Source organism: Drosophila busckii, chromosome 2R (genome assembly GCF_011750605.1).
Source record: "Drosophila busckii strain San Diego stock center, stock number 13000-0081.31 chromosome 2R, ASM1175060v1, whole genome shotgun sequence".
Taxonomy (NCBI): domain Eukaryota; kingdom Metazoa; phylum Arthropoda; class Insecta; order Diptera; family Drosophilidae; genus Drosophila; species Drosophila busckii.
This window is the reverse complement of record NC_046605.1, coordinates 21,699,225-21,766,356: the sequence shown is the minus strand read 5'-3', so window position 1 is coordinate 21,766,356 and position 67,132 is coordinate 21,699,225. Positions and strand designations below refer to the sequence as shown.

Here is a 67,132-nt window from a genome sequence, read left to right as displayed (position 1 = left end):
AATAATTAAGTTGCATGAAAACCTCTTAGGGTATCAGCTTTTTGGCAAATGCCAATTATTTGCATACATATATAAAATAAAATTCAATTAATACATGTTGGTAGGTAGATTGCGCTGGCAACAAATTAAACTAAGTAAATTTTCCTTAAAGAGCATATGATTTACCGTGTCTGTTTACAAAAGAAGCTAACACATCTAATGTTGCCACCAAGTTAAAAATAGGTGTGCACAATATTTTTAATTTAATACTCATCGAACTCGCCATTTCTTGAAGATGTAATTAAATCAATCAATTTACCAATTTTTTTTGTTCAAAGGACATAAGCAAAGAACATATTAAATAGTAAAGTAAGGAGCCTCAACCAAACGAAAGTATGTAAAAAATGGGTGGCATCTACCTGAATGGTGTTGAACTTTACTAGCGAAAGGCAAAGTGTTGTACATTTTTCTTTAAGATTTCGTTTAATACAAGCTTTATATGGTTGAATATTGACAAACCTATGACCATGATAAAGTTGTTAAAATCATATCGAACAAGTTTTTGTGTCACCTAAAATCAATTCGTATATAATATGGGATGAATTTGAGCGTGGTTTGAAACTCTAAATAATGCTTTAGATTAACAATAGAAACGAATTGTGTTAACCAAGGGTTTGCTGTTTCCAAAATTAATTTAAGAATATTGTTAATCTTATATTGATATAATATTGTCAGTGAAACAATGCGATAATTTTAAATATCGATATGAAATATGTCCTGTAACTACTTTGCGCAGGACTGAATTATCTTTTACAAGCTTTCCGTTATGTATATAACTAGTATAGTTTTTTATTGAAAAGTTTGCGCTCGTTGGAAATAAAGGAATTTAATCTCTTTAATGCTGTTATAATTAAAAGCTAATATTTAAGTTATGCATATTATACTTACATACATACTTATGTGCTTAATGTCAGATTATGTAAACGAATTATCTTAAGGCTCCGGCTTTTCAGACTACTACATACATACATACATGTATGTATGTACGTATGAAAATCTTATGTACATACATGCATATGTACATCATTTGTAGGTATGCTTATATATTATATTTTTTAAAACGTTCTGTCTTATCATACTCAACGAAAGGATGCATAAATAATTATGATGACTGAACAAATAATGTATTTAGCTACAATATTTCTTGTGTATGTATCTAACTATTTATTATATTTTTTTATGTATAAGTATATAAACATATTATGTACATATAAACATACGTCTGCATAGTTATAATTCGTTGACATACGCTTAACCATATACAAATACAAACGGTCACATAATTTGTGGTTACATTTATTATCTCCTGCAAAAAAGGATGTGCAGATTTTACATATAATATGTACATATGTATCTTCATAGACTAAAATATAAGTTACTTTATTTAAGAACGGAAAGTAATGAACTGCAGAGTCTTTTTGTGTTGGCTTAATAAAGTACTCGCGCATGTACATATATAGTTATATATAGATAATAATGTAATTATATTTTATTTCAGATTGGTTAGTATGATTCGCATTCCAGGAGAGGACTTTTCTGAAGATAGCAAAACAGCTGCTCATATAGAGAGGCTTCACCAAAAAGACATATTACCTAAAAGCCGTTATCAGATGTCGTCATCTCCCGATCTTTGCAAAGATTTAACTAAAACCAATTGCTTCTCAAAGAGTGGCTTCCTTAATAATTCCATATCGTTTGCAACACATATCATCAAGTCTAGCTCACCTGCTTCAAGTTTGGGGGAATCACCATTTGTTCCTGAGTTTAACAATCAAATACAAATACCTACAAGTCAACATATACATACGATTGCTCCCAGTGAAAACAACTTTTACAATTTTCCTGATTTTATTTCTGATCAAGAAAAGACAATTTTGTCAGATGCTGAAAGGATTCTTCGATCGAAAGAAAATGACATATATAATAACGAGTATAATCATTTAAACGACGTTTTTGCTATTCGAAAGTATTACCATCCTCTCTTTGCACATGGTATTTGTCGCTGGCCCGGTTGTGAAATGGATTTGGAAGATATTGGCTCTTTTGTTAAGTAAATAAATAGCTTCACATATTTCAGTTTTCACCAGTTATGTTTTCTAGGCATCTTAATACGGAACATGGATTGGATGATCGCTCGACAGCCCAAGCTCGTGTTCAAATGCAAGTAGTATCTCAATTGGAGTCTCATCTCCAAAAGGAAAGAGATCGATTACAGGCTATGATGCATCATCTGTACCTATCCAAGCAATTATTGTCGCCTTCGAAAACAGATCGCAAAGTATATTAAACGTTCAAAATCATATTAATAAGATTAAAAAGACTTAATTCAATGCATGCTTTTTTTTAGGATATTATTGGAAGTGATTTAAACTATTGCGCTGGCACCTCCCCGCTCGTATTAAATAATGTTGCTCGGTCTTTCCATCGATCTCTCTCCCCGAGCTCAGTTAATCTTCCGATTGTAAATTCCACTGGCTTATCGGCATTAAAGAAAAGGAATCACGATAAAAATACTTTTTCAGTAACAGGCGGTAAGAAATAAAGCTTTTTCGTGTAATGCTAATAAATTATACATAGAATATACAAGAGATAAGGGCAGAACCATTTAGCATGTTTGGCATATTGAATATATATAGCAATTCATGAATATTTTATTATTTTAAATAAAATGACTTAAATGACTTTCTTCAATACACAACAACAAATAAACTTATTTCTGAGCAGCAATTTACTAGTTTTTAATTTTTTTTTTTAGGGTTACCTTATATGTTGGAGAGAGCAGGGCTTGATGTGCAACATGGTGAGTAAGGTATTCGCAGAATGTTAATAACAAATATTTGTTACATTAATAGTTTAAAAGTGTATTGATTAATACTTAATTTTTAAATTGGTTTTATTTTTATCTTACAGAAATCCAACGTAATAGGGAATTCTATAAAAACGCCGATGTTCGACCACCCTTTACATATGCTTCTCTTATCAGACAAGTGAGTGATACTTAAAACTTTAGAATTTACGATACCAAGATTGTAGAGTACATCTGTAGCCCATTGCATTCTGAAAGCAAAAACGCATTGAGTTGGTCGTAGGAAATCACAGAAAACACATGTACGCACTCAGGTTTACAGTGTGAACTTCACACACACTTAACATATTACGCCTACATATAACAAGACGCCATCTAACGGTTGTATTATTATTATTGGAGTAAATGTGCGCTGCGACCTAAAAGATCTATTGTGCCTCCCTCTGATATATAAGTTTAAAGTTCCTTGTCCAGTTCTATTTTGTGCAGAAATGCCAAAATTTATCCTGGCTTCAAGTTTCTCATCTTACTAGTGTCTAGGGTGTGGGTCCCCAACTAGATAAGTCTTACCCTGCAAATGGCTAGACACTCCTCCAGTAGGTGTTCTGGAGTTGCGTCGTGCTCTAGACAGAGTTTGCATAATGTATCATTCACAATATTTAATTTCTGTAGATGTTAACGCAGTCTACGATGACCGGTTAGGAAACCTGCGATTATACTAAGCGAGTTTTTACTCAGCGGTACGCTTCTGTCGTATCCGCCAATAAGTCTCTTACTCTGCCTGGCTCCTAGCGATTTTTCCCACCAGTTCTCGCTCTCCCTCTGCGTTTCTAAAGTTATGCTACCATGAACCCACAAAAAGGCTCCGGTCTCCAGAAAGCTGAGCTTGCTCCCTTTCTGGCTAGCATGTCCGCAACATCGTTCCCTGGTATACCGGCGTGGCCCGGGGGACCCAGTAAATGGTCACCCTATAGGTTTTGCACAATTTGTTTAGTGATCATAAGCACTGCCAAACTAATCCTGAGACTACCCTATGAGCATTTCAAAATTTGATTGCTGCTTGGCTGTCCGAGAATATGGCAATGTTTCTATTCGTGTAGCCCCTTTCTAAGTTGCAAGCTGCACACCGCTCTATTGCGTGAATTTCCGCTTGGAAAATGCCTGTAAATTTTCCTAGCGGGTCCGCAGATCGCTGCTCCTGCCCCATTTTCTGTGACTGACCCATTCGTGTATCACCTAATGGCATGTGTTTTCACATTATAGGTGCCTCTCCACTCTGTCTTATGACTGATCTTAGGTGTGAAGAGCTTAGTGAAATTTTATCTTGTTACTGACTCGTCCTGAGAGTATTGTGCCAAGAGGTTGGATGCGCATAGCACCTGACATGTACGTGCAGGCCATTCTCTGAAGCTTGCTCAGAGACTTTTTCGCACATGCCTGTTTAGCTCGCTCTGTCCATACCACGGCACCGTAGCTGATGATCGGTCGTACCATCGCTACATACATCCACATGAGTATCTTTGGAGATAGGCCCCAGTTGCAGTTCATCAGAGCCATAGTTGCCTTTCGGACGAAGGTTTCTAATTGGCGTTTCCACTTCAGCCTACTATCTAGTATTACACCTAGATACTTGACCTTATTGGAAAGCTGTACTGTCGCATCCCCAATTTTAATTGGCTTTGGCGAGTCTAGTTTGTATCTATAAGTGAATGCAACTATCGTGGTTTTAGCTGGATTTATGTTCAGCTACACGTCCTTGCACCACCTCACGCTTAGTCTTAGACCCAGCATGATCCTCTCACATAGGGTGTACTCAAACTTTCCCTTAATGCCAAACTTTCCCTTAATGCCAAACTTTCCCTTAATGATATTGCCATCGGCATAGTCTTGACATTCAAACCCGTTGTCTGTAAGTTTTTTGAGCAGCTCATCCACTACAATGCTCCACATAAGTGGCAATAAGTGGCCACCTTGCGGGCAGCTTCTTGTAGTCTGAGCTCGGACTGTTAGGGTGCTTACCGTCACTTCTGCTATCCCGGTGCCTAGCTATCCTCTTTGCCTTCACTGAACTTTTGAGTAAGCTCGTGATTTCTATCTGCTCTTATTCTGTAGATCTGCCTGCCCTGTATGCGTGCTGGTTTTTATGTAGTCGATAATCCTTTAAGTACGTGTGCCTTTTGTAATAATGCACTACTTTTTCTAGGAAGGAGGTCAGACTTATTGGCCGAAAAGATTCAGGTTGAAAGGGGTCTTTGGGATGAAGATAACTCTGGGAACTCTCTAGGCCCTCGATAGGTACCCTTGTGCTATGCTACCCCTGAATTTTCTAATAAAATACGGCATTAGCAGCTCTTGTCCTTTTTGTTGATGTATCGGTGCGCTACCGTTTACGCCTGGAGCTTTATAAGGCTGGAAAGTGCCGAATGCCCACCGTATCCTCTGCTCTTTGATTATATTTGAGGCTACCTTCCATTTTGGTCTTTTGACTGCAGCTCAGACTGTTGCGCTTGGGCCCTCTATCTGTATGTCTGACACATTCAAAACGATACTCTTGGGAAAGTGGGTATGTAGTAGAAGTCTGGCCTTCCACTCCTCATTTTCCGTAAAAGTACTGTCCGATTTCTTTAAGCAAGGTTCTTGAATGCTATTGCTGTTAATGAACACCCTTGCTGCTGGTGGTGTCTTTGCTATATTTGTTCAGAACTTACGGAAGTGGGCTGGCTTGCTCTTCCTTAGTTAGTGCTAGTTGCGGTGCCTCCGCGTCATCTCTCGGGAAGTAGATTGATGTTACCACCAGTTTCCTTGAGTTCGACCCGACAGGTGCACTGCTACCAGGGGTTTACTAAGGAATTTGGAGAGACAAGCAATTTATGTTATTGTTCACCAAGATACAGGTTCTTGTTTTGTTCTCTCGACAGTCAGCAATTACCTGTGTCTTTACTGTTAAGACCGCAGATACGTCCTCTGACGGTCCCTGGCCCAGCCGGGTGGTTTACCCGGCGATTCCAGCTGAAGCTGCCTTCGCGTGATGCAGGTTGATCTGTGCCACGCTAGTGCTCTCCATTTTATAAGTCCTAAGTCTAGGCTCTCGCTGACGTGCGTCCCCTCGCCCTCGGATTTGCCGTGCTCATAATTCACCTAAAACACTGCCAGGTCTAGGCCTTCCAGTGAAGTATTGTCTACCTCAGTCTCGAATTCCGCTACCACGGCCCTCTCCGGGACACTGCTGGCTACCATCTGTTTTGGGTACTTCCGCTTCCGCCATCTTCTTTTGCAGACGACAGGGTAGCTGGCAAAAATGATGGATCATGAGCATGTTGTTCTACTGCAGTAGCAATAGAGTGGAATGCTCTACTCCCAGAGTCACCAGCTTGCCCCCGTTCGTCTCCGTGCACTTCAGCACTGTTTAGGTGTCCGGCAGGAGGTCTGAATTCTGATTCTTGAGAAGGTCCACAACTGTCTGCTCCTCGACACTGGATGACCGCGGTAGGTAAACTGTGAAGATTTCCAGTTCCGCGATCTCATCCCTGATGCAGGCTGTGAACTGCGCACCCTCTACCGCAGTCAACTTTCGGGTGACGGATACCAGCCAGTCCCTCGTATTGGCACCGCGTCGGCCTTGTGAACAAGCGCCTCCTCCAGTTGCGAGCCCCACTCCAGGTACCTATTGTACCATTTACGGCCATTACGGCACTTAGTCCTTGCCTACCACCGTGGTCCAGAGCCTCCTCTTCCATCCGCTCTGCCATTTGTGTCCTAAGTCTAAGTCCCACCCGTTTGATTTTTTGCAGTCCATAAATGATCCCACGAGTGTAGGGAAAGTATATACGCCTTGCCATTGCCCCCATTGGCACGGTAAGGCCTTCACATACTTCGTAATAATACAGTCAGTTAACCCCGACTGCAAACTAGCCAATGAGCACGGGCCCCGTGACACTCTGGCTTGGGGCTGGTTAATTATTTTTATATGAGAACCACTACAGAGCGTTTTATTCTTCTCCGCCAAGCATACCTCTAATCATGATTAGGGTCCAGAGACATCTGGACACTAGTCCCAGATGGCTCTTTTCCCCAACCTTCGCTAGACTTTGCATTGCCATAGGCGAGCAAGTGACACTATCTCACCTGGCATCATCCCGGGACAATGCAGTGTATATTGCCCAGCCGTAGCCCTTTTGGGGACTTCAACTAGAGGATTTTTGCCAGCCCTAACGGTTTTACAAGTACATATTTATATGTATATATACATATATAAATATTACTATATACATATATAAATTAACTATTTTTTAGAACCGGTACACAAAAATATACCAATAGTCTAATTAATTATCGAATGGGTTTTGCGCGTAACAGGTCGAAGACGGCGTTGCACACCCCAAAAAGTATATATATTCTCATTCGGGCTGAGTAGATATAGAGTTGTCTGTCTGTTGTACTTTTGCTAATTTTTTTTTTAATTTTTATATGCTCCCTTCGAAAAGAAAAGTACCATATAGGACTATGTATCCATAATCTTTTCAATTTTTGTATCCACCTTTAAATATTTAATATTTTATATAGAATCAGTAATGTATATATTATTATTATATATGCATTTAAGAAGTTCGGGTCCACTGATTGAATTCTTTCATTTTATTAAAGGCAATCATTGATTCTCCCGACAAGCAGTTGACTTTGAATGAAATTTACAATTGGTTCCAGAACACATTTTGTTATTTTCGGCGAAATGCAGCAACTTGGAAGGTACCTATACTTATTTTATTTCGGCGCAGATTATTATAATAACTGCCTAATTGTATAATTTATTTTCTGAACTTCGATTCACAGTCGAAATATTTGTTTTTTCGTTTGTGTATGTCTCTCTGTTTATCTGACTGTCTGTCCGTGCTAATGGTTTATTCCCCAATATGCTGACTTAAATAGTCGGAATTAGAAACTTATATAAATAAAATTTAAAGTTTTTAATATATTTTGTACTGACATATGCATACCCATAGAACGCAGTACGCCATAACTTGTCCTTACATAAGTGCTTTATGCGCGTAGAAAATGTAAAAGGTGCAGTTTGGACTGTCGATGAAATTGAATTTTACAAGAGAAGACCTCAGCGCACAGCTGCCATTGCAAATAATTTATCTGGTGTCAAAAATTCGACGGATAATAATTTTTTCATAGCGTTAAATTTTGGGTAGGTGGAAAAGTAATTACATACATGCTTTTATTCCCATTCCTAATATATCTGATTTTTCATTTGTTTTAATTACATTGTTAAAAGTGTTAAAAGTACAAAGTTAGTATTTTGACAGTGAAGTGACAGTGTATTTTGGTACCGCGCTTAAGATGGTACCGCTAGATGTATTTTGGTACCGCGAACATACAACAGAATAATTTGCCTCTCGCGTGCATTCTGCTTGTATCTTTTATCTAAGTTTCAAAACTCCAATTACGTGTATATGTATTAGTGTGTGTAGTGGAATTTAATGGGTAAGTGTTTCACAAATACAAAAACAACAGTCAACAAACCGGCAAATGATGACAACATTAATAACGAAGATGGAAGAAAAATAAGCAGTCTTATGCCTCTTTATTAAAACTGAAGTTTCAAAAAGACTTACTATTATAACTATTGTACTATCTGGCGTTATTGATTTAAATAAAAAAGCTGTTCATAAATTAATTAATTAATGTTAAATGTGGCGATCTGAAAATAAATGTTAGCAGTCTTTATACGTTCTTACTTTTAATTGGTATGCGAACAAAGCTTTATTAAAGACATTGATACATATTTTGTCTGTCCGCCTATAGTCTATAATCGTATGCCATATTCCGTCTTTGTCTGTAGTCAGGTCCATTATAGCATATTGCAGAACAATTTCACAGCATTCAAACACAATATTTTATTGACACGGTATACATGAGATTCCAAATGAACAGTATAAATTTATGATTTACATTTTAAAAAGTTTGAAGTCAAGTATTGGAATACCTAGCATGTTATTGGAACTATTAAAAAGTAATAACGTTAAATATATGTAGATACATAGGTACATACATGGAAAATTCACCAGTATTTAAAAATAAAAAAGAGTGTTAAGTAAAATATATTTCTAGATTGCCATGAACGAACATTTGGTCAAAATATGCATACAAGTTAATTATGTTACACAAATAACTAATCACTATACTAAAAACAGCTACTGCATTATTAACTACATTTGTCTTTTTCTCTTACAATTTTATCCGTTTTTTTTTTTCTTAATTTATCCTTTGACTTATACCTCTTAAACTAATACCAATGTAGAATGCTATTCGAACAAATTTATCCTTACACAAATGTTTTGTTCGATATGAAGATGATTTCGGCTCATTTTGGATGGTTGATGACAATGAATTCATTAAAAGACGTCATCTATCTAGAGGCCGTCCTCGTAAATATGAGCCGTCGTCATCACCCAATTCGAATCCTTCGGATTGTCTGAATGCTACAGACAAGAGCTCGTGTGATAACTGCAATCAACATTTTACTAATGTCGGGCGTCATGATGAATGCAGAAAGGACATTAATGAAATGTGTGATTCCAGTTTAGGAGCAGATGGGTTTCCCTTCTGTAAAGAGAGCCATTTGAATAAGGAGAAGAACGTTAATCATGAAGATAATATATATATAAATGATTTCATAAGCAGAAATTCCAAGACAATTGCACATTCGGAAGCTTTACAAAGTCCTGTAAGTAATAATTTCATGGCCATTAATAATGGTTCCGCCTCAATATTTAAAAATAATGTGAATAACTTTAATTAGACACAATAAGAATGTTCTACATTGCAGTACACTAATGACTTTATAAGCGAGTTCTTTGGATTCGATACGTTTTTAAAATTAAAATAATATTGCTACAAATACGAAAAATAATAATTTAATAATGTAATGCTATCGACACATTTTCAATCAACTTACAATTTGAAATATAGTATGTCGATTATACTATGCAACTTGTTTTTATACCGTATATACATATATTTACTTAAAGCAAACTTTGCTCTGCAACAATAGATATCCTGATTATTACTTCCCACCAACATCAGCGTAATTGCATTAATTGATTAAATAAACTTGTATATTTGAATAAAATACATTTATGGTGCAATTTTCTCGTCTAACGAAAATAAAAGGATTATTTTGAATTTTAAATTCATTTCAAGGGTAAGTAAATATTTCTACTTTGAATTTATACAGTAGAAAATAACCAATATACTTAGGATACCTATTTATGAAATTCCTGCTTATGTGACACTCCTAAACTTTAAAATGTCTAAGCGTTTTGTATTATATTTCATCCGTAAGATTTTTAAATGTTTCATGTCAATATTTTTTGCAGCTTCGTCAAAAATATTTGTAGCTTTTTAATTCATCCACGTATTTTATTGATGTTCACCATTTTCCTCTGGTCTTTAAAAAAAAACACGTTCTTCAGCCAAATTTATTTTGTTTGACGCTCAAAAATCATTTTATATTATTTTAAAATATACTATTAGCTATACAACATCCACTTTAACATAAAATAATGGCATAGTGACGCATGACGCGTCAGAAAGCGCCTGTTGCGGTTTAAATGGAAAAAATATCTCCTAAGTTTATAAAAGTAAGGAATCTTTTGCATATATCTATCAATAACATTTATTCTTAAGTATCGCCATTTGAAACATATGTATATAATTATAAGTTCTATAATTTATAACGCTACAATTCAAACCTAGCTTAAGTAATGCTGTAGCTCTGTGAATGATAATGTGGGATCATTGCTATCAATACTGTTCGAAGTGTCTTCTACGCTAAAGCCTTTAAATTTGGAGCACTGATGGACTCTCGTATCTTTCAAAAGAATGGTATGCACGCTTTGGTTCGATAATCCAAAAAATATTTCGCCTTTAGCTTTAAGTTGTATCTTCGTAGATTCCTTTATTAAACTCTGAATTCTATTTAACAACTCCTGATGACATATGTTAGCAGTTTCTCCAAAAAATACTCCATCCAAATCATTATCAGGAATTAATTGAAATTGAGGCACTCCCGCGTTATTTAGTATTTTACAGGTGAATACGCATTTCTTTCGGGGATCGCTGGGGTGAGCATATATTCTAGTAGCAACATAGCCTACAGGGTATATCCAGTTTGCATTATGAAAATTTGGATTCGATGGTATAATTTCGCCCAGAGTGTGTATGAGAATATTATTTAACTTTAATGGGAACAACGAAATTTTCTTTAATGACGTAGAAACCTCCTGAGGTTTGTTGTCTCTTTCAGTCATTAAAGAGTTCTGTGTTTCTACAATAGATTTTTTTCCAACATCGTGATTGTCATTTAGGAATGAAGCTGATAAATTAGCGCTTTTGTCTAATCCTTCATGGAACATCAAGCGTTCAATTAAGAATAACCTCTCCTCTCGGGCTGCAGCTAGCTCCGATTGCAAGTAACAAACTTCATCAACAATAGAAGAATTTTCCTGAAATAGCAATAAAAAAAAATTATTTTTTTAATGCCAAAAAATGTAACAGCAGCCAATTTACTGTTAATATTACATATATCAACATTTTCAAAACAATTTCAAAAGTGTACTTACTAATATATAGTTTTTGACACGTGATTTAATCTTGTTATACTTTGTTTTAAAGTCAGATCTTCCGGTTTTCATGTTTACCTGTTCTGTTTTTCTTCTAATAAGGTACGGCAAAAATCATGTATTACCTCAAAAAAAAGCATCTCGTTTACATTAGTGCTGGGCAAAAAATTAATTTAACTTCGACTTATCGATGGCTTTGACCTAATCGCAACCATCGGTTTTCATTAAAAAAATGTTCTTTAAATCAACTATTAAGGATAAATTGTTGATTGAAAACTTAAGAGGATCTCTAATATATTGAAATTGTTACAATTTATAAGTATTATTTGTAAACAAATATGATTTTAGAAAATAAAATGCGAAAATGCTAGTTTTCGCAAAAAAAAAATTCAAGATCGATGATTACTTCGATTGGTAAGAAAATCGATTTTTGCCCAGCTTAAATTTAGACAGTAATGAAACGCATAATCAAATACTCAATATAAATAATTTTATTTAAATTACCGATTTAATTGTAACGAGAAATGGGTTGCACTAAATCGTTTATTTAAAGGTATCTCATACGATCGCTCAAAATTGGCTGTTTTTGCATCTCTCTTATGTGAACACTCAAATCTCTTGAGCAGTGCTCTAAAGCGATGGAAATAGAACGCGTTATATTTTGGTGTGCTTTTCCATCGCTCAGCTCGAGCTTACTACCACTAAGCATACATGCTTAGTGTTACTACTCTTGCGTAATGTGACCATATATATATGAGCACAAGAAGCTGCGGTGAAAAAAAGAGCCGCTTACATTGTATCGCTTTAAAGCGATCGTCTGAAAGTATCTTCTGAAAAGGCGAGAGAAGAATAAATGTTAATCTTAGAGCACAACCCAAAAGCAAAGCGGAATACATTTTTAAGAACACGAACCAGAATGGATTGCCGATTTAGTGAATGGTAATTAAAATATTGTAAAAATTACCATTTGCATCAGCATTTGATTTTAAGTTTCCAATTAATTCGATTTTTGATTGCTAAATTCTCTTAATAGTGATTAATCGTCGACAACTGACAATTGACTGGTATAACATAAATATTATCGATAAATCGAATATCCCATGTCGGTCTCTAATATATAACACCGCTTCTATAAAAGAATAAAATATTTTTAAATAAATTTAATTAATACCATAGTCAAAATGCCAGTTGCTGACATGTCTTTCTCTGAAGACAAATTTGGACAGCGCCTGGATAAATGTATATCTGATTCAATAATCAAAGGATGTGAGTTACATATTACATAATATACAGTGATTAATTGTAATCCAATTACCTGTGTTCTACACATTTTCCTGCCCGACGGTATTCATATTATGATATTGCAGAAAATTGCTCCGTAAATTTCGTTAATACAATAACATGGGTACAATACAATAAGATATTTATATTTTTCTTAAAATAATATGTACGCCTGGCTAAGAATTTGGAAGTAGTAGTGCGTTTAGTCTACAGGATTATTGTATGTCAAGCAAATTTAATAGCTTGGCACGGGAAGAAGATAATCTGAATTAATTATAATAACATAAGATTGGCACTTCTTTATTTCAATTAAATAATCACCAAAAAATAATTGAATTCATTATTACTTTCAGGTGGTGGTCTAGCGATTGGAACTGTAGCTTCTTTGTTGTTCTTCAAAAGACGCATGTGGCCGGCATGGGTTGGCACGGGATTTGGCATTGGTGTGGCGTATAGCACATGCGAGAAGAGTATAAGCTTAATAAAATGAATGTTATGAATAGCCATATTTTAATCGTGAAAAGGTCGACATTTTATCGAAATAAAGTTTTAAGTCCCGAAATGTTATCCACGACAAGATTGTGACAACAAGACTCTTTGTACTTGCATCTCATGAATACGCTTAAAACTTTGTGGCAGCGACGCTGTAGTGTTTCTTGAATTTCAGTGGTTAAATAACTAAATCAACAAAGACAAGAATACTTTAAAGTTGGACGCAGACAACCTATTCTTGCACCTTTGCTGGGACATTGCAGCAAACACACGGACGCACTCACAAACCCATATGCACATAACAGCTTACGTATCATTTTAATGTTATTTATCCGTTATTTGAATAACATTATATAGAATCATATAGACAGGCATAGCTAAAACAACGCAGTTTGTCTTGCTAATATGGAATATATAATTTATAGAGTGAGCGTGGAAGACCGTTAACCTATCATGTACATTAGCACAGCATCACAACCCTTCTTTAAAAAAATTATACTTTTTTAAAAATATCAATAAAGCAAAGAAAGCAAGATTGAAAATACTACTGTAGATTTAAGAGATTTATTTAGTAGTACTTTTTATGCAGTATGTAAAATTACAAATCTCTTATATTAGTGGTTTTTAAAGCCAGCTTTTAAAAAATTTGGTCATGATTTGACGGTGCTTAGATATTCAAAAATGTGCTTTGTCGGTTCTATGCTTTTTTATATATGTATATCTAAGTGTTGTTAGTTATTTTTAAACCACAAAGGACAAACTGTGTGTCCGTATGCCTTAAGAATAAATATATATATAAAAAGTTATTTTTATAGCTGATCTAACAAATTTAAAAATGTTCCGAGGGGTATAATTTTTGGCAGGCATACTCTTGCACGCAGTAAATTGTGAGTTTTAGTTTGATGTATGCTGATTACCGGGTTTAACCAAACTTTTTCCTGTTTCCTCTGATGCAATGTATATTTCAGAAATCTGATTGAAATGATTTTGTGAGCTAGCACTGTTATTAAAGTGGTCTACAACTTACGAATTAAACGTGAAATAATGTGAGCATATTTGTACCTACATTTATATATTGTACACCTGGGACGCGACCAGAGATCGGCAAGAGCGCACCCACCCTAAAAATGTTATTAACATATAGGCATCTACACACACAACCAAAAATAAAAAGGTTATTCACTTTTTTGTGTGATTTTATATGTATGCTTCTGTTTTGCTACTTGCTCTCGCGTGGCGTTGTATGCAGGCATCCTTTGTGGGTACGCGTATGTACATTCACCCATGTTTAGTGAGTGCCACCATTGGGCTTAAAAAGTGCCACTGCTACCGTTTTCTGGTGAAAACACGGCCCATTTAAAAATGAAAAGATTCAAAATTTTAGTTTATTAAAAAAAATATATATATTTATTTATTTATTTAATGTCAACTATGGACAGGCGGCGATAAAAGAAAAGGATTACAAAAAATATTTAAAATTTTAATTTAAAAAGTATTTAATAATTATTTTCTTTGTTTCAATGGATACACCTCGATAGACATGGATGGTAAACACCCACATTTGTTCCAAGGATTGGGAAACCCAAACACCCAATAGTCTGGGTTAGTATTAAATTATTAATAAGTTAAAAAGGATAAGTTAAAGAATATATCGTTAGTAATGACAAATCAGACGCCTCTGCTTGTAACAAAGTCTAAAGTTTGCTTTAACATCAGCACAGAGTATTCCATAGCGTTCATGCTGTGAATAATTAGTTGCTCACAAACGTTTAATGAATAAACGAACCACAAATCCGAGGATACCTAGCACGAACTCGCAGAAATTTAAATGACCTACGAACAAATATAGAGAACAAAGAGATGTATAAATTAATTGTATTGGTAAGCAATACAACTTCTTTAGCCATACTTTTGATTAAGCCAGAGACTTTGAATTGCCTTACCTGACGATTAGAGCAAACAGCTTGGTCAAACTTAAACTCTACTATCAGAAAAGCATTGTCATTACTTCTGCTATCTATTAGAAGTAACTGCCATCATGTACGGAGTATACTATGTGAGGCGAGTGTCTATGGAAGGACTTTACTCTATCAGATCATTGATAAATTAAAAATCAAAGATTAAAAAGCAACGGTCTAAGGTTACTACCCTGAGGAACTCCAGACGTCACAGACACTGTCTTGGAAACAGCTGACTTCAAAACTACCTTTTGAATTCTGTTAGTTAGGTAATTAGATACCCACTTAAAAAAATTCTTTGCAAATCCAATCATATTTAATTTATTTATTTAAATGCAGAACATAAAGATTATTCGATTCGATTTGATTTTTTTAAACTTATTTTTTAATGTATGTTGAATCGATGAAATCAAAACTTTGTATTGATCTTGTTAGAAAATATACAAAATTCACCTTATTAAATAAAGTGATAATGTCTTTTCATGATTACGTAAACCAATAAACCAATACAAATAATTTTATATTCTGCATAAACATATATTTTCTCCAACAAATATTTGATTTTTGTTATTTAATTCAATGTACTTTTTTATAAATGGATTCTGTGCATATAAATTATTTAGAGTTAAATTATTATATTATTTGGCGCGTTAAACAATACAAGTTAGTCGGTAAATCTAAAAATCTAGCCAACCTTGAATCTGAAAGTCGAGATTGGACAAGGTGGTCATCGGACTTAACGCTGATTTGTTTACCACAGATTTGGCAAGCTGGCACAATTAATTGGAATTAAAATGAATTTTGTGGTTTCCCTGATATGGCTGTCAATTCGGAAAATTACATTTTCTAAATTTTTATCGATTGTGATGAATTTTTGTTCAGATGCACAGCCTAAGAAAAATTCACCGCAGAGTAATAATAAAATAATATGTAACTATAAATGTATGTAGGTCGTACATACTTACAGACTATCAGGTGAGAGAATTTAGCTTCAATTTATATTAGCGAAACCACATTCAAATCAGCTTACTATTTTTGCGCGGTACGAAAGCTAATTACATACACATACATTCATATAGATCGAAATTACATACATATATATGCATACAGTTATCCGTTATTGCAAGCCATTTTAATTTTAGGTGAAAAATGTGTTCCTCCAAATTTTACTGAGTCATTTTCCATTTTTGAGAAGACCAAAGACATCAAATATTTGTTATTTACATCCATATTGAAAATGCCAGCCTGACGGAATACGACCCCAATTAAAAATAAAATAACGCTACGCTGCCATAAAAAAAGGCCCCAGTTTTGGGACTTATTATTAATATGAAAAATATTTGAAATAACTATCAAATTTGTAATTTAATTAAATTTAAATTCTATTTTAAAATCAACTATTTATAAATAAGAAAGAATTAAAATTTGATACAAAAATCGCTCGAATTTTTGTATAAAACTTATGTAATGTGAAACTTTTACAGTAAAATCTGTCCAAAAAAAAATTTTATTATTTGCTTTGCACGCTTTAACTGGGTTCCAGGAGTTGATCTACCATCTTATACTAATCGTCTACTTTTAATTAATCTTCCATCGTTAGCTAACCGCCGTATTATGTTAGGCGTCATGTTTATGATTAAATTAGTTAAAGGGGAAATTGACTCCTCATACTTGATGAGTCAACTTAATTTCTCAGTTCCTGCTCTCAGTAAAACTAATTGTTCACTGCATGAACCCCTTCGAATAATCTGTGCTGATTACAACAAACTTTACTCTGTTATCAACACAGAGGCCTCTGATTGTATTACTAAAATATCTATTTTAACTTTTTTAATTAATAATAATTAACACTTACTAAAAGATTTATTTTAACTTTTTTAACTATTAATATCTAGCACTAACCCAGACCTGATTGGTTTTTTGGGTTTTCCCCAATCCAATAATTTTAAATTTAATTTAAATATTTTGTATTCATTTTCGTTTATCGTCGACTGTTCATAGTTGACATTAAATAAATAAATAAAAAATAAAAAGTAATGTAATTATCTCGTCAAAATATATAATATACATATATCAGTAGGTGATCGTTAAAGCAACTTTTGTAACCTATTTTCTCTTTTTGAAGAAAATGGAAATTAGTGTTTTTAAGGGCCTTATTGAATAGTGGTCTTAATTCAGACCGGCAAAATTACATCTCTTGAATTTCTTTTTAAATGTTTCGATAACTTTCGGAATTTTCGATATCGAAATTTTTCGATGAATTTCAAAATTTGATAGCATTTTATCTCTGGCCATTCTTGCAGTCATGCTTATTGAGTCGAAAATTGCCGAATTTCCTTCCGGAACTTTCCAAACCTGAATACTCTTTCGTAGATTTTTAGTAAAAGTTTTCGTTTTTTTTTTTTTAAATTTGTAATTGTTTTGAACTTGTATCATTTAAATTAATTTTAATTAATAGATTACTGTTTTTGTGTTACTTGTTCAAATATTTATATATGTATATAAATACATATATGTATGTGTAAAGCTAATATTTTTTTCTATGTGCATTTGTATACACAAGCGATGACAACTCCATGAAGTTGTGTGTACACATGCATTTGGTTCGATAAGAATTAAAGATTGGAGCTTAAGCTGTCGCACCTTTGGTATACTGTTGCTCTACCGCACGTGTGCTTTTCGGCATTGTTCTTGACCTGAAACGTTCATTAAATTATTAAACAAATATTTTTTCACACAATATCATCCCTTAAAACAGAATTTATTTGCAGCATCTGGTAGTGTCGTTAAGCACTGGGCAAAATGATTGGACTTTACAACAATGCATGCATAAAAATCAGAATCGTTAGCAACGCTCTACCAAAATATACATGCTTACCCTCAACATTATGCACGTGGCTCTAGGCACGTGTACACAATTCAGGTTGAACCCACGATTAAATTAATCGCTGATTAGTTACGGACGACTTTACCAAAAGATTTGCTTATTTCAAATATAATCTAAGTACGAATGCTACCTATAAAGGTGCATGACAACGGCGAACAGTAATTCAATATTGTTTGTACATATATACACATACACAACAAACACACACATACATACAGTTTGCAAAGTAAGCATTGGAACCAAGCTATTAAAATGCAGTGGAAATTGCTTTTAAATAATTTTAACTAAAAACTTACGTTTTGAAATATGTACATATATTCACTAACTGTTGCATTGTATTTTTTTGTTATACTTACTTTGCTACTTTTATTCAACCGTAAATATACACGCCCTCGTGTGGTGTTCGGATATTTTCAGAAATTTGTATGCTTTCCTCATTAAAGCTTTATATTTAACTTCACGGCCTCTTAAAAATGGACTGATTGCGATTTCATTCTTTTTTGAATTGCATTTGATTTCTGATTTGAGCAAAGCTAAGCTGGTGGCTGAGGCACAGTAAACATCATAATGCCTCAAGTTTTCAATTGGTGGTGGTTTCCGGAAAAAACACAATTTTTCCCCTGCGACCATTTTTACGCTGGCTTGGCATGTGTGTCTTATGTTATTGGTAGTCTTTTGTAATCGTATTGAGTTAAAAAAAAAAAGTTTTCAATGCAAACGGGATAGTGTTATATGCGGGTATTTATTAATTGGAACATGTTAAGTTTATACATATGTAGACACATATATAGCCTAAAAACCAATTATTATTTTTATTATATTATTGTTTTTTTTATTAGTTAGGATGTTCGTATTTTCTTGATATGCTTTATATGGCAAACATACTAAGTGGAGAGGACGGTGACCGTCTAAGAGACTATCAAAGCAAAGGTTACCAATCATGATAGTAGACTAGTCTATATTAATATTATTTTTAATATTATTAATCACTCGATTGCAAACTTTTACATTATGCACTTTCCTTTTTTGTATAAAATATATGCAGATGAAGATATAGCAGACTCGATAAAAAGTATTGTAAGCCTTGTCTGTGCGAGCAAAAATAACTAGACAGTAAGAACTAGACCCCAAATTTGGTACTTAAATGTGTACGACTAAAATTTTTGAAGGATTTGTAACAAATTCAGTATCCATTAGATTTGGCATGTTCTGCGATGCCGAAAATTTCCTTGATCGGATAAGAAACTATAGACAGCTCGATCGGATAAAAACCTATATAACGAACGATTGCTAACACAAAAGACAAGCAAGACAAGCACATAAGACAGCAAATATGTAAAGTGACGGGTCCAAAAAGAAGAAAACTTCTTAGAGTCGAATTTACATTCCCTCAAATATATCTCATTTCTTGTAAATTCCGTGTAGGTTCATTTTAAAATGATTATGATACGTTTACTTTTGATTATTGATTTATTACTATACATAAATATGTATTTTTATGTACATGACAACTTAATATAAAAACCTTCAAATTATATTTTAAATTTAGTTAGCATGCATGGTATAACTATAAAACCAATACTTTTATGCAACTACGTCATTTTTATAAAATTTTATTTCACATAATATTAAACGTAGTCCTTATCGGAGTAGAGGGTACATTATTGATCAATTGTATTTAACACTTATATGTTCATTTTATTCAAAACGTTTCAATGTATAGCAATTCTTCCTGTAAACCTTAGGGGTTATTTTCCATGCTTTCGATTGCTCTTTCTGCACAAATTAATTTGTCTGAAGATCGTTGCTAAAATATTCATTCAACTGAAAATTCGTGTCCTGCTGCGAAATCAAAAGTTCGTTTAATACGTCCGACTGGATGGGAACATTTTTTTTTAAAGTTATACACAAATTTTTACACTCAATCAAATCAATAAAGCAAAGCAGAAAGTTTCTTATATATCAAATATATGTGCAAATCCAAATGTAACAAGGGCTTTAAAAATGTATTTGCAATTTAAGAATTCTGCTAAGATCAAGGTAGAAAATTATTAGTCCAATATTCGAGACATTTAAGTTTAGTGGATGAGTCACACTTTCCTAACGACCTTGATGTGGCTGTCACATATATGTTGTGCAACCAACGGCATAATGGTTCACACATTTTTAGCCCGGGAAGACTCTTGTGTAAATATTTTTTGTTGATATTTCCTTAGCCTTAGAGGATGACTAGCAGACCAAGGATGTACTGATCACAAAGAATTAAAAAGACGAGGAGTTTGCTGAAATCATCCCCAAAAGTACCCATGTAATACTTAGTAATATCTTAACGTTCAAAATTACTAATAATTAGCTTAAAACCTTTCCTGATAATAAACAACTTAAAAACATTGAATCTATTGAATTTTCAACGAATTTTATAGCCATTAAGAATATTTTTATTCCACTTTTTAATATATAATTTAAATATATATTTAATATTTTTAATGCATTTTTTAATTTATATTAATCTAGTTATGGTTATTTGGAATGTTAACAAGAAGTATGAAGTATGAAGTATTATATCTATAATATGCACTATCTATAATACATGGATAGAAAATGAAAATTTAATTTATTAAACCAGGAACCGTAACGATTATAAATTGAAAAATAAAAAATTCAATTATTAATAGATACTTTTTATCTGTCGTTATAAAAATCAAAAATTTCATAACAGTTACTTTTAGATTTTTATGTTTTAAGTTATAAACGCCCCTCCGCGCGTCAAACAGTTTGAGTGTCCTGTTTATGTATGTATATGAAGTTTTAACAATTTATGCCTTTTTTCAAAAACAAAAATAGCTATATTTTATTTTAAAGCTTATTGCAAAATTGGACCTGGGAAGTAAATACAATTAATTGTGTTTACAAAAGTATACTGGCACATCTTCTTAACATTAATTTTTTTGGGTTGACAGTCTTAAGGTAACAGTGATTTACGGTCCTTGGTTTAAAAACAATGTATTGTGAACTGTGACTTTATGTTCAATCTCCTGAATAAGCTCATTAGTTAAATCAGTTTGAGTTTAATCACGCGTAAGTACTCTTTAATATGATATTTATTTCTTTTACAATTTTCATCTATATTTAAATTATTTTATAATATTAATTTTCGTCTGGATTTTTCTATGCGGCTTATTTTAATAAAATGGACAGGTTATTATGTTATTTTCTTGCAACAGTTCGACAGAATCCAAGAGAATTTTAAGCCAACTTTGATAGTTCAGAATTGAAATACACTCATAACTTAAGCCAAAGGCAGTCAATATATTAATATTTTTAAATACGAACCAATGCCTGTTATGGAAAAGTCTTTGCTAGTTTGAATTCCTCAGTTGATCTGGCTACATTATTTTACTATAGAATTAATTCTTAGTTACAATTAAAATAAATAAATAGTCTTTCCCTATTTTTTAACTAATGTTGAATTACATTATATATATATTTTTTTTTAATAAATATTTAATTTAAAAAAATAGTCGTTTATTTATAGTTATTGATAGTCATTTATTTATTTATTAATCCATAGCACAATAATGATGTGCTATCATATTGAACTAACTAAATTTTAAGATAAATAAATGCTTTAATGAATGTGAGGAAAAGTGAGGAAAATAAATTCTTACAATAAAAACTTAATGTTTTTTTCTATAAATTTCTCAATAACAAATGATGTGAACTAGCCGAAGACCTTGACAGCCAGTGTTAATAATGTTATTTTAGTTTTTAAGCTTTAATATCAATATTAAATAAATGAATGTTGAAAATAATTTCAGATGCACAGTATTTAGAAAAATTATTGCCTGTACAGTTTTGTTCTCCTTAATCTTAATTAAACAAAACTTATTTTGTTTCATCTGATCTTAACAATAAATGTATGTGTCCAACTTTCAGTTTTCAAACGTATCTGACTTAAAGCATTCTAGCGAAATTTTAAATGGTGGGTGAATTTTGACTTTTGCAAGGCGGAGCCAAAAGCTGGAGAAAACTTTCGAGCATTCTAATTGGTTGATTGACAGCTACGCCTCCATACAATTGCCACATTGCAAATAAGTAGGAGAGTATGAAATAGAAGCATAATGCATGAACGCATACCACTTACAACTGGATACAAACAATTGGAAATGTTGCCATGGATCAAAAATTTCACTGTTAAATTCAGCCTACTACACATGAAAATTTAAATTATTTTAAAAATAGGCAGGCAATAATAATAAAATACACGCCGTTATTTGTAATGTATTTTAGGCTCAATAAATACTCATAATAAGTTCACATTTTCTTATTGTCATACCATTGAATATTTGTGTATGTGCACAACACAAATGTAAACCAACAGCATGGCCACATGAAGACAATTGCGTTCGGTGCCATGAATCTAAGTTTTCAGCGATTTCATACAAGCTAAAACATTTTACTTAGCTAAGCAAAAAAATTGTTTGTAGAAAACTTTCAATATAAAAAGTATCAATGCTTTGCCGCATCTATTTATCTATATAACATAGTTACTGAGAGCTTGAATATATCCAAAGTTGTTTGTCCGATCGGGTTGACATTTAAACTTATTCGAAACAAGTCCGGTAAAATTGTTGCGGTAAATAATTTTTGTAATTTCCAGGGGAGGAGCGTGGAAATTCAATAAATCCTCTATCGGGTTAAATTGTTAAAGATGTTACATTTCAGTCTTTATTAAGTTTTAGTGTTCAATTTTATACAAAATATTTCATTTCAGTATTTTTTATACATTTTTTGTACACACGTTCAAGTAAATATAGAACATAATCAGTTCATATTAACTTAACTTAATTTAAATTCAACTCATATTTGTATACATTACATTTAAATTGTATTTTATATAAACTTATTTAAGCAATCGCTTTAAATCTAAGATTTCCTAAAAACATAAAACAAAAGAAACGCGCACGATATGTTTCCATGAAGACCCGTAAACTTCCAAAAACTTGAAAGTCGATCAAGAGTTTAAATGAGAAGAAAGCTAAAAAAGAAATAATTCTCTAGGTGTCGTTTAAAAAAATTTAGATTATTATTAATATAATGTAAAAAACAGTATCTTTGAAATACCTAACTAACTAAATCTTTTATAAAATATGCGAAAATTATTTTGAAAAGTTTACTAAATTATAAAATATATTTATACTGATTTGCCAATATTGTACACAAATAGTTGTCAGAAATATTTAAATTTCAACTGTATATTTATAAAGTACCAGTTTTATTATTGCGTGGGGAGTATCTACACACATGCGGACGGATAGACAGACGAGGATGGACCAGTATTGCTGATTAAATATATACTATATAGATTATGATGACGGAAAAATGTATAAAAAAATAAAAAAAAGTCTAAATTTGTAATTTTAATAATTTCACCAATTTTTACCAAATTATTTCACTTTTGCACAAAAGAGTCGATTTGTTGAGCTTCGCGCAGAAATTTCCTTGGTACCTCAGAACTTCAAGGGATTTCATTTTGTGAGCATTTTCACCAAGCTTTTCGTCCTCGGCTTCTACGAGTTGTAACATTTTTATACACTTTGACATTTTTGTAAAAAATGGAAAAAGGGTATCATGAAGTTGTGCAAATGTATGTAACGGGGAGGAGGCGGCGTGGCAGACCCCATAAAGTATATATATTCTTGATCAGCTCAGCGAGCTGAGTCGATATAGCCGTGTCCGTCTGTCCGTCCGTCCGTCTGTATGAGTGCGTGTTCATCAGCAACTATAAGAGCTAGAGCAACCAAATTTGGTATGTAGGTGCTCCTATATCCAGGACACTACGCTTTTATTTTTTTTTCATTTCCTCCTCCCATTTCAGATTTTTATCCCGCAAATCACAAAAAAACTTGTTAAGTATAAATCAAAATAATTTACACATTCGTCAAGTATATAACATTAAAGACATAACATTCCACTTACGCCTTCATACTATGCTGACAGAAGTCAGTTTTAGGTAAATAGTGAAAAAAGGAATCAGTTATGGGCTGGGTTCTTTTTTAGCTATAAGTCAATGATTTGATATGTTCATTTTCGAAAAATAAATAATATATGCATATTATATATTAATTTTGATATTAGATATCTTAATAATTGTTTAGATAATTTAATTAGTGAACTATCCAATATTCTGTAGCTATTGAATCTTGTTTTTGCTTGGTGCCGTTAATTAACTAATAAAATCCAGTTTACTATGAAAAATAATAAGATTTTAAAACCTGACTTGAAAAGCGATTTGACTCTGGTATAGGTATATATACTAGTTTTGGTTGCTCTCCTAATGTTGCTGAGATTATGTTGCTCAGTTTGTCTTGCGGATTATAAATATATAAACACTTGGGGTTTTGCGAACCTCCTTTTCCATGTTACATACATTTGCACACCTTCATAATACCATTTTCCATTTTTTATAAAATTGTCAAAGTGTATAACAATTAAATACCCCTAGAAAAATATTGCTTATATATACATATATAAATATAGATGCTACAAAATATAAACGTACAGAAACAATTTTTGATTTTTCACGCTATTTTATTGCCCAATTTTAACTTATTTTACACATTACAACGAATATTTATTTCGTTGACGGCTTCAGTTTGCTTAGAATCCTAAACAGTTATATAATTTTTTATATTTTCAGCAAAAGTTATTATCAATACTTTCATAATTCGGTTTCATGAAAATAGGATGGCAAATAATGGTAGTTCAAAGTGAATTTCCTCTTACACCCTATGCCTATAACGTGCAAAACAATAATTCTGTTTTAAATCCTCTGCCGAAGACTCAGTCTTACGTAATTAGGTATTGCGTAGGCTCCGTTTATTTATTTTTTTATTTATCCCTTTTTATTTCAGTAGTGGATTTGCATTAAAAGTATAGGTAAATTAAAAACTTACCTTAAAAAGTTTTTTTTGTATTAAAAAAATAGGAAAATATAAGAATTTCTAGAGAGTATACAACATTTCTTTGTTATATGCTAAACTAAAGCTCGCGTTTATTTAAAAACTTGAGCGTTGTTTTCCCATTTACAAGCCACCCCAGGTGTTTATCTTTATCGGCCTGCGTATATTAGTTTAGTTTATTGCACCTAAGTCCTTTAAAAACTAAAACCCAATAAATATTTTAAGGAAATGTGTACACATGTGTACAATGTTCATGTTTTATATATATTGTATAAAAACGGTACGAAGCTCATACACACACGAATAATAAATAACTGTTTGTATTTTTCGATCAATTTTGTAATTTTCGATGACTTTCGAACATTTTGATAACTATTGTATTTATCAAACACTTTTGAATATTTCGGGAACATTTCAGATTTGTATGCCTTGCTCTTATTCAAAATAAAAGGAGTTTTCCGAGATTTTAAATATTTAAATAGATTTTTAGCAAACATTTCAGATTTTTATCACTTTCTGTTCGTAAGAGTAATTTTAATTAAGAGAAAATACCTTTTTTGCGGATTTCCCTCTAGGGATTTTAAAATTCCTTTTTGAACGGATTTTGGAGAAAATCTCAGCTACTCGCATTTACAGCGATCACCCGTCACAATTATTATCATTATCATCCGCCATAACAAACTCTTTTAGTAGTTTTCCATAGCTTGCTTGTAAGAAGACTTTTACCTGCTAGACCCCTAAAAAGACTTCGTAAGCAAGGGTTTACTAAATTCAGTATAGGGCATCACTATGCTGTTAGGTTAATAAATAATTCAGTATGTATGTATGTGATGTTATAGAACACTTTTGAAGTGTACTTAATAATATAATATATATAATTTAAAGTAGTTTTCAAGTCCGCTTGGACCACCCCTCATTCATCATGAATAATAATACGTAATACATTTATCGTGAATAATAATATTCTAATGTATGCTGATGAAGTGAAGTACTTTATTGAAGACAAATATTAATTGATTTTTCACTTGGTGTAAATTTAATGTTTTAAAACTTAAGTGTTTTAAATGCAAAGCTATGTCCTTCTTTACATACTCGCCTCATATTGTCAACTATTAAACTTATGTATTCTCCTCGATTGTAAGCTAAGGCAATTCAAGTTCTCGGAGTTTTCAAACAGCCAAAGGAGCGTAAGGCCTCCTATACAACAAATTACTTTAAAAATCTTTTGTTCGATCGATTCTAGAAATTTACAATCTTTCGAGGTCTTAACGTGGTTTTAGATGTTGATCTACCTCCTTACACTGCCTTTAAATAAGCGTCCCTCCTTAACTACATGTGTATACATGCTTCGCGACATGTGTATAAATAAAATTAGTGAATGATGAAATTGACTCCTCATATTTGTTCAGTCAAAGTAATTGTTTAGTCTCTGATAGAGATATATCCGCAAAATCTACAAGTAATCTATGTGGGTTAGAATAGACTAATATTCTATCTTTAAAACAGAGGTTTAAGATTTCAATACTTAGTTAAGTTTCTTAACTATTTACTAACTAACATTAACGAAGATCTATTTTGGTTTTTGGGTTACTTGTTATTGCAACAAATGTTGGGTCTGTCTAACACTTCCAATATACACATTTTTTATACATCTTGCTATTATTTATAAAAATGAAAGAGGGTATTATGAAGTTGTACAGCCATGTCCGTCGCAGTCGGCATCATCGCTCCTGACGCTACAGCAGCGATATTTGTATGGCGCGTTAGCACGTGCACGCCGCTGTGCAATTAAACTTGAGCTGAGCTAAAAAAAAATCGCATACAAACTTTAAAACGTCCTTGGCCGAAAATTTCAAAACGACGGATTATTTTAATTTTCCAAATGAACAGCGGAGGTGTAGGTAGCATCGCTGCTGATGTTATTTCGAAAACGAATTGTGACGCGTAAGTTCTGTGTGAATGTTTGTGATGTGTTTGCAGCGATGCCCTAGGCCAAGTGTATGAAAAAGCCGACTGAGTCCATATTTAATGCGCTCTTGCTCTAATATGCGAATTTCGATATAAAAACGTGCAAATGCGCATAGACCATTATTTTGACTTCCATGTTTTGTAACGGTCGCACCGGAGCTTTAAGAAAGCATCAGTTTTTAGAATGCGCATTTAAAAAAAGAATTTAAAACTTCAGAAAAAATATGCGTACAAATGTAACGACTGAAATGTAGGTCCATGACATATGTTAAGAAATGAATAAGCGTTGTCATTAAATTCTCAAGATGACTGATATAGCAAAAACTAAATTGAGTTGAGGAGTTATGTTGCTGCAATTATGTATGTATGTTATTGTAAACATTGAGATTAGCTGTTCAATCAATCTAATAACATATTTAACTTATTTTACTAATTCAGGAGAAAATAAATCAAAAAGCATCCTAGCTTACATCGGTTGGAAACGCCCAAGCCTTGAGGATGAAGAAATACGGTTTTCTATCATTATTGCCAGCATCAAAACTATTCACTATTTAAAAGTTGTACGACAACTCATTACCTTCAATTTAGTTGTATTGGCCTTAAACTGAAACAGCGATTTTTATTCATGGTTTAATAAGCTAAACCAAAAATTTCTATCTTGAAATTATTATGGTCTGTCGTCTTAAATAGGAGCGTTGAATACAGTTTTCCTACATTTATTCCAGCAGTTTGGTATTTGTCATTATTTTTCTTCTCGGCCTCTGCACCAGAATGTTTCTTTTCTCAATTGCTTTGTCCCTTCCCCTCACAGTTGACGTGCTTTCATACATACATATACCTGAAATCGAATGCACACGTAACAACGATATTTCGACAAGTGACTAAGAAGAGGGACTGTTCAAATTAAAATTTGTCGACTCATAGCACAAATAATATTGGAAGAGCAACCTCGCGTCTTAGACTCAGAGCTTATAATAGCTTTAAATTTTTAAATTAAATCGAATCGAAATCAATTACCTTTGGAAAATTACATCTTATATCCGAGATACATATGTGTACGTTATACAGATATACATTTCACTAATCAAGGGTTCGAATATAGTAAGGAAAACATATAAATGACTTGCACATTATTATCTTGCCGTTAGTCTTATCTTAAATAAACTTTCTTAGAAATTTAATTATTCAAGCATGTAAATACAATGAACATTGTTTCATTTATAAACAATAAGTACTGCTTGATTGGCATACAGGCAACGAATTATGCGAACGTATGAATGCATGAACACTTGCTTTGCTTTTCTACATATGTATGTATATTACTTGCTAGACTCATAATATGTGGGTTTTGTTTCAAAATAAGTCCTAATTAAGATACTTGTAAGAAATATATACATACATATGTATAGTAAAATTGTAAAGCAACCCACACGTTACTCTGCATACATTCATATGCATGTTCTATATACATACGTACTTCTGAATGTCCGAATATGTATACATACTCACACACACACACACTTTAAGTACACCTGTGCTCACAGGCGCTGTATGTAAACCAGTTTGATTGTTCTGACTGCCCTTGTTTATAGGATATGGGCGTGTTTTATTCTACAGTTGTAGCCCTCTTGACAGCGGGTGCATCATGAAGTCAAACGGAGTAAGGCACAGCTTTTATTATTCATAAATACCTTTTGACGTCTTACAAATTTTTAAAACAATTCAGTGATTTGCGTACAATGTCGCAAGCCAAAGTCTTGTCAGTGGTTACCAAATAATACGTTTGCATTTATTTTGATTTTGCAGCGTGAATACACTTATTTTTGTGTGTATTCAATAAAATTATATAAATACTGTCCACAGACCCGTCAGAAAGTTCTAAACGATTTCAAGTTGGTACTTGTGAAGAGTACACGGACGCATTGTTGCGTTGTGTGAAAATACAGGCTTAGCAAGCATTTCCATTGTTGGGCGTGACAGTGAGGGGAAATTCAACAATTTAAGAATGCATTTAACATTCCTAAACTAATTCCGAATAAGCGACCTAACGCTGCATGGGGGATGAATCAACGTGTCAGCGGATTGGTGAATTCTCTTAACTGCTGAACGATATGCATGCGAGCGCAAACTCTGCTGCTCTCGCTCCAACTAATGTGAGAGCGCTTTGCTACCCAAAGTATGAATGCGACAAGTATGTTTAAAAGAAGGCTGGTATTATAGTCAGTAACCCAAACCACCTTAACGGTGCTTCCCTGTTATTGGCCGTCCGCTGTAAAAACGAATAAGCAATATTTTGTTGTTTGTTTTGTTCAACGAAGTGTGTAGCCAGTACCAGCAGTACAGACTTATCGTTAATAGGAAAAACTTATTCGAGGGCTATCCAGAAGCCATCTGAGGAGTACTCGTCAGTACTGTTCAGACCTCTTATTTCATTTGACGGAATCGTGTCGAGTGGATATTCATAATAAATTCACTGACGTGGGCTTATATGTCTTTAAATTTACATACATAGTATATTGTGAAGTAGAAATAAAAAATTGGTGTTACACATTCTTAGTGATTTATCAAAATAAGTAAATGGCTTCAATATATCGCTTAGACCGTACCCCAATACTGGTGCTAAAAATACAATAATGAAACCAAATACAACATAGTATAAATAATACAAATAACAATACTAATGCTACATAGTGCTCCAATTGCCAACGTTTAACGGAGAAGCAAATATTGAAAATTGCGATGATAAACTAAACAAAGTACGAAGTATGGCTTATTACTTACATTGAAGGTAGCTTGGATATAACCATTTAATGGATATTTTATTTGAAATTTCAACATTTTTATTTAAACAATTAAAAGAAAGAAGAACCTAATTACAGATTAATATTGAAGCAATAAACCTTATAAAAATTAATTAAATAAAAATACTTTGAAATAAATTGTTGATACTCCTAACAATATTTTCTTTTGTGTCCATATAATTGGGCACATTGAACAGATGTTTAATCAATTGAAATAGTTTATTTATGAAAAAAAAACCCATCAACTTTAATAAATCGTAATTTAATAGCAAACTTTTTAAATATTCCGCAGTTGGGCATTTAAACATTTAAAGTTCTTCGTATGTCAGCGCCACACTTAATCGATCCATCGTTTAATGAACGCCGATGCTTTCGGCCTCTGTCTGACCAGGAAGACACCAACTTGGTCAATGAATCAGACTTGGTTATGAGTTTATCGCAAAAGGACATAATTATTTCATCAGCTATTTCTCAGCAGCACCAATTGGAACCAATTTCAAAGCAAAATACAAGCGATTTATCGGCACAACAGTCGGTTTCTGCAGCCGCTGCTGCGGTTGCACATCATCATAATTTATCTAGTATTCAGCATCTTCAAAACCTTCACAGCCAACATCAAAATACCTTATTTAACAACAATCACTCGACACCTTTTAGTGTGACTGACATACTCAGTCCAATCGAAGAATCTTACCGCAAACTGGAAATTAACGGCAATCCACCTTCGCCGTTTCGGTAAGCTTATCATCAGATGAAATTTGAAATGAAATCGAAAAATATATTCATAAAAATAAATTAACCATCTTAAGCTAATATCATACTTTTGTGATCAAACATACGGTATACCATTTTATGGTGTACCATTTGAAAAACACCAAAAAAGTTCCAAAAGTCTATTTATATATTTTTTTTAACTTGAAAGAAGCATAACAGTATTCATAATTCATTATTTTATTATGGTATTATATTATTAAGTAAAGCCGGAGGAAATGGTTAAGAGTGGAAGGAAAATATAAATTAAAGATAAAGATGGCAAACATTAGCGCAAGCAAATTTTTTTCTTTTGTATAATTCTTGACAATACATATTTGTAGAAATCAATATTTTTTTATGAGGACTTGACAGAACATGTTCTTAAAATTAAATTTGTTTGCGACCCAAAAGAAGAAAAACTTCCAAAGGAGTTGACTGATTAGAGCAATAAGACGGGCTGATACCCTCTACGCGGGTCTTTTATTTTATCTTTTTTGCTTATTATCCAAAATAAAATTAACCACATAGGATATACTTAAGCACAAGCTGGAATCTTTGTGTTGCTACACTTTTGCTTATTATTTAAATATCCCAGGTTTCGCAAAGAAGATTCAACTTTCAATTATAAGACCCATTTGTAAATTGTTATGTTTAAAAATGAATACGAGTAGCTACATGAAGAAAACTAAGGTCTTCTCACATTATAAAGAAACTCCAATTTTTCAGGATTGACATTGCCAGATCGTCCTTTAGATATTGGAACTAGAGGCACTAAATTTAAAATTAATATTCTTGAGACTCTGAGCAGTACGACTAAGCATATTTAAATTTCCATATAAATTTCAACTGGCTATAAAATCAATCTATTATGCAGCATACGCAATTAAAAATGACCCAATAAACCCTAGCACATATGGCACCTAAGGTGTATGAAGACCAAAAGAAAAAAATCTAGTTGATATAAAAAAAGGTAACCATTTATACCTTTTTCTCAGCTAGTAACTTTTTAGGATTTGATAAATTAAAAAAAAACTGTTAGAGATTTTCTAGGGAGGAAAAAACAAACGTTTTGTGGCAACTTGTAGTTGTAATTCTATACATTTCAGAACTTGACGAATACATCTTTGTCTATAAAAGCTTTTCAACCTCAACTGCTTTTAAGTCTTTCTTTGTAAGTGGTTTTACTGTATACAATATTGTAATATTGTTTTACCTTTAGAGTAGTGTTAGATGGGTAATATAAATAAAGAATAAGTATTAAAAATCATGAATAAATAAGCATCGCAGCAAACACACGCATGCACTCGCAAACACACGTATGCACTCGCAAACACATACACACAAAACAGCGGACGCGTCACAGCTCGTTTTCGCTGTAGCGTCAGCAGCGACGGCGCCTCTGCGTCGGCAGCGACGTTTGTATGGACGGTCAGCACGTGCACCCCGCTGTCTATATTTAAAATTGAAAATGTCAAGTAAGTTCCTTATTTATCTCGATCGTTCCGAAATTTTCACAATCGGTCGAAAACATGACTAGGGCAATTTTGTGATTTATTTCAGATTTTAAAGATTTTTGTACTGACTTATATATCATTTTTTTTGAGAATAAAAAAAAATAAAAAAAAAGCGTAGTGTCCTGGATATAGGAGCACCTACATACCAAATTTGGTTGCTCTAGTTCTTTAGTTGCTGAGCGAACACGCACCATATGACGGACGGACAGACGGAACATGGCTTATATCGACTCAACCGTCGTCGAGCTGATCAAGAATATATTTACTTTATGGGTCTGCCACGCCTCCTTCTCCCTGTTACATACATTTGAGCAACTTCATAATACCCTTTTCCATTTTTTACAAAAATGTCAAAGTGTATAAAAACTGTCTTTTAAGTTGCTCAACTCATATATTTATTACACTGGATATCCAAACATATTTTTCTTTAACTAATTTTGCCGGTTCCTTTTTAAAAGAGTCTTTTTGAATTTCGTATCTTTTTCGTATCGTATAATCTTTGTGTCAGGTCATATGCATCTAAGCCTACACTGAATTTTTTCCAAAGTTTAAACTATATTTATTTATTTGCAGAATTTTAAAAATTAACTTCAGCATTTTAACAATTTCAGCTCTAATTCAAGTGGCAGTAGTATTAATTCACCTGGAACACTAAGTACTACAACAATGGCGAATCCTTACGCAATGGGATCACTATACCACAGTCCAGGAGTACAAAGCTACTGCGGACCCACAGATAATCTGTCATTAGCTGGACACTACACTGATATGAGAGGTTCAGCTTCGTGGTACGGCACAACAGCGAATGATCCAAGATTTGCAAGTGAGTAATACTTTTACTGTGTTAGACGGATTTTGAAATTGTGATACGATGGTGTTATTTCAACAGTAATATTCATTTCCATATATCATATTCGTTATACTTGAGTGTAAAGAAGAGTTTTTTATGCAAGTTAAGTGAGTTGTCGATGATAAATTCTTATCTGCATTTATCAACCTATAACATATACCTGTTATATGAATAATGTGCAAAAAACCATCGTATTGAACGTCTTTTAGATTAATAGAATAACATAAGAATAATTACGACAAAAAAATAAATTTTTTATCTTACAACTAGCTATTAAAAATACGCGTTGAATAAAAATAATACGTTTTTTTTCAAATGCTAATTATTTAATAATTTAATAATGCTAATAACATTAAATTATGTCTTTCAGACATTTTTATACAAAACTAAACCCTTTTATTATAAAAAAATCTGAAAAAATGTTGACGAAAATATCGTTTTTATAGATAGTAAGCTAATTGGTAAGCTCAACGACAAAGTTAATATTGACATGTAAGTTGAGTCTTATAAATAGAATTATGCTAGGACAATATTTGACAGCGATCTATTGCAAATTACATTGAATTTAATAAATTCATCTTAACTTCGATACCTAAGTTCGCAAGTTTTTGGAAGGTTGTGTATAATTCTACTGTTGTATATATATATGTATACTGTATATATTGTATATATACTAAGATACTATTACTTTATTGTATTGTATTGTAAACTGTATTTTACTTATAATTTTAATATTTTCAAGAAAATATTGTGTCTATTATTTTATTTGTTTGGCGTATTATATACATATATATACATATATATGTATTCGTTTAACAAACTGCCAGCCTTACACTTAATGTACCATATGCATTTCTTAGATATGTGTGATATGAAAAATAGTATGGAGATAAATTAAAAAGAAAAAATAATCATCTTTTCATTTCTTAAATAAACAATGACAACAAAATAATTTTAAATCAATTATTCTCACGCATACCTTTTCATTTTAAGAAAAACACTGCATTAAAAAGTCTACATTGATTGCGTGACTCGGCGAAAATGTTCATTTATGAATATCTTTGCTTAAAAATAAGGTAAACAGTTTCAAGTACTTAGCATGAACTTCAGTTTTCTTTTCGTGCTTCTTTGGAGCTAAGTCCAAACATTTTCTAAACACACATTAATAAATTCGTGTTTATTTTATTACGTACAAACGTCTACTTAATTTAAATTTTTTTTATACATATTACATTATAATGAATATATAATTCAAGTCTGGGGTTAAGCCCTGACACGTTAACCGTAAAAGAGAAAATTACACTTGTAGGTAAGAAGAATTATGGAAGAATTACTATTAAGATTATGATTACCTGTTGTAAACTATTTGCGGTCAAAAATTAAAAGACTGAAAAACTATAAAGGTTATATTTTTACAGGGATATTTTATATATTACAAATAGTTTTTGTCGAAAAACAGCTACTGTCGGGCAAACTACCGTGCGATTAGCGATTTATTCCTTAATCATACATAAAGTTTTGCAAGCACTCGGCGCACAAATATAAGTATCCATTTACTCCACTTTAATATAAACCTTTTTCTTTTCAGTATCGCGACTTATGAGCACCTCAGCCAGCGGATCGATGGGTCACATGGGCAATATAAGTGGTCTGGCCGCATGTAGTGTGAGTGATTCAAAGCCTCTACAATTTCCATTAGCACAGAGACGAAAGCGCCGAGTTTTATTTACACAAGCTCAGGTTAGTATAAAACAAATAGTTTTCTATGTATACTCTTTGGTGTAATTTATAGATTGTGGTCAAATTATTTCAACATGTATATATTCATGTATTTAACCAATTTAACAATAATTCAATTTAATTTGCGTCAAGTTGAAGCATGCAGAAAAATAATTTGTAAGTAGGTGATACTATCTACTAATACTAATACTTATTACTAGTAGGTGATACTTAGAAAATATTTTTCAGCATGCTTATACATAGTTGACGCAAATTAAAATATTGTTAAACTTGTTTCTCCGTTTGACAATCTTTTGGAAATCGTGAAGACCATTGCCACTTACACTTAAAATAATAGTTCAGCAACTGAAATATTATTACTACTTCTAAGCTACGTCCATTTAATACCATACTATTCATTATGTAATTGATTGCACTCAGAACAGTAGCATATAGAAAATGTTAAAGGTGCCTTCAGAATAAGACTTAAGAACGACGCTGTTTTTATTTTGCAAATTCGCAGCGTGGTAATGAATAAACGAATTTTGATAATCTTAATCGGCAAATCTATTAAAGTCCATTTGTCTTGTATCCTGTTAGTTGAATCGAAAGTTCGATAGATACTATCGGTTATCAATTGTGAACAAGTCGTTAAAAAGCCACACGAAGCCTTGTTAATCGCACGGTGATTGAGTAATCAGCAGTAAATTTGATTACTTGGCAGTGCAGAAACCGTTTTCTTTATTCCAAGTGCAAATCACAATTAAGCGTCCGCACCGAGGGTATAAATTTGTCAATTATTTTAATAAAACACAACTGTCATATACATAAGTATGTAGCCAATCGACTGGGCTAAAATAATGTTGCGACGAATGAGTAGAAAGAATTTCAATTTATTCACTCATTTAACAGTTTACAGCTTTGCAGAATTTCGAATTGATCGGCGGCATCTTTTATAATATATTGTTATTTGGTTGCTTAATATTTGGTTAACATATGGATACATAAAGAAAAAATTCTTTAGAAATATTAAATCGCAAATCAAATTGTTTTTTTTTTTTGCACAAGATAAGATAAAACCATGAATTTACAGAAGTCCCAGAAATCTGCGACTTCCTGGCCATGCGTTTAATGCACACAATTTTATTACAATCAGCAGAAATATTGTATTTATAATAAAAAAAAAATGTCCCAGGCTTTTGAGTTTGGGTATGTCTGGAACTACCCTCGCCCTCACTCAGTGCAATTCAGTGCAAAAGAATGTATATATATATAAGCACATACATATACATACATCTACATTCGAATGTATATCCAACGGTAGTGTTTGTTGAGCGGTATATACAAACACACATTTGTACAATGTAAACATACTCGCATAAAGGTATTTATATTTGTTAAAGACTTGGAGCTTTAAGTGTATTGTAAATATCAAATTCGTTTTTCATTATTGAGTTTTAAATATTTGAATTGCATTTTGTTTAGAATCGTCCGATATAGTTACATGCGAAAGCGCTTTAGAACAGTGGTGGTAAAATTTGTTTTACCGTTAAATATGTCCAAGCGTATTTTTTGGGCTCTGAGTGCAAACAATAACAAAAACTTAAAGGATGCTTTTGGTTTTAGGATCAAATTGTTTGTTACATTTTTCTAGCTCTTTTGTTCATCGATATTTGGTTTACAAAAATATAATAAATTTATCTACTTTTTATAAAGGTTTATGAACTCGAAAGAAGATTTAAGCAACAAAGATATTTATCAGCCCCCGAACGGGAGCACTTAGCAAGCCTTATTCATCTGACTCCTACACAGGTAAGCCACCAACACAATTTAATTCAAATCTACATATATTCTTAGATACAAAATATGTATACTGACCACTCACGGAAACTTTTTAAACTATAACATGTTTATGTCGTGTGTGCTACCTGTACCACGTTTTAAAAAAAAATCACTATTCAGAACAATGCATTTTACAAGATACTGCCTTTGCAAAGCAATCGGGGGCATTCTACTTTTGTACATATGTATAGTATAATTACTTTGTCGCGTCGTTAAGAGATTGCTGTAGGAACTAAATTTGCATGAAAAATATTACGTTTTATGCATTCAAAGACTCCGGCATTACCAATTTTAATTGCTTACAATTTACAAATTTGATTACAAGTAGGGGTAGGTGGTAGAGGTAGTAGAACTACCAAAGAGCAAAACGAACCTACAGAAGTAATGCAATTATTAGTAGCATTTATTTATAAATGAATAAGCTAAGATCATATACAAGTTTCTGTCCATTATAAAGCAAATGTTATATCGAAAAATGATTCCCAATAAGTTTGGGATATTCCTTATTTTAAGGTGGTGTGTGGTCAACAAAGTTATATAAATTAGTGACTGTTTTATACTAACATCATATATGGAACGTGGTGATGCCGGTCGGTACGTGAATGACATAAAAGATAGATTTACTATATTAATTTTTAACATCGCAAATTTGGAGACTTAAAAAATTCATTGGGTCCCGAATATAAGGATAGTTTCGCTACAAAGTTGCTGTTTCTTTATCGGAAAAGTTGCCCGATGATCAATTTTTGCAAAAAAAAAAACAGTTAAATAAAAAAACTAATTTTACAAAAAGTAAAAGTAAATATTCTAATATTTTAAATTAATGTTTCAGAATTTTTATATAAATGTCCTTTAAGCATTAAATGCAAAAAAAAAAAGGAAATAAACATTTTCTGAAACTTTTTTTCGATTGCATTTTGTTAGCTGTTTGCTTAATGTAAATGATGGAGTTCATCAAGTTTTCGTTTTCATAATTGCAAAGATCATGCAGTCCCGAAGATACGCAAAATGGAATTCGACTTGGCCTAACCTAGTAAAATGCAAAAATCTGTGAATTGGTACGGTATATTTTAAATCGATAAGTCTACGTTTAAATTGGATTCACGTAGCTTTCTATCGGTTCACAAGAAAATATCTGCATTAGTTTTTATACAATTTGACATTTCTGTAAAAAAATGGAAAAGCGTATTATGACGCAGTCGGCAGCGCAGTCGTTTTCACTCATTTGCAAATATTTTTATGCGTGTTAAAAAAAAAACAATAGTTACAGTTGCGAACGTACGCTTCTTTGAAAATCAATATAATAAGTTTGATTAGTAGTAACCCCAAAGTTTTTTTTATTTTTAAAATATTTACCCCAAATTGACTTAACACATGAAGTTTCAGCCCCTCCTTGCACTCAATCAGAAGCAATTACAATATAATGATGTTTTCAGTCGCGATCGTTCGATTAGAACAAAGGTAGGAAGCAAAATAAAAAATTACGTTATTATTACATTGTAATAAATAAATTTGGTATAAACTGCAAGACAGCAAACATATATGTTTTGCTTGCGAGATAATGAAATATAAAAATGCCTTTAAAAGTAGCTTTAAGTTTTCAGTTCTGAAAGTTTTCAACCCAATTTCTTCGCTCTATTTGCATTTTTCACTTCCTATTAGATTGCAATAAAGAATTTTAGAGAAAATATATCATATCGCTTGCGAAATAATTAAATATGTATAAGAATGCCTTTTTCAAACCAATTTCTTCATGAAAACATCTTTGAATCCATTATATTATACATATTATATTATGAAAATTTTGACATTTCTTTACGAGAGTACACAAAAAAATCAATGATAATGAATCTTTTTTTCGGCCCGGGCTGACCATTCTTCAGATAAGCCATATAACAATCGAAATGATGTTAAACATTTTTATGTTCCGTCAATTTTCTCTAAAAAAAAAATAAAGCGTTGTGTCCTGTATAGGAGCACCTAATACAAATTTGGATTTGCTCTAGTTTATAGTTATGATGAAACGCATCTACAGACGAGTACGACAGCGACGGAACGGAGACGGCACGCTTCATATCGATAGCTGCTTGAGCTGATCAAGATATTATATACTTTATGGGTTGCCACGCCAGCTCCTCCGTTACATTACATTTGCCAACTTCATGATACCCTTTTCATTTTTTACAAAAATGTCAAAGTGTATAAAAATAATATAATAAGTGTTATGTGGCTTTGTCAAAAGACCTACATTTCTTTTGAGTGGTCGGTTGCGAGCAAAGATATATTAAACGGGTTTTTTTTTACAGCAAATAATGCATTCAAACCTGGCGCATATATCCCTATTATTGAAATCAGTACTGTCAGGAAAATCTGTATCAAAAAATGATTCTCATATTCAGGAAACAAATAATGTACAAAAAATATTAAATATATATCAGTCGTGAGTAAGGTTTGATTATGGGCACCTCTTTATAACGTAAAAAGGAAAGAGTTATGGCCGCACGGATATACGATTAGGATATAGATAGCTCATTTTGGAATTCGTTCCCAGCTCCCAGAAAGTAGTCTACAAGTTTGTAGTAGGCACAACTTTAAAGATATCATCTTGCGTTTCAGGAGAAAATCATAATAAACACAGAAAATGTAAAAACATCAACAACATATTGAGCCTCTGCAGTAACATAATTTGACTTAATTCAGTGGGGTTTGTAGCATAGTGTATCTAGAGCACATCTATGCAAATAACATCGGCCATTAACCTCATACTCTGACTTTTTTTGTCCCGTATAAGTATGTACATAAAGTGTTCAATTGCTTACAAAGTCACATATGCGTGGCCTAGTGCTTAAACTGACGGTTTTTCGCAACAACAATGGCGAGCTCGACTTCTAATTTGTTAATTTTCGTAAGATCTTAGTCGATTGATTTAACTGGTGCCGCAGGTTTGCTTCTTGGTATCTGTTTTTTTTTTTTTCTAATAATATGCTATGTTGCTAGCTGATCGCGCCTGACTAATTTTTTATACACTTTGACATTTTTGTAAAAAATGGTGCTCCTATATCCAGGACAATACACTTTAAATTTTTTTTATTTTCTCCCCCCTCGCCCGCAAATCGAAAAAAGACGATATAAAAGGAGGTACAAAAATCTTTAAAAATAAACCACAAAAGTGCCTAGTCATGTTTTCGACCGATTGTAAAAATTTCAGAATGATCGGATATATAACTTAAGAATTATTTACATTTCATTTCGGGGTGAACGTGCTGCTGACGCTACAGCGACCAGCTATGACGCGTCCGCTGTTTTGTGTGTATGTGTTCATGAGTGCATGCGTGTGTTTGCTGCGTTGCCCTAGTCAAAGTGTATCTAAAATTTGGTGGCGCCCAACATTAATTTGTCCACATGTTTAGTTTCATTTCATAGAAAAACTTTTACAAATAACACCTAGCTGCAATTTTTATTAAACCAGAATTATGTATACATATTCATATATAACTCATATAGTTTGGATGTGTGTGTGAATATATTGTTCCATCGCAAAAATTGTATTTATAAGCAAACCATTTTGTCGACTCTATCGCCAGCACTTTGTGTAGACAGTTCTTTTGTGTTTGCTTCTATTAATTGTTGTCTTTGTTGTTACTATTTTCCACCCTAATCAGATAGGAACAAACTTTTAAGAGCGCCAATGAACCGCAAACCGGATGGTATTCAGGCTAATTAATACAATATAAGCGAAATAGACATTGTGTGCAGTTTTTTTTTATAAATTTAATTTAAATCACATAAACCGAAAAAACTATATTTTGTTCTTTTTATCATGCGTTAATATATATGCCCTACAACTAGAACAATTACTCAATTATGTGCATGTGTTTTTTAGATAGAAAGTATACTTTCACGCTCAAACTTAGATGAATGTGTGTGCATGTTTATATAAAGGGATCTGTATTCCGCTTCACAAGTTAGGTTATTTTACTAAACGAAACACTTTGGCATTCAATACAATGCCAAGACCCTTTTATAGCGCGGGACATGATCAAACAATGACCATATCCCAACACAACTTTTGGGGTGAGTTTAAACATATTATTTTTTGGCATTGTTCATTAATGCGTTTTTATCTTTCAAAAACATGCCACTGCTGAGAACACACAGAGTACACTACGTGTAGTTGGTGGCTGGGGCTCCTTTATTCTAAGGTAATCACCACTACTGCTTAGGTGGGTAGCCATTGTATAAAATTTCCAGATAATAAATCTTGAGGGTGACAATACGCAATTCAAATGTTTTTATTGTTATAACACGTCGCGCCCCGATGCTGTTGATAGTAAAGTAATTGCTAAACCTAATGACAATTATATTATCTGTTTTTAAAACGCAAGTTATTGTCATCTTAACGCAATGAACTCTATTATTTACAATATACAAGCCATGGGGCAGAGGCATTCTATTGGCCTAACAAGTGTTGTTCAATTAGCGTCTATTTTCTATGCAAGACAACAATTTAGGTACATTCTAAAAAGTGCAGTTATCATTCAATCTACTAATCAGTTTATCCTGAAATATTGTGTTTAGAAAAGTTTGAGTGCGACTATATGTATGTATTTATTTGTATTTATATTATGTAAAATATTAAATTTATGTATTTCTTATTCTAAATAAAATTATTTACTTAAAAAAAAGCTACTTATAACTTAATGTATAAGCTATTTAAGAACGTTTTCTAAATATTATATAACAAAAAAAATAATACGCAAGCCTACAAAATATCAAAATATGTTTGGTCACAGAAAAAGCACAAATTGAAAATATTTCTAATGATTCATAAAAATGAAACTTAACTTTAGATTGCTAAGCAAAATATTCAATATATTAAGTCTGGTTCTTAGACAAGGTTTTATATCTTCGACCATACTTGCCAAAACCATCGGATATCTCTTCTTCGAAATAGACCTCTAAGTTTCTAAGAGGTGTCCGCTCAAAAATCGCAAAGATTCACAAACCTTTTTCGTGATATCACAACTTTCCATAAGTTATATTGAATTTACTTTAGGACTTTAAGCATGACATCCCATAGCTACGAAGATTTGTCCTTGAAACAAGTTTAAACGACGCGAGATTTGTGCTTTGGGTCACATAATATAATCGGAACAGTGCTTTACGGTCCTCATGGTGTACCTGGGGCTAGGAGCTTGGACTTTTGGATGAGGAACAAAGGTTTTCCCATAAGGTCTTATAAAATTGTTTTAGTTTTATAGCTTCATAGCAAATAAGATAACTGTAAAGTAGAACCCATAAGAGCTAGAGCACTAAAATTTTCACAGGATCAAATTTGAAAAATTCAGCAGGGAAATCTGGGAGCTCTTAATAGAAATGAAGAAATAAAAATCTTAAATTTGTATTAGAAATCTGTGAAACATAGTCAATATGTTTGGAAAATGCCGGAGAAAAATACGTAAAATCTAAATTTCCCACTAAATTAAAAATGGCTTACAATAACGATATTCATGTGTATTTATAAGTATATGTATGGGTACATAATTTGTGTTTTTATGTATGTATACAGGTAGGAGTAAATGTATTTTTTCATAAGATACGGATGGGAAGAAATGGAAAATTATTAAATAGCTGCTATTATATCAGTGCAAGAATACGTCTTTCGCATTTTTGTAGTTTTTATACACTTTGACATTTTTGTAAAAAACCGTATTATGAAGTTGCTCAAATGTATGTAACAGGGAGACCCCATAAAGTATATATATTCTTGATCAGCTCGACGAGCTGAGTCGATATAGCAATGTCCGTCTGTATGAGTGCGTTTTTCTCAGCAACTAATAAGAGCTAGATATACCAAATTTGGTATGTAGGTGCTCCTATATCCAGGACACTAGGCATATAATTTTTTTTTTTATTTTCCCCTCCCGTAAATCGAAAAAAAATCGATTACAAGCGTACAAAAATCTTTAGAAATCTGAAATAAATCATCAAAATAGCCTAGTCATCGACGATTGTGCAAGTTTCAAAACGATCGGTTAAATAACTTAGGAATTATTTATTTCTTAATTTTCAATATAGACACGGGGTGCACGTCTGAAGGCCATACAAACGGCTGCCGACGTAGCGGCGGCGTCGCTGCTGACGCTACACGACGCAGCGGCGGTGTCGCTGTTTTGTGTATATGTGTTCATGGTGGATGCGTGTGTTTGCTGCGATGCCTAGTCAAAGTTGTTATTTAAAAGTTGGTGGCGCCCAACTTTAATTTGTCCACTTGTTTTTGTGTGCCGCAGAGGAAAACGTGCGTTCGCATTAAAAACTGAAAAAATGCAATAGGTTAACACTAATTAAGATAGCCTGAATTTCTTGGAATTATTAAAAGGTATTTTAATTTTATTTATTTCTTTATAATAATTTAGGTGTTGTTAAACATTCATAATTTGAATTCAAAAAACTATTAATATTTTTAACGAATATTAAAGTACATGTTTATCGTTATATAATTTCTATAAATAATACAAACAAGATGACTAATTTTTACCTTAATGTGTAGTTGAGATATATACACATGTAAATGTACGTACCTACATATTTTTTAGACCCATACTAACTTCAATATGATAATTTTTTTAATCAAACCATTCAATAACTTAAATCTATATATATATATATATGATAAAATTGTATATTAGAGACGACGACAGCGATTCGAAGCCGTCTAGAAATTTTTATAAAACAGTAAATATTATTCTACTAAGTAAATTACATATATATTTTTTTAGGTAAAAATCTGGTTTCAAAACCATCGATACAAATGTAAGAGACAAGCAAAAGAGAAGGCTATGGCCGAACAGAATCAACACAATCAGGTAATATACATATATAGTATGGTTTAAGCGAATCTAAATTTCTTAGCTTTATTAGTATGCCTTGTATTTTTATCTGTGCTTTAACTTACATCCAAATACGATTGTTTATATTCGACTTTATATTGATCCGAAAATTTTTTTTTATTTTGTAAAGTCTGCCAGCTCACCAAGGCGGGTTGCGGTTCCAGTTTTAGTAAAGGACGGAAAGCCATGCTCTGGAGCAAGCAGCGCAGCACAATCACAGTCCCATGCAAATAGCTCCACAACGTCTGGGAACAACAGCAATAATAGCAATAGTGGAAATACAAATGTGTCATCCGGAGCAGCAGCAGTGACGGTTAATGTGCCAAGTGGTCTCAATTTAATTCCAGGGGAGACCCCCAATTCACACTCACCTGATACATCTTCGTCTTTAATAGCAAGCTATGGCGGGACGGTTGCCGGCACCAATGCTTCAATGTTACAACAACCCTGCAATAACGCTCTTATGTCTAACAGCTTAGCAATGGCATACCGGAACCAAAACAATTTTATTTCTAATGGTCATCAGCAGCAATGTGGAGGCTACTTACCATTGCAGGGTAGAGCATGGTAAATGTATCAATTTATATATACATATGTATAAGACCATAAATGTATATTAATTTTATTCATACTTTCGGTTCCGTAAATGTGTACTCAATTTAAGCTATACTCATAATTAGAGAATATAACAAATTTTAAAATAGATGCAGCGATATTTGATTTCAGTTTCATAAAATGAATTGTATGCTTTACTTAATAGTAATAAAAAATTAAAATAAATATTCATTATATTACTTAGGTACATGCAATGCTGCTTTCAAGTATATCAACAAAAATTAAATAACTCAAACTGAAACGTGTAAATATTTTTGAATCAATTATAAAATAAACAAAAATCTGGTGTATTCAAAATCTTTTCGTTCGCTGATCAATATTTAATTAGAACTTTTGAATTAAGAGCAATGAGTTTGATTTTATTAGGTTCAGTTCACAAAATGTTCGTACAATGTTTTATTAGCTTGTATCGAAGTATTACAAGTTTTAAAAGTGTAATTATTATACGTATAAAGTATATAAGCCGTCATTACAATCAGGTTTGCAATGTGTCGTCTAAATCTTCTTCTTTAGCTGGTGCCTGAACTGCCACTCTCTTTAAAACCTTTGTTACAACCTCACTCAAAGAGTCTTTTGCCCCAGTTTCGAGAACCTCACATATTTTTATAAAGGTTGTGTCATCTGACCTTAACCTTAATATTGATATAAGAGCCAATTCTGAATTGGACTTTACATATCCATTCTTCTCTTTGGTACCATTGACCAGAGTCGGAACTAAGGTCTTCATAACATCAATATTGATTTGCTCAGCTGTAACATTTTTAGATAGATGAATACAACTTCTGGCTACCAACTGTTTAACGTCATTGCTATTGTGGTTCATTGCTCTAGCCAGTGCGACTATAACACTATTTGGTGGCTCCTCACCAAGGACTAGTTTATATTCTAGGAGATATGTTGCTGCTCTAACAGAGTTACTGGCAATAAGGACCTTTTCTGACACAATGTTAATCAAAATGTAAGCTATAATCTTGTCAGTGAATTTCTCGGTCAGCACATTGTTTGCACATTCCTTCAAAGCAACAAAAAGAATAACAGTGTAACCATGCTTCACAAACGAATCATCCCCAATCTCAGTAAACACATGGTTGTTTAATAGATCACTAACTTGTTCAGTGGGCATGTACCTAATCATAGCTCCTAGACATCCACCGACAGAATTTCTTGTTATATCCTCTGGATGGCCAATCATTGTTAATAAAGTAGAAAACACTTGCTTCTTTATGGGTTCAGACATTTTTTCACCAGATGGAGTAATAATGCTACGCAGCGCATGCAACATGGTTTCTCTTACAGCAGAATCATCAGCATTTTTGATGCCGTTGTGAATTTCATTAAACAAAGGATCAGCTCTTGAGTGAATGGCGACTAGCTCAGAGAGTGCTCTGCCCGCTTTCATGCGCACATTTCGGTTTTGATCGTGCAGTGCTTTCAAAAACGTTGTCTGCAGTTGGGGCAAAAACTGTTTTAAAATTACACCAACTTTATGTAGTAGAATGGCTAATGTCTCCAGAACAGCAGCTTTTACTCCAGAGTTAAATCGGTCTCCCAAAATGCGAATTAGGGGTCCGGTAATGTGTACTACAGACGGTTGCAATGACTGTGCACTTGTAAGATAAATGACTTCGCCAAGACCCTGTGCAGCGTTTTCCTTTTCTTCTGGTAAACCATTAAGAATCGCTTCACGAAACACTGGCAATAGAGGCGTAATTCCCTTTGGCAGGCAAAAGCCTGGCAGATCTGAGCCCTTTAATTCGCCAGCAGCAAATCTAACTGCTTGTCGTACGTCACTTACATAACCGATTTGCTGTGTTGGATTGAGGCCCTTTATAACCGCATTTAGCGCCTCCCACGCATTCTGCAGTATACCCTTATCCTGATCGGCCATTAATCGTAGCAAACAACGAAGAAGTTGTGGAATGTATTGAGAGTAGTCGCCAGGTGAATGGATGCAAAAAGCGGAAAGTAAACTGGCAGAAGACTTTCGGGTACATGCATTATCTGATTTTGCTGACATCATAAGAGTATCCATTATTGTCCTTACTCCAACTTCATCAGTTACGGACAAGATAACAGTCTGGCAGTATTCCAATTCTTGTTGCTCATTAGCAGTCCCATGTGATTGGGATAATGATTCCAGAAGCGCAGATAAAATTTTCGGTAAATATTTTGTTAATGCATCACCAGCAACCGACACCAATATTGAAAGTGCCTTTGTATTTACTGGCGGTGCCGTTAGTTGCGGAACGAGATATGGTAGTACAACCCGAGATTTTATTGACATCACTTGTCGTAATCCATCTAAGGTGTTCTCCGCCACCAACGGATCTGGATCGGAGAGACCATTTAACATTGAGGGTAGAATGTCATCCAATGCGCGCGAGCCCACAGTACTATGCAAAGATTCAAATGTCTTAGCGGCTGCTTCTCGTACCTCAGGCAAGGGGTCAGAAAGAGCTTTACGAACAGTGGGAACCAAGCTGTGCACAAAAGTAAGAACCATTTCCTTTGAAGTTGATGCCATTATTTCCGATAAACCAATGCAGACACCTTGTCTTTGGTCCGCTTGTTCTGAATTCAGACCACTTTCTAATATGGGAATAATCTCTGGAAGCACTCTTTCTCCAAGCTTTCTTACAAGATCTCCCAAAGTACGTGCAGCGACTTGTCGTTTATCATAGCTAGTGCTAGCTAAACATCCCAATAACAATCCAAACAATGTTGGCAAAATTTCTCTTAATGTCCTGGGTGTATTAGTTACCACAATTTTCCACACATGCAACGCTGATTGTCGAACCATCAGGGATACATCGCTGCGTCCCATGTAAAGGCCGGATAATACTCTGTTGCGGCGCTCATCGCCCAAAAAGCGAATAATGGCTGTGTGTGATTGCTCTGTACCGAAATTGTCATCTTCACTTGCTGTTTCCGTAGTCATTTTACCAGACACACCAGATATACGGTATAATAGGTCACCAAGTAGTTGTACGGAACTGTATCTGATACGCCAGTTCTCATCAAACAGTCCCTTTTCTAACTCTGGAAGTAAAAGAGCAACAGCACTCTCTGCGTATAAATTTACAATACGTTGACCAGCCTTCAACGCCGTATCGCGTACATATTCGCTTTCATCGGCTAATGCTTTCAAAATCGGATTTATTATTTGACCAATGTATGGAGTAAACTCTTCAGGGAACGCACCAGGCATATATATGAACATCATAATATACCCATCCTTAACATGTGGGGAAATATCGGTTCTTTCTGCTGTGGCAATTATTTCAGGCATCAGCTTGTGCATTTTTTCCACACCCAGTCCACCAACAACCTCAGAGAGTCCTTGGGCTGCGCCACTACGGTCAACGCTGCTAGACTCCGATGTTAAGGTTTGCATAAGCCAGGGCAAAAGATCTTCAAAGGAAGATTCACCCATTCCTTTCACCATCGCACCAAGTGCACGGGCAGATACCGCTCTGACTTCTGGGACGGGATCAAGTAACGAAGATTTCAATCCAGGAATTATGCTTGGTAGATATGGCGTCAAATCTTTTTGATCTGTCAGGGAGTACATATTGCCGATAATTTGGGCAGCCATTTTTCTCGTTTCTGTTGATCGGTCCATAAATGCCCTTTGAACAACTGGCATAATTAGAGCCAAAGAAGGTGCATCAATAAAGTGAATGAATTTTGTTTTAAGCAAGCTTTGAAGACAAACTGAAGTGTTGTTAGATGGATCTTCCAAGGCTTTCAATAAAACAGGTACAATTGCCTGAATTTCGGGATTTTTAATAACAGAGCCTATTACTTTTAAAGCCTCTCCGCCCGCTTCTTGAACCTTTGTATGAGAGTCCCCAAGTACTTCGATCAACTTTGGTACAATGCTCGGCAAGCAAGACGATAGCTGTTTCGGAGCACAAAATGCCATAGCTCCTAATAGTTCAACAGAAGCTGTTTTTGTCCTCCACGAGTCTTCGTCTAGCGCATCAAGAAGTGATGGTAGCACAAGTTTGACTCCATGAGCGGATAGTTTTCCCATTACTACCTTAGCAGTGTCATCAGCAGCTTGGCGTACGTACTGGGATGAATCACCAAAGCACTGGAGCAAGTGCGGAAGGACATGAACAATGTACGGCTCAAAGAGACGTCCTAAAGTTGTGCATAAGACTTCAAATGCAAAGAGAGCACCCTCACGACATCTATAATTTTTTTTGTCCTGTATGTATGTTGTTAATTTGGACATGATGTCTAATTGTTTAAGTGATAAAATGCCCAGACCTTTGACAATGCCAGCAATGCCATATGCGGCACCTCGCCTTTCTCCGTATTTATCAGATTTAGCTAATGATTGCAAGAGTTTTTTGATGATTGCAGGCGCTTCGTCTTTAATAGATGGCATGAGATGCGGTAAACAGTTAGACACCGCTTCCTGAACTTGCTGGGACGGTGTAGACAGTGCTGATATCAATCGTTTAACTATTGGATCTATTCTCTTATCATCCTTTTCTAAATGCCGAGCTAATGAGCCCATAAGAATGACAACAGCTTGGCGTATGTTATCAAAACTTTGGGATTTTGGAGCTTTGTCAAGAAATTCCTCAAATACTGGAAGTAGTGTAACTATTGTTTCTTTACCATGTAAATCAACTATTTTTAAGGCAGCAGCTAGCATTTCTTTATGCACAATATCCTCGCGGTCACCAAGACCTTTAGATACCATGAATTGCATGAGAAAGTCTATGTCATCAATTGAAAAAAATGGTGCTATTTGCGATATTGCAATAGCTACACCCCTTCGTGGCTTCCACTGATCGGCGGCGGGTTCAATTTCCCGATCAAATTTATCCAATACTGGAGGAATTAAAATAAGTTTCTCATTATAAATCGCCAACATTTTTTTTAATCCAAATTTGGTCAAACTATTGTCATTTATTATAAGTGGAATCAGTGATTCAGCGGAAGCTTTTTGTATGCATAGTTCCGAGTGTGTTATATCACAAACGATATCATCAAACGCAGGTAAACTTAAGTTGACAGTATCCCAGATATCAACTGCAATGTTTCTAATATCTAATGAAACATCGAATTTTGCTATCCACAATCTCGCAATCAGTTGCTTTTTAAGGGCAGCATTTAAATCAACATGATTGACAATTGACAAGATCATGATTTTTAGTGAACGTAAAGCCACATCTCTTATTCGTTCGGTATTACTTTGCAGCGCATCTAAGAACAAGGCAATTATTTGATCATCTGGTGTACCGCTCCATTTACCTCCTGATGAAATACTCGCAACTTCCAAAAGAGCATATACTGCCTGTGTCTGTACGGTCGTCGAAGTATTCTTTATTAGATAAAGTAATATACGAAACATCCCCAATCTTGGTAAGTGCTTGGCAAAGGTAATATCTGTAGATATATCTTCTTTACATTGAGCATGGTGTTCAATTAATTTTACACTTAATAATAGGAATTCATCGTTTGTCTCATTTAATGTTATTGCACGTTTAAGAAACTCGAAAGCATACGAAAATGATTGCGAATTCAAGTTGTTTCCATTTTTAAAAATATGTTTGTTCAAGTTTGATAATATATCAATGACACAGTCGTTTAAATTAGTTTTATTCCATTCTTCCTTTAAAATGCAATTCGGTTTTTGTAGACGAATAGTAGCAATGCCAATCTCGGCAGCCAAAGAGACATTATCTTTGAAACACATGTTGTGTAAGAAAAAATATAAATCGACCAAAGGCGCAGAGCTAAGAGGACAACATGTTGCATAGAGAATATCATCTAATAGAGTATGAAAATGTAATGCAATATATTTCTCATTTCCTATGCAAGAAGCTTTTAATAAACTAATCATACTCATCAATTTATCGTTCAAGTTTTGGACACGTTGTCTTATTCTCATTTCTTTCTCGGTCTGGTTTTTTATTAATTCTTGCTGCTTTTGCGTAAGTTTAACGGTTTTCGATTTGCCTTCCTTTTGTCGCTTCTCATCGATCTCTCGTCGAAGTTGAATCTCTTCCAATTGCTCCTTATAGCTGTAAACCTTATTTTCTCGTTTTACACCAACCGTTGCATACTGCGAATCAGCTTGTGGAATTACACTCTTATCATACAATTCTCCCTCTGGTGTCATAAATGTCAAATACTCATCATTAGTAATAGAAAAATTGCTGCTATCATTTAGATATGTTTTCAGACGCAAAATAATAGCTGGAGCTATTACTTCTGGATTGATGCGTACCAATGAAGCTACTGTGTTTTCATATATGGAACAGATCTTAAAATTTTCTATATAAGTGCCAATGATTTGTTCTTGGTTTGTTGCAATAAATGATACCGGGTTTAAATTAAAGTTATTTTCAATAATCTTTTCCCAAAAGTGACGGTTGTTTATCAGTATGGCTGGATGATTAGCTATTTCTAAAAGTAACACACTTAAGCTCTTGGAATCAAAATTTTGTATATTTTCTACATGACAAAGAATTTCTAATGCTTCTACAAACGCCAGACTCGGCGTACTAGTACTTTCAACACAATTGTCGCTGTCATATTGTATTTTAGCTGTAGTCAGTAAATTTCCAAATTCTTGCAGCGCAAGCTTTATGAAATTCAACCCATCAATGCTTTTGGTGATTTGAGTAACTTGGATTTTCGTATAGTTTCGCACTTTAAGTGAAGTGTTGCATAGATTATTAAGTAACACTCTGTGCAAAGGTTCTACAGGTCCTTTGATCTGATCAATGTATGATATTAGCAAGATTTTAGCAATAAGAGAAATGTGACAAAGGGTCTCTGCTGTTGCTGTCGAAATAAACTTTTCATTGAAATAATATTGCTTATTCATGTCAAACACAGAATTCCAAAATGCTGACTGAGTTTCCGACGGCTTCTCTAATATTAAAATTAGGCTAGCTAGACATGCTGATTCAGATATGTTTGAAATCTGCGACGAATTCTGCAATGCCTTTGTATACAAACTGTATAAAACGGGCACTAATTGGTTGGCATTTTTAACCTCTGTGTTTTGTATCGATGCCAGTAACCACTCAAGATAACTTTGTCTAATCGCCTGATTTGTGTTCTTGTACGCGATGCCTTTGTTAAATAAATTTGTTATCACGCTGGGTATCTCGTTTTTAAACTTCGCGGTCCACAAAGCAAACATATCCAGTGTACAACAAATCACCTTTTCTTGGGTTTCAGCTTCCAGAGCTTTTGAAAAAAGATCCACAGCCTCATTTAAAACATCTGGTAGGTTGCTTGGAGCGACTTTGTTGTAGCTTAAGAATCCAGCACCCTAAATATAAATGCATATTTAATTGTCATTCTTGGGGGTTTAATTGTATAATTACCTGCAATAGATTAATGCGATACTCTACAACATTTATTTTGCCATCGGATCCATTCAATATGGAGAAAATCCGTGACAGCAATTCTTTAATCACGTTTCCATTTGAACACTTTTGCGATATACTCTTTAGTGAATCCAAAGACTCACGGCGTGCAACTTCTCCATCACTGTAAAGTTTTCTGATGAGAGCCATTCCGATTTGAGTAGCGTAACGGCTTCCATCAATATTTATAAAATCAAATATTAAACCAACGCTTTCTAAAGTATTTTCTGGACTGCGCAAAATAGCCTTTTGTACCGGACCATAAATATGTAAATTGAATTCCGAGTCGTCCAGAGTTTCCAGCAATGGGCGACAGGTTGTTATGACGGATTTTTCAGGTTTGCATTTGCATAAGACCATACTTTTTACAAAGTATTCCACAACTTTAGTCCTGTGTTCAGTTAAAATAGCATTCTGATTGTGCTCGATTTCAAATCGTACCATCATCATTATTATAACTGTAATATTAGATGTAGCATCCATTTGGAATAAAGTTCGCAGCATTTCTTCGAAAATAATATTATTCTCCCATAAGTCGAATATTATTTTTGTGGCTGCTTCTGAAACTCGAGGGCTCTGTGCGATCAATGTATTTTGAAAAAGCAATGACAGATATTCAATAAAGCGCAACTTTTCAGTTTTACAAATATTAGAATCTCTGTTTGAGTTTTTTAATATTAAAGTAACCCATCCCAAAGCTACAACAGCTGATCTACACGATTTATGAGTTGGTGCAGATGGTAATTCTTTGAACAAAAGTGCTTTGAATACAGCTAGCATATGCTCAATAGTTAGGTCATGATGCGCAATTAATAGATCGCATATAAGTTTTCGAACTAATAGCTGTGAAGACGCATCCTTATACTTTGATATTGTTGTTCCCAGCACCTTGCATATGCCTCTTATTATATTCGAGTTAACACCTAAAGAGATATAAGAATAGATGTGTAGAAAATGTTTACTCAATCTCTTAAGAAATAAATCATGTTTTGGCATATAACTAATTACACTGCACAAATAAAGTATGTACATTTTTTTTAATACTATTTAGGGTTTTTCTAGTTTAAGCTGCCTATTTTATGTGGACAATTTCAAGGATGCGTCCATGTGGATGCAGACCGAGTACGTAATATTATTTAGCCTTCTTGAAATTATCATAACCTATTTGTGTGTATACTGCCTATTCTATTTCATTTCCTTTCCATTCTCATTTACATATATGCTCTAGTCTAGTGGATAAGTCGCGTGGACCTGTATCATTGGTTCGATTCCTAGGTCGGTGATGAATAATCTTAAGTAAATGTACTTCTATAATATGAAATGTAATAATATCCTTTTATTATAATAATATATTTTGTTTACAAAACTGCTAAATATACTGTCAGTCTCCGCCTATTCAACAATTGTTTCTCATTGGTCGATTTATACGTTCACGCGAACTAAACTTTGCACTTAAACAATGTATTACAGAGGCGCTCCAAATATATTTAAAATAGAAGTATTTATGGTCGGGTCTCCATAAAAGCCGAACCACTATGCGGTGAAAACGACCGCCCCACTGTCAACCCATACATATTAAAATTAAATACGAGATTAATATTGAAATGGAATAATCGAAGACCAGTCCCCATCGCCAATGTAGACTAGAGATGTCACTATACTTGAGCTGGTCTACAAGAACGCAATGATCATTCAGGATTAAAATGTAATACGTAACGTTTATACATAGTAGTAGTGCATGAAAACGTTTTGCCGCATGTTAGAAAGTGCAGAAAGCATTCATTCATTATTCACACAAAACGACAATTTTGGAATAAGTTTTTAATGCGGTTTAAAACAGTTTTAAGTACATACATATTTAAATGTACTTGACAAATTTCATATTTTTGTACATATGTACATATGTATGTAAGAACGAAGAAAGACTATACACTTACCGGGATTGTTTAACACCGCACTCACATTATGAAACAACGATTGGCGCTCGTCTACGGGAACGTTCAATACCCTATTTGGCAAGTCGCGCAGGGCACCAGACAGCTAACGACAAAAAACGAAAGAATTTTTTAATATATTTACTTATATTTACAAAGATGCAGACACTACCTGTGCAGCATCCATATTTCCCAATAAAAGCCAACGTGCTAAAAATTAGGGATGGCACAATGCTCGATAATCTATTCTGAATGGAGATAGTAATTCTCTAGCCGATCGAATAGTAGAGTTATTTTAGCAGGGTTGCGATGCATTTTGCGTCGCTCTTGTGTAAACACCAGTGTTGCCAGGTGTTGACCCCCGATATAAGCTAAATTTTTAATAAAATAAGCTGTCCAGTAAATGTGCGTCAAAACTCATATGATGAGCTAAAAAAAAGCTCACAGAGTAGCGAAAAGATATTTGAAACCTAAATTCATGAGCGATGGAAGTAGATCGCGTTCTATTTGCGTAACTTTTCCATAGCTCAGGTTGAGTTCGTTAATTTTTAGTGCTTTCTGCTAAAAAATTCATAGTGTCCTACCCTGTTATCTTAGTTATCTGCCATGCATTAAAAGCGTTGAAGCTCTGCGAAAATTTCCTCGCACAAATGCATTCAGCGTAATCCAAGGCGCCGAGCGTCCTTGTTCGTAGACAGCATAAACTTTGTTTTACCCTCGTTTACCGCCAGACGCACTCTTGCTGACTCCTATTCGATAGCGCAAAATGTGACATCTCGGTTACAGCGACCAATTATATCTATGTCAGCAGCCTATGCAAGAAGCTAGACACTTTTGTAAAAAAATTGTGCCATTGCGATGTACACCGGCTTTTCGCAGCACCCCTTCCATCATGATATTGAAGACGCCGCACGATAGAGGGTCTGACACCTCGAATGGTTCGGAGAGGTTCCTACCTGAGCTGATGGTGTTGCTCAATGTCATCCTGCAAAGTCTGATCAGCTTTGCAGGAATACCCAGGAACTCAGACTTCATGGCATACAGGCGATCCCATATCGGGCTATTATTAATATTAGTATTATTATTAATTGAAGTAGATGTGCGCTGCGACCTAAAATATGTTTGCTGCCTCCATCTGGTAGATAAGTTCCTTGGCCAGTCTTTTTTTTTTTTGCAGAAATGCCAAAATTTGTCCTATAACTAAACAATATATATCAGTTTCTCTAAACTGTTTTAGGATTGCATGTTCATAGATTCTATTGCTGGTTGGTAGCTGTAGTATTTTACATTGTGTTCAGCTATTACATCACTGACAAGTTGAATATTTAGGTCTTTCTGTATATTGTCGTTTCGAACGCACTACGGTGCCCCGATGAAAGTTCTAAGGATTTTTGACTGGACTCTCTAGACAATATCAAAATTGCTACTGCTGGCGTTCCCCCACAGTTGGGAGCCGTAGGTCCAGATGGGCTTAAGTACGGAATTGAAGCAGGACTTATATTCAAGGCAGAGAGAGGACCGAGCGTTGATAAGCCAGTGGAGGCGATTAGCTATTAGCTTTAGTTGCGTTCTCTTGGCTTCGATGTGCCTACGCCATGTGAGTCTTCGGTCGAGGTGTACTCCAAGATACGTCCCGCTATTTTCAAATTTTTCCCGCATTCACGCATTCAAAAAAGCAAGATCAGACAGGGAAAATTGCCGAAATTGACTGACGGGAATTGGCAGCACTGATGGTGTTTTTATGTAAAAGAAAATTAGGGAACAAATCAACCAAATAAAAAATTATTATTATAATAAAATTAGTTTAAAAAAATTAGCATGCCAAAGTTCTGGCTTTTCAATCTAGTTCTCCTTTCATTGAGAATTCGACCTGATGTTGAAAAAAGACGCTCACTTGTTGCAGAGCACTATGGGAAAAATTACCAGTTTAAGAGGCCAAAATTAATAACACAAAAACGGAGCAAGATATTTCAGTTTGGTTTTTTGCATTAGGCTTATATGACCGTAAGCTATTATACTTTAAAAAATTGTGGGCGTGGCACCGCCCCTTTAGGAAAAACAACAACAATTTTTTTTAATTTTAAAAACAATATGTGAAATCAATATAACACATGCTAAAATAATTTTTAAGGATATTTTTTTGACGACAGTGGGCGTGGCACACCTTTAAAATACTTGAAATCGGATTTACAATGCTTTTACATTGTGCTCAAGCGGTAGCTAAATTTTTTTAGTTCATTATTTAAAGCCTTTACTTGAGTTTCTAATTGTGTCTCAGGTTTGGTAGCTGTGAATTAAAAAACAGGCCCTCCCTTTTGTTTTCCTGAACGCTTCATGTCATTTCACACAAATCTCCCATTTTCAATTGAGTTATGTCTAAAAACTTAATTCTCGGAAAGTGGTTAAAAGTGGCTTTTCTAACTATATTCATTTAAAAGAGAATTAAAAAATCTACAAAACCGAAAATATTTCATTGATGGACTCCTCTGGACTCATTTTGAATCTCTATTGAAATGTGAGACATAATGCAATTTCTTTATTTGTAAGACTTCCTACACATTTCTCATTATTCTGGGAACAGCAAGAGTGATTTTAACATTTGAAATTCACAAATACATAATAAAAGCCTAACTTCATCGAATGCATTTCAAAAATTTTACTTTTATCGCTTATTTGTTAGTTTTTGATGATTTTATAAATTGCATACAAAACTTAGCAAGTTCAAACGCACGTGCTTTGCTATTGCAACAGCTGTGTTTGACAGCTGATATCTTTGTAGTGGCGCCATCTATTGAAATTTCTGGTACGCAACATTAATAATTAATCTTTCCTGAATGAGTTTCAATTAAAAAAAATTTTTAGTTTTCGACTTTCGAAAAATGGGTTTCGGCCTCTTAAACTGGTCATTTTTCCCATAGTGCAGAGATTGCAGGAATACTTAATACATTTCGCGCCAATGTTTGCAATAGCTTAAGCTCATTGGCTTTTTTCCAAAATGGTAAAATTCATTTTTAGGTGCTTGAATTATTTAAATATTATTTAATTTCAATCTCAATAACACTTTTTTCAATTCTCCTTTTTTTGGTAAAAAGCATAAATATATATAGTATAAGTACGTATATTGCGATAATTCATTTATGTTTTCGGATGGAACATAAGTATTTTCGGAGATTGTTCACATGAATATCCGAAAGCGTTGATTTTATTGTTGCTAAAATCAAATACTATGAAAAATACTCTAATCCATAAAGCAATGAAAAAAATGAAGTCTTTCCGATTAAGACAAATTGTTTATTTTCTGTCTTCATGCCTGCCGGGCTTTGTGGGCTACTATTAAGAGGCCCGGGCCCACAAGGGCCCGTTTTTTATTTTTGGTTCCGAGGCCCGAATTTTTCGACAGACGACCGGTGGGCTCCAGGCCTGGCACTGCACGTCCCGATCTCAAGTTTGTGGAGAACATTTCAACATGATGTGAAGGAATGGGTTAAAGTTGGAAAATTTTGTCAATTTTTCAAACATAATTTCTTGGAAATTCAGTTAAAATAGACCAGAACATACTAATAATTAGTTTTTCTCCAAATGCATAAGCATTTAAATAAATTATTTCAAAACTCACACTTAACACCTATTCAGTAAAAGTATTTTTGTATTCCGACTAATTATAATATTTTTATTGTCTACAGATAATGATTTCCAGTTTTGTTGGTCTTCACTGGATTTCTTTTTCACATGGCGGGATGACTCGCTTGACACATTAGATCACTATCTAGCGGATGCTAGAATAGTTACCCAAGTGGTGCCGCGGAGAAGCTGTCAACCTGATAATATTTGAAACCGAGGTCGCGGCCACCAGGTTGGCCGGGGTCTGAAACTTTACTCTGCTCAAATAAAAGCCAACCCACCCATGGTATGATGCGGAGTGTCGCGAAGCAGCTGTAAAGATAAGCGCCGCCTACAAAAGAACGCTGCAGTCTGCCGGAACGCATGTCATGTGGGAATCATAGAGGGAAAGAAAGAAAGAAGAGAGACGCATTTTCAGACGGAAAAAACGGGATCAGGATAGGCGCGAGCGTGAAGAGCTCGAGGTGCTGCGCAGCAGAAATGGTGTTTAAAGAGTCTACCAGCAGGTCAATCGTCTGACCCAAGGAGCAGTTGTCACTGAGATTATAGAGGATCATTTCTTCAAACTGTTTGCAGGCGATGACGACCCAAATTCGGCAATTGGAGAAAGCAGCCCGATACCTGGTGGTATGATTGGTATCAATGACGAGTTCCGAGTCGCTAATACCCACATTAAGGCTACCCTCGCAGAATGCTAGGAATGGAGGAGTTGACCAGTATTGAGACGATGCGATCAAAGAAATGAGGAAGGTGTGGGGCACCAGCCTCAATTTTAATGGCATAAGGTTCAGGCCCGGCCTGATCGTTGCGGAGTGCAGGGACGACAATACCAGGGACTGGCTGGTATCCGTCAATCTTAAGTTGACCGCGGTATTGTGCAGCTCACAACCTGCATCGGGGATGAGATCCTGAGACTGGAAATCATTATAGTTATTATACCGCGGTCGTTCGGTGTCGAGGAGCAGATAGTTGTGGAGCCAGAATTCAGACCTCCTTCCGGACACCTGGACAGTCCAGAAGTGCACGGATACGAACGGGGGCAAGCTGGTGACTCTGGGAGTAGAGCATTCCACTCTATTGCAACATGCTTATGATCTATCGTTTTGGCCAGCTACCTTGTCATTTGCAAAAGAAGAAGAGCGCGGAAGCGGAATTACCCAAAACGAATGCGTAGCCCCTGCCCCTGAGTTAGCCAGCAGTATCGTGAGGACTTCGCGGCTAAGGCTGTGAGGGACGTGGTAGCGGACCTCGAGGCTGAGGTAGACAACACCTCACTGGAAGGCCTTGACCTGGCAGAGCTTGAGATTGGTGATGAGGACGGCAAATCCGAAGACGAGCAGACGCTTGTTAACTGAGCCTAGGTGGTACTCTAGCGCTTTCGAAAGAAGAGCCGGACTTATAAAATGGAGAGCACTAGCGTGGCACAGATCAACCTGCATCACGCGAAGCCAGCTGGAATCGCCGGGTTGACCACACGGCTAGTGCACGTCCAAGAGCCATGGACCGTCAGAGGACGTATCTGCAATTTTAACAGTAAAGACACACAGGTAATTGCTGACTCTCGAGAGACCAAACCAAGAGCCTGTATCTTGGTAAACAATTATAAAAATTCCTTGTCTCATCCAATTCCTTAGTAAAGACCTGGTCGCGGACTATGTTTTTTGTGAAATTTGTGTGTGATTAATTATGTTTTATGAAGACAATGAAAAAAAACAAAATTTGCTAAGCGATTAAATTACATTTATTTATACAGAGGTGATGACAAGCTCTTACTATACTACATCTATAGATATGTCCTATTACTATCATCGGATTTAGACTTATTATTGGTACAGTCACACTCTATTACCTTGCTATCTCAGCCAGAAAATCGTCATATATTATTCTATCTATCTCCACACAGTTTGGCAGCCTAGTCCAGCTGAGATTACATAAATTAGTACTCATAAAACTCACGGACTAAAATTAACCATACGTTGTAGATTCTTAGAATCTGCAACTCATATAGATTCTTCGGTCGTAGATATCATGCGTCGGGTTTTTTTAGAAGTGTGATAGCGGCATAAATAATTAATTATAGAAAACACACATAAGATCACTATGCCATGTCTTGCTCGAGGGAAATTTTAGCCTGAGCTCTTTATTCTTTTATGGCGCAGACCGCCAGCACTATCTTATTCTTCTATACAACTTCGTCTGTCGCGCTCTTTATATAAACAAATGGTAAAAAAGATAAAAAATAAAACAGAAACAAGTGCGAATACTAGGTATTATAAAAGACTGAGTTGTCGCATCGCAGGACTGCTACTTATACCACTTTATGGATCAGTAATTGTGTAGTTAGTAAGCCAAATCAAATACAACGTAACTGTCATGGGCACTTCATAATACACATACAGTCAATACAGATAGTGCTTTACGTCAACACATAACGCAGCGCTATTATATTCATTATATCTTCTCGTAGTGTTTTCTCATTCGTTAATTTTCTCCACTGCTGTATGCGAGTTAAGCAGCCTGAGCGTGAGTACTCTCTTGCGTACGGTCAGCTGAATAATTGTATGAAATGTACATGAAATTGCTACGGGTGTCTAATCTTATGCTTGCTGTGGTAATCATGTTATAATCAGAAAATTAAAAATGTCAATAATTCCTTATTTATCCGATCGTTTCGAAATTTTCACATTCGGTCGAAAACATGACTGGGCAATGTTTTTGTGATTATTTTCAGATTTTTAAATGATTTTTGTACTGCCTTATATATATCGTTTTGAGCTTGAAAATAAAAAAATAAAATAAAAGCGTTCGGGTTTTGATATAGGAGCACCTATTAAGATCCAAAACTTTGGGTTTGCTTCTACGCTCTTATAGGTTTTGCTGAGAACAAGTATGCTCAAACATTGAGGGCAGACGGACTGGCTATAGTCGACTCAGCTCGTCGAGCTGATCATGAATATATAAATATATATGCTTTATGGGGTCTGCCACGCCTCCTTACTCATGTAAAATACTTTCTGGTACATTTGAACAACTTCATAATACCCTTTTCATTTTTTACAAAAATGTCAAAGTGTATAAAAAGGTCTCGGACTATGGAAACTCCATTTCATGAAATATTTTCTGAAATTTGCAATAAAAAAAGTTCAGCTGTGTAAAAAAGAAGAGAATTGTTCTCAGCTTTTCCCATTTACCATCAGCTTTTTTGCTCTGTATTAAGTGTTTTCCCTCAGTCATGGTTTTTTGCCTCGGAAAAAAATGGCTGCACTGATCGAAGCTAGTACATGCAGTTCTGTTCTTCTGTTTTTTTAATTACAAACAAATCTTGTAATTTTTTTTGCAAATAACTGATAAGTAGCTTATGAGCTATTAGGTTTACCCATTTATTCGTCGAAATAATTTTTCAAAGCTTTTTACTGACGGAATGTAATTTTAAGACACAATTTAGCATTTGTTACATATACAAATGTACATATATTTATTAAATTTAATATTAATTAATTTTTTGACATACATACTGACGATAAGGACGCATAGCCTTGTGTACCAATAAGGTAAAAACGCTTTATACAAAACTTACCAGATAAAACTCCACGTATAAATTAACCTAAATTTTCGGACTACTGTTTCATTCTGGATATAAAAGTCACAAAAATGAGATCGGTTGTTAGACAAGCAAACAAATTAGTTTTAGTTTTTAATAATAATGTAATACGTCAGTGTAGCAATATTTATTTCGCTGTGGTGGTATAAAATATAATGTTCAGCAGTTTGTATCCCTCACATTTTAGTGATGTGTATTCAAACTACTAGTGTATTATATCATTTATGTATGTATGTATTATATTACACAGAAGTTACGGTGATTGGTGTATACCTATTTAAATCCTATGTTTCCGTGACAATGTACGTTCCAAATCACGTACTTTTTGTTTCTTTGCTGGTAAGAAATTGTATTGGCTAGAGCCTGGCTCATCGTCGTGATAATTTGACAAGACTTCTTTAGTTTTACCTATATCTGTTGGATCAAAGTCATATTCATCATTCGAGTTAGCCAATTGTCTTCTATATGTAGCTGCACTGCTTGAAATTCGTGCTTTAGGATGCGAGGGTGGCAACCAAGAAACTTTTTGAGTGTTAGAATTGTAAAAGTAATAACTTCCACATCCATAATCATAGGCTTCTTTCCAGTCTGGACCTGGCGGATATTTGCGGGCCAGTCTTTTGTAACGTTGAATATACTTTTCACTTGGCTTAGGGCGACCACTACTCCATCTATTTACACAATATATGGTACATGTGTGCCAAATATTATACGTATTGGGACAAAATTTAAATCCATTGTATGACTCTGTTACACCTATGCGCTCTTTTATTCTATCTGTCCACAAGTGCTCACTACTCGGAGTTTGTTTAGCTGACGACACACCGTGTTCAATGCTAGGGAGCTGTCCATCTTCGTCATAGTTTTCAGCAATGATTTCTTCAATAGAATCGGAAATAGCCGTCTGAGCTAAAAACAAGAATCAAATAAAATAAAAATTTCACAACGCCATAAATGATAATATGAATATCATACTATTTGTATTTATCTTCAAGCCACGAGATTTTAATCTCTTTAGTAACATGGGTGGCAAATTCATTTTTCAATGTACGTTTTATAGGTGATGTTTCTTGTTTGAACGCCCTAGGAAAAGCTCTTCAACTGTGTACTGGCTGTTTTGTTGGTCACAAATTGTTAAAATAAATGTACACTTGAGCTGTAAGAATATCCATGTGAATATCGATAGTTCGATATTTTTGTTATGTTCAACAGTATCGAATTCGTTATTTTTATTTTATGAAATTTTGTATATTTCAGAAAGGATTGATATCAATATTTTAAATTATTATTAAAAATGTATCAATTTGAAAAAAAAAGTGATTCAATGTACCAGTTTTGGTACATTTGTACGAATAGTGGCAACCGTGGGTGTATCCACTACACACGAATGTACCAACACAGATAAAGATTTGGGTGAAAATCATTCTGTCACCCGTGCCTATTTACTGCATATTGCTAAAAGGTGGCACAAGTTACTGCGCACAGCAATGCGCTGCCAAAGAGTTGCTTGCCTTTTTCTTAACTAAGTCAGTTTTGTTGCCTGCGCGCGATATATCCTATAGGATTAAGATGGATAAGTGAGCACGCACGATAAAAAAGTCATAAGATTTGTTGAGAGGCATAGGCACCCTTGCAGTTTTTTCTTTGCGTGCTTGCACTTTACTTGCCTGTACGTTTGAAGTTGGCGACGCCGCTGCCAGTGCAGTCCGACTGCAAAGGCGAATCAAATACATGTTAAATGAAAAATATTACATATTTAGATAATAATTATTGACTGATAAAAAATATATGTATTCATATATGTTCACGATAATAATGTAACCTGAGACCTAACCTTAAAATTACCATGTTACTAACATGTTGAAATCCGTACACACAATGAATGCTAAGCCTACGCTTATTACGCGGCTAGCTGATGGACATCTTTCTGTAGCTGATGGGTAGCCTACAGTTTTTGTGAGGGATATCAAACAGACATCCCTCGGCTGTTTGTGAGAATACATAAAAATGTCATACAATTTTTTGTGCGCCGCTGCCAGTGCAGACAAAACGAGACAGCAAGCGGGATCTTTCACGCCTGTGCTTATATGCCTGCCGATCGCATCCCAATTTCCCATGCGTGACTGCAGCGCGAGTGCTTGCAGAAAAAATAAAAATCATGTAAGTCTAAAACTGTTATCAAATCTGAACAATTTTTTTAAATAAAAAAAAATGTAAAAAATGGACGAAAAATCTTGGAGGCATTAAAGTGTTAGTTAAGTTTTTTAGGGGTAAATCCATGTTGCCCGTCATCATGCAAAGAGTAGCAGTGGACCAATATCCAGTCCTTATAGACACGGGCGCGCCTAAGAACTTTATCAGACCACATAAATGGTTAAAAGGCGCCCGACCAGTAGATTGTCCTTTCACAATCCACTCGATTCATGGTACAACAAGAGTCACGTAAAAATATTTTGTCTCAATGCTAAACATATAAGCAACCTTTTTTCTCCTATCGGACTTGTCAACGTTCAATGGAATTCTAGGCCTATTAATATAGGCATGGGCGTCGCTTTGTCTGGCGTCAGGACAACTTAAATGGGGTACAGAGGTCGAACTAATTACCTACCACACCTGTTACTAATGTCAACTTCACAAACGTAGATTATACAGAAGCACCCCCACTTGTAGGAAAAACGTTCTTGAAGTTGCTAACAACCAGTCAAAAGGCCTTTGCAGTTCCGAATGCAGTATTGGCATATAACACCTCAGTCGTCGCGACCATTAGGACCATTAGGACAACTAAGGAACCTGTCTATGCTAAGCTTTACCCATACCAAATGGGAGCAGCAGATGTCGTTAATAAGCAAATGCAAAATCTGTTAAAGAACGACATAATACAAAAATCAGTGCCCCCTTACAATAACCCGATATGGGCAGTAGATAAGAAATTGGCGAGGCATTGAATAAAAATATGAGATTGGTGATAGACTTCCGAAAACTTAACGAGAGAACAATACCTGACAGGTACCTTATGCAAACATCTCGATGATATTGGGAAATTTGTGTCAAATTTCTCAATACAAGACCTCAAGTCTGGCTATCAGCAGATCATACTAGGAGAACGTCAACGCGAAAAGACTTACTTCTCGGTGAACGGGGGGAAATATGAATACAAAAGACTCCCTTTCGGCTTTGAAGAATGCATCAATCATTTTTCCAAGAACCATCGACGACATACTGCGAGAGCAATTCAGCAAATTCTGCTATATCTATGTCAATGATGTGATTATCTTCTCCAAAGACGATGAGTCCCATGTGAACTTGGTCGTAATGAGTTCATTAGGGACTTCGCTGCAATAGCGAGACCAATTTCAAGCATCTTAAAGGGAGAAAATGGAAGAGGTCATTAATTATAGGTCCAGGGGCATACAAATTGAGTTCTCTGAGGCCCAACGGCAAGAGTTTCAGAAGTGTAGTATTTTGACATCCGAAGATGTCATTCTTAGCTACCCGGAATATACGATATCATTGCTAGACGAACTCGAAGACGTGGTCTCACCCAGTTGCACTGTGATTTGCATAAACTTGTAATGGTACAATAGCTCAGCACAGGAAAACATAAAGCAGGTACTCTCCGAGTACAACTTTACAAAGACCGCGCAAAATTGCAAGACGTGCGCTTGGGCTTAATATGATAGACATCCTAAGAAGCAGGAGCTTGGCGAGAATCCGCACGCAGGAGAAATGTTACAAATAGACATTTTCTACATTTTTTCTGACTGCAACAACAAGTTTTCGAAATTTGCTGTCGTATAACCAGTTCTATTAAGAACCATTGTGGATCTAACCCAGCATAAATCAGCTGATGAATTTGTTCCCAATAGCCAGATCTATCTACTGTGACAATGAACATTCATTCACAAACAATTATGACTATGCCTGCAAACAACTATTGGGTTAGCGTTTCAAATGCTTCACTATTACATAGCGCCTCAAATGGTCAAGTAGAGGGTTTTCACAGCACTCTATTCGAACCAGCCAGATGCCTAAAGATTGATAAGGGTATTAGTATCAATATGCTGGCTACAACTGAGTAGAATAAATCGATTCATTCGGTCATCGATAAAAGACCATTTGATGTGGTTCAAGCGCACCCCGACGAGCCGCAAAGAAATATACAAAACAATATCAGAAATACCCAAACGGCACTAATATCTAAACGACACCGATCTAACCGGAGTCTCCGAAACAAACTAACTCCTTTGTGTGACGAGAATGCCGTGGAAGCAGACGTCGGGGCTGAGGTCCCTATTGTCCACAAGCACATCTTGAACTAATCACTATGAGAAAAAGGTCCTTGGACCTTGGGTTTTTCTTTTCAACACAAATTTATTAGCCACTTTGCTTACTTCTTTCAATTAATGATAGGCCTTAGATATTAAAGATTGCTTTCATTTTAAACTCTGGCGGTGGTGGTTTACCCATATAAAAAATTACAAAATAGTTGACAGATCCATTTTTACAGGTTTGATCTTATTTTCCTCCTGTCCTTGCATTGGCTTCGGCCCGCATTTCCGACTACTCGAATGCCAAATACATCCTGGTTTGGGAAGGTTTGCCTATGTTAAACACTTCGGAGTACGCACGTGTCGTAGAAGAAACAATCAGACTAATTGATGTTTCCCCAGTCACATATGAAAAAATGTGTATAAAGCTCACCTGGAGAATTTGTTGGATGCGTTGAGCGTACACCAGGGTAGCTAGAAGTCTAGATCTGCTATGTTGAATGTCGTGCAGGCACTCTGGACGCAAAAGATTTAGAAAACATAAAATTCATAGAACTACAATTGATATACGGGAACTATTGACAAGTTGATATAAAGAACAGAATCAAATTAATCAACTCACAACCACTGTCAATGGGATTCTCAAAGCCGCCAAAGACACACAAGTTGACACAGGTCACTTGTATGAGACCCTTTTAGCTAGAAACGGAAAGTCGATAACGGAGGTGCAAAATTGAATGCTGACAATAACGTTAGCAATGACGTACATTATTAGCCTAAATACTACATAGACTTGAAATCAATTGGACTTGAGGAGCCCACCACCCCACCTTGCCCATAGGATAACTTTTGTACGTTTCGTCCGTTACATAATATATTTTATCATTAAGGTCCCGAATAAAAAGCCACCAATGCAACTATAAATGGCATATAAACATCACGGCTAATCGTGAGATATGTTGAGTCTGTTAAATGAACGTAATATGGAGACAATCCAAAAGTTTCGGTTGCCAATGGACGAAGACCAGTTGCACCAAGTGGTGTTCAAACGAACTCGATCACATCACTAAGCAGAAATATATAGAGCGTCAAACAGCAAACAAAGTGCTATTCAACCAAACGACTCAGCCTGGAACCCCAGAGCAGCCGAACGAAATCTAGAACCCCAGAGTGCGCTCGGCTGTTTCGAGTTCGAAGCGTTCGTTCGAAAGCAAACACACAAGAAATCTGTTTTCAGTCGCAGATCACCTGCGTTACGATTGAGCACGGCTGCGTTTCTACGCGCTGTGCTCTCGTTTCTCTGTATGTGTGTATACATATTGTGGTACATAGCGCTCGCACGTTTGTGTGCGTATGCAAAAGACATGTCTTGTTGTGCTTGCTTTCGAACGAACGCTTCGAACTCGAAACAGCCGAACGCACTCTGGGGTTCTAGACATTCCGTTCGGCTGCTCTGGGGTTCCAGGCTGAGTCGTTTGGTTGATAGCACTTTTTTTGCTGTTTGACGCCTCTATATATTTCTTGCTTAGTGATCACATTAAATTGCATTTTCGTAAGCACTGCAGTAAGCAAGCGAGCAACAAATCAATTGCAAGCCATACATTTTTGCAATATTCAAGTAAACGCATCTGGCTATTCACAAGAAAGAGGAATAAAAGTTGAAACAGCTGATGCTACTTATAATAGGGTATTGTCATTCAACTTTGTTTTTGCCGGGAACAATGTATTTATTTTTATATTCACATTACACATTCTATGATATATATAAAAATATTACGAAAATAAGAAATACTGTTAAAGACTTGTCAGAATAATATGTGAATGTTACCAACTCTTTGTTTCCACTCTTGTTTTCTGATTTTACTTGGACTAGTGGACTAATGTGATGAATATTGTCATATTGTAAAAACATTTTTATGTACTGTCAACAATATATGTTCCTATATAAGCAATATTAAAACTATGGCTACCAGATTTCCGGTTAAAGACTGTTTGACATTTTTCCTCTCTGAATAACTTAGAAAAATGATAATCTATTCTTTAACAGACCAAATTGGTAGCACTGTGGCGGTGCAAACGGTAGAGCTGGGAAACTATCGATGGTAATACGGGGTATCGAAATTTTACCTTTCTGAGGCACCATCGATAGTTTTTTGTCACTATCGATGGTGCTGTGAAATATTATTAATGCGGACATACTTTTATTTTTACAAAGAAATTCATGGATTAAATAAAATTTATGTTAATTTCTTTGTCAAGACAGACATTTAAGTTTCTTATGTTATTTTTTTTTTATATTTT

General features: G+C 34.5%; 6 protein-coding genes across 7 annotated transcripts; 3 read left to right on the top strand and 3 right to left on the bottom strand.

Moving 5' to 3' along the window:
* The first annotated feature begins 1,150 nt into the window (after window positions 1-1,150).
* On the top strand, window positions 1,151-9,239 carry LOC117134661 (forkhead box protein P1). The gene is made up of 8 exons (XM_033293050.1): window positions 1,151-1,187; window positions 1,538-2,089; window positions 2,140-2,317; window positions 2,387-2,570; window positions 2,795-2,839; window positions 2,950-3,026; window positions 7,490-7,591; window positions 7,846-9,239. The coding sequence occupies exons 1-8, from the start codon at window positions 1,162-1,164 to the stop codon at window positions 8,038-8,040; spliced, it is 1,359 nt and encodes a 452-aa protein (XP_033148941.1). The 5' UTR covers window positions 1,151-1,161; the 3' UTR covers window positions 8,041-9,239.
* A 1,087-nt stretch (window positions 9,240-10,326) lies between these two features.
* On the bottom strand, window positions 10,327-11,599 carry LOC117134662 (transforming growth factor beta regulator 1). The gene is made up of 2 exons (XM_033293051.1): window positions 11,473-11,599; window positions 10,327-11,355 (listed from the first exon to the last, which is right to left on the bottom strand). Exons 1-2 carry the CDS (start codon window positions 11,542-11,544, stop codon window positions 10,603-10,605), a joined length of 825 nt encoding a protein of 274 aa, XP_033148942.1. The 5' UTR covers window positions 11,545-11,599; the 3' UTR covers window positions 10,327-10,602.
* A 1,029-nt stretch (window positions 11,600-12,628) lies between these two features.
* Window positions 12,629-13,346, top strand: LOC117134673 (MICOS complex subunit Mic10-like). The gene is made up of 2 exons (XM_033293109.1): window positions 12,629-12,738; window positions 13,107-13,346. Exons 1-2 carry the CDS (start codon window positions 12,654-12,656, stop codon window positions 13,241-13,243), a joined length of 222 nt encoding a protein of 73 aa, XP_033149000.1. The 5' UTR covers window positions 12,629-12,653; the 3' UTR covers window positions 13,244-13,346.
* Window positions 13,347-29,443: 16,097 nt separating this feature from the next.
* Window positions 29,444-44,115, top strand: LOC117134713 (homeobox protein Nkx-2.1). 2 transcript variants are annotated; one of them, XM_033293248.1, is made up of 7 exons: window positions 29,444-29,776; window positions 30,114-30,556; window positions 32,700-32,911; window positions 34,527-34,678; window positions 36,374-36,469; window positions 43,279-43,365; window positions 43,520-44,115. In XM_033293248.1, the coding sequence occupies exons 2-7, from the start codon at window positions 30,144-30,146 to the stop codon at window positions 43,958-43,960; spliced, it is 1,401 nt and encodes a 466-aa protein (XP_033149139.1). In that variant the 5' UTR covers window positions 29,444-29,776; window positions 30,114-30,143; the 3' UTR covers window positions 43,961-44,115. The 2 variants fall into 2 exon arrangements, with proteins under 2 accessions (XP_033149139.1, XP_033149138.1); XM_033293247.1 differs by having other exon boundaries at window positions 29,444-29,808.
* A 227-nt stretch (window positions 44,116-44,342) lies between these two features.
* On the bottom strand, window positions 44,343-53,570 carry LOC117134712 (eIF-2-alpha kinase activator GCN1). Its single transcript, XM_033293246.1, has 4 exons — window positions 53,514-53,570; window positions 53,345-53,447; window positions 51,366-52,330; window positions 44,343-51,310 (listed from the first exon to the last, which is right to left on the bottom strand). The coding sequence occupies exons 1-4, from the start codon at window positions 53,526-53,528 to the stop codon at window positions 44,480-44,482; spliced, it is 7,914 nt and encodes a 2,637-aa protein (XP_033149137.1). The 5' UTR covers window positions 53,529-53,570; the 3' UTR covers window positions 44,343-44,479.
* Window positions 53,571-60,661: 7,091 nt separating this feature from the next.
* LOC117134677 lies at window positions 60,662-61,726 on the bottom strand. Its single transcript, XM_033293125.1, has 2 exons — window positions 61,539-61,726; window positions 60,662-61,472 (listed from the first exon to the last, which is right to left on the bottom strand). Exons 1-2 carry the CDS (start codon window positions 61,600-61,602, stop codon window positions 60,841-60,843), a joined length of 696 nt encoding a protein of 231 aa, XP_033149016.1. The 5' UTR covers window positions 61,603-61,726; the 3' UTR covers window positions 60,662-60,840.
* Between the last annotated feature and the right edge of the window lie 5,406 nt (window positions 61,727-67,132).

Excerpts from the sequence above, each read along its gene's own strand:
- LOC117134661 (XM_033293050.1), top strand. The coding sequence starts at position 1,162 with ATGTATTTAGCTACAATATTTCTTGT. Across the intron at positions 1,188-1,537 it reads TTAGCTACAATATTTCTTGT|ATTGGTTAGTATGATTCGCA; the intron begins GTATGTATCTAA and ends ATTTTATTTCAG. Across the intron at positions 7,592-7,845 it reads GAAATGCAGCAACTTGGAAG|AACGCAGTACGCCATAACTT; the intron begins GTACCTATACTT and ends GCATACCCATAG.
- LOC117134662 (XM_033293051.1), bottom strand. The coding sequence starts at position 11,544 with ATGAAAACCGGAAGATCTGACTTTAAAACAAAGTATAACAAGATTAAA. Across the intron at positions 11,356-11,472 it reads GTGTCAAAAACTATATATTA|GAAAATTCTTCTATTGTTGA; the intron begins GTAAGTACACTT and ends TTGCTATTTCAG.
- LOC117134673 (XM_033293109.1), top strand. The coding sequence starts at position 12,654 with ATGCCAGTTGCTGACATGTCTTTCTCTGAAGACAAATTTGGACAGCGC. Across the intron at positions 12,739-13,106 it reads TGATTCAATAATCAAAGGAT|GTGGTGGTCTAGCGATTGGA; the intron begins GTGAGTTACATA and ends TATTACTTTCAG.
- LOC117134713 (XM_033293248.1), top strand. The coding sequence starts at position 30,144 with ATGTCAGCGCCACACTTAATCGATCCATCGTTTAATGAACGCCGATGC. Across the intron at positions 32,912-34,526 it reads GAATGATCCAAGATTTGCAA|TATCGCGACTTATGAGCACC; the intron begins GTGAGTAATACT and ends TTTTCTTTTCAG. Across the intron at positions 36,470-43,278 it reads TTCATCTGACTCCTACACAG|GTAAAAATCTGGTTTCAAAA; the intron begins GTAAGCCACCAA and ends ATATTTTTTTAG.
- LOC117134712 (XM_033293246.1), bottom strand. Across the intron at positions 52,331-53,344 it reads TGCGGTGTTAAACAATCCCG|GTGTTAACTCGAATATAATA; the intron begins GTAAGTGTATAG and ends ATATCTCTTTAG. Across the intron at positions 51,311-51,365 it reads ATCGCATTAATCTATTGCAG|GGTGCTGGATTCTTAAGCTA; the intron begins GTAATTATACAA and ends ATTTATATTTAG.
- LOC117134677 (XM_033293125.1), bottom strand. The coding sequence starts at position 61,602 with ATGAATTTGCCACCCATGTTACTAAAGAGATTAAAATCTCGTGGCTTG. Across the intron at positions 61,473-61,538 it reads CTTGAAGATAAATACAAATA|CTCAGACGGCTATTTCCGAT; the intron begins GTATGATATTCA and ends TCTTGTTTTTAG.